Below are 71,692 nucleotides of genomic sequence, written 5' to 3' on the forward strand. Positions count from 1 at the left end.
AATCAAACGTGAAAACACCGATTAGTACAATAATTAGCTATATTGTTAATTTTAGATTCTGTAAAAGGATAATTTACCCAAAAGCTCTTGATCACCATCTCGGCCCTCGTGTGGCACAAGACACCATCTATAATCTCCTCCGGCGGGGCCTGCGCAGCCTGGTAGTGCTCCCAGGAAAATCCTAGTGTAGGAACCTGACCCTCACCAGGCAACGTGACAAACCCCGGGAAATTTGTCCGGCAAAGCACACCAAGGACGGAGTTCGGCCTACGGACTCCAAGAGGGTGCCCATCCCCTGCGTATGATAAGGTCAACGCATTAGATATTTGAACAAACTTGAAGGCAAAAGCTAAAAAAAGAGTAAATGTACTTACCTATCTCCTTCAGGTTTAATCACCGGCTTGTGCTCGCGGGTAGCCGGCGCGACCGGGAGACGTGTACTACCACGCTTGTACACGGTGGCCCCGTCCACCTGCACATTGCCCTCACTATCCTTAAGCTCATCCCCGCCCCCTGAGCCACCCGGACCCTCGGTCCAATCCGACAACTCGGTACGATCCGGCCAGGTGTCCCATCCGGGCCTCTCCACGTCGGGTGAAGCCTCCGGAACCGTAGTCTCCTCCGGCTGCTCCTGGGCCGAATGCACCTCGACCCGAGGTTGCTCCTGGACCGGAGTCTCATAGGACGAATGCCCGTCAACAACAGGCTCCTGGAACGGAGTCCCCGTAGCCTCCTCCGCAAACGGGTCGACCATAGTAGTCCTATGCTCGGGTAAATGAGCTGGTGGTGGTGGCGAGGACGGCTCAACAGTCCTCCTGGATCTTCCGCGGCCACCACCTCTCCCTGTACCCTTCCCCTTCTTTCCTACCCGGCCAGCACCTCTCCCAATGGGCAATGCCGTCGACGAAGAAGAACCCATGGGTGGTGTCGACAGACTATCTGCCAAGGCTCTACGGAGAGATAGGGGTGGAAGGGAAGTACCACCCCTCGTGCAGGGCGCCTGGGAAGAACCCGTCGAGCGATCTGGACCAGCGCCCACCATCTTTCCACACCTGGTGACCTGCCATGATAAAGATTAAAATAAATTAGTACAACATAAAAAAATTGAATAACTGACATGAATAATAATATGTACACGAATAATAAAGATTAAAATATATATAATTTAAGTTGTGAATCTTACAAACTAATAATCATCATCAATAAATGCATCATCATCATCACTATCACGCATGTCTTCATGAATGACGTGCTCGTCGGGTTCAACGGCATGAAGTTGTGAAATGCCTTCCTTTAATCGTTGAAGCATTGACAGGTCATCCGCATCAGTAACCTCTACGAGTTCCAGGTCTTCTCGTTCCGGCTCGGGGCTGGAGTCGGATTCATTGTCGCTGTCTACTTCCATGTTCTTGGGTGAAGCACGACGGTTCTTGAAACGTTTCTTGGAAAGACGTGTTTCTTGGAAGAATTCTCCATCATATGTGTCTGGGTTAATGTGAGGTTCATAATCCTGTTCATTTGGGAGAGGTGGTCTGACATGTGGCGGCATTTCATAAACAACATACCAACCTTCCAGATTCTTATCCGTTTGGCATGCCCACGGTAAATAGAAAACTTGGGTCGCCTGTTGAGCCGTAATATAGACATCGGGAACATCTAAATGGGTGGTTGGATTGATTTCGACTAGTCCTATATGTTCATGAGTCCTTCTAGTCTTTTTCGGCTGGAACCAATAACATTTGAAGACTACGACGTTCGGTGGGTTTTCATCATAGAATTGAAGTTCATAAATTGCTTCAACTCTTCCATAATACTCGATAACACCTTCGCCGATAGCAGAGACACCACAATTTGTAGATTTCCGGTCGGGCATAGATAGCTCTTTGCCAAAGGTACGAAAGAGATACCCGTTGATGTTGTATTTCTCAAATGAACGGACCTTATAGTCAAAACCATTAGCGACTTGTCTCAATTCGGCGTCCATAGACTCTGAATTAGCCTACAAGTTTAATACGAAACGGTTGTTGCATTAGCTGCAAGTTAGACCAAGAACGAAATGGTCCATTATTGATAATTACCGTTTGTTTGAACCAAGAGATGAAACCGGGATAGTCGCCTCCTGTCTTTGACAGAAGCTCATACTCTTCGACGGAATCATTTTCGATCACCGCTCCATCCGAGAATTTGGTGACGTAACGGCTGTTTGAAATATTCGGGAATAAGAGCTGTTCAAATGAATTAGAAGTTACGAGAAAATGTGCCGAGAACTCACTCGATGTACGGGCGCACTTCTGTTAGGTTGTTGAAGATATACAACGAAATGTTCCGCCATTCTTTGATATCCAACGTTATTGGTTTTGAAGCACCGGCTGGTGCGAGCTTCCCTTTGAATAGGCTGAGGTTGGACCCACCTTTTTTAGGGTCTGCATCATTCTGCCGAGGCTTCGGATTATGCAAATGATGATTTTTGGCTTCGTAGTGTGCTGTCACAAAGTTTGCCACCTCCTCAGTAATGAATGCCTCAGCCATCGATGCTTCAATTCTACGCTTATTTTTACATTTAGCTCGAAGGGTCTTCTGCATCCTCTCAGTTGCATAGCACCAACGATCTTGCACGGGCCCACCCAATCTTGCCTCGGTCAGTAGATGTAAAATCAAATGCTGCATTGGATTAAAGAAGCCCGGTGGAAAGATCTTCTCTAACTTGCACAACAACTCCGGTGCAAACTCCTCCATGTCTTCTACCATGCCAGGCGACAATTCTTTCACACAAAGAACACGGAAGAAATAGCTCAGCTCCGCCAGTACTAGCCATTCATCCTTAGGAATAAAGCCACGTAACATCACTGGCATTACCCGCTCTAGCCATATGTGCCAATCATGACTCTTGAGACCTAAGATTTTTAATTTTTCAAGACTCGCTCCCCTCTTTAGATTCGCTGCATACCCATCGGGGAACATCAAGTGCATTTTGACCCACAAGATAATTTCCCTCATAGCTAGCCTTCCAAGATTGAACCAGGCCTTTGGCTTCGACCACTTCTTCTTTCCTTTGCCTTCTCGCATGTTTTGTAACGGTCTATGACATAGTGTCTCTTGATCGACTCTAGCCTTAATATTATCCTTTGTCTTCCCATCTATGTCGAACAATGTACCAAAAATAGCCTCTCTGATATTCTTTTCAGTGTGCATCATGTCGATATTGTGTGGAAGAAGGAGGTCTTTGAAGTAAGGCAGATCCCACAAGCATGGCTTGTGAGTCCAGGCGTGTTTTGAATTATACCCCTTGAAATACCCTGGACCCTGTGGATCAGGCTCGAGGGCGTTTAACTGATCCAGGATCTGTTGGCCTGTGAACGCAGGTGGTGCCAAGTTTTTGACAACTTTACCTTTGGTAAAGTTCTTCTTGTCTTTTCTGAACTGATGGTCAGGATCTAGGAACTGTCTATGCAAGTCAAAGCAAGAATACTTCCGACCCTCCTGCAACCAATGAAACTGAAGAGCTGCCTTGCATTGGGGGCACGGGAACCTTCCATGCACACACCATCCAGAGAATAGCGCATACGCTGGCAAGTCATGCATAGAGTACATGTACCACACATGCATTTTGAAGTTTTCTTTTCTAGCGGCATCGTATGTCTTGACCCCATCATCCCAAGCTTCTTCCAATTCATCCTTAAGCGGTTGCAGGTACACATTCATATTCTTCCCCGGATAATTGGGCCCTGGAATTATCAACGTCAGAAATATGTTCTTTCTTTGCATAATCTGCCCGGGGGGTGAGTGGAATGACAAATACAGGCCAACAACTGCATTGGGTTTCCGTCATGCCGAAGGGATTAAAACCATCCGTGGCGGCGCAGACTCGAGGATTCCTTGGATCTGCCGCTTTATCCTGATGCAATCCATCGAAATGTTTCCACACTTCCCCATCCGATGTGTGTACCATCATCTTATTCCCATATGCATCTAGTTCGGTTCTTTTGCCCAATTTGTGCCATGTCATCTGTCTGGCTGTCTCTTCGACCATGAAAAGACGTTGAAGTCTTGGTACGATTGGCATATACCGAAGAACACCAACTGCGATTTTGGTCTGCCTCTTCTCACCCATACCGTTGTCTACCACAAGATACCTGCAAGACTCGCAATTGGGACAATAGTCCAAGTGTGCACACTCCTTCCTAAATAAGACACATCCTTTCTCACATGCATCTATCTTCTCATAGGGCATCTTAAGTACACGAAGTATTTTGTCCGACTGGTACAGGTTTGCAGGCATGACATGGCTTTGGGTAGGAAGCGTCCAAATAGTGTCATCATCGCGTCGTAGCATTCTCTTCCCAAGTTGAACTGAGCCTTCAGAGCCATTACTTGTGCAATTGCATCCAGCTGACAGAGCTCAGTGTGCTCATGGAGAGGACGTTTTGAAGACTCCAACATTTCATAAAAGGCCTTTGTAGATTCCCCCATCTCATCTTCCGAATCCCGAGCATCATCAAAGTCTTGCACCATGTCTTCGATCCTAGTACCATGCTCGTCCGTGCGATGACGGACCACCTCAGCTCTTGTGTGTTGTATAGACTCACCATGAAATGTCCACACCGTATAATTAGGCTTAAAACCCCTCCTCTACAGGTGTTTAATCATTACAGCCGTTGTCGTCTTTTTATAGTTGTCGCATCCAGGACAGGGGCAATAGTTTCTTTCCTGGCCATTTGCAAATGCGGCTTTCACAAATTCCTTTGTTTTTACAAACCATTCTTTCGTCATCTCTTTCTGACTAGGGTGACCAGTATACATCCACGCACGATCACTCATCTTGCGTAGCTACTAAAGACAGAAGAAATATATTTATATATAATTTAGCATTTATATTCATCGGTTAATCAGGTTCGCTATTTTTATTACGTCCACGCAACCTACACGCTAATAGGTAAAGATAGGTCCTAATCCCACCCGAGTATGTGTAGATTGGGTTCGTTTTCCCATGCTCTGCTCCGGATCCAACGCAAAATTTCGGCAACACCTCCCCGCTGTTCTCCTGATACACGTCTCCGCAATAAACAGAGAGGATGTGCATCCGGAGAACAATAGGGAGGCACTGAAGAAATTCCGCATCGGATCCAGAGCACAGCATACGCGAAAACGAACCGAATCTACACATACTCGGGCTGTCCATGGATAATGTTGCACAATTCGAAAGGATGGCAATTATAAATATGCAAAGACATGCATATTTATATATGTCGCCCTTTCGAACGGGAGACGCATACTGGTCATGCATACTGATAAATAAATTGAATTACCTAAATCTAGAAAGTTTCATCCGGAAACCGAGCCACAGTAAATGAAGGGGCGGGGAGGAGATGAAATTTGTACTGACCCACGAATGCAAGGGCGGAGCTCGTACAACGCACAGGCAGGTCTTCGCACAGCAGACCTCACAGCGACGAGACAACTATCACATGTAAATCCACCTGATCAACACAAATATTCTAATTATGTCATTTTAGAGGAAAACAAGCTAAGTATATAATATTCGTGAGCTAACCAAGGTTCTTATGCCATTTTGAGGTTATTATGGCATTTTGGAGCTAAATGGGCTAATTATGTCATTGTTGGGGAAATTAAAGCAAGGATAATATGAAAGAGGAGGAGGAGGAGAAGAAGAAGAAATCAAGAAGAAGGAGGAGAAGGAGGAGAAGGAGGAGGAGGAGAAGAAGGAGAAGGAGGAGAAGGTATTTTTCTTCTCTTCTTCTCTTCTTCTTCTTCTTCTTCTTTTTTCATTTTTCCTATTTCTTCTCCTCTTCTCCTCTTGTTGGAGCTAAATGATCTAATTATGTCTTTTTGGAGCTATTTGGGCTAATTATGCCATTTTAGAGGAAAACAAGCTAAGAATATAATATTCATGAGCTAACCAAGGTTCTTATGCCATTTTGAGCTTATTATGGCATTTTGGAGCTAAATGGGCTAATTATGTCTTCTTCTCTTCTTCTCTTTTTCTTCTTCTTCTTCTCTTCTTCTTCTATTCTTATCTTCTTATTTTCTTCTTCTCCTTATTATTGTCTTCTCTTCTTCTTCTTCTTCTTCTTCTTCTTCTTCTTCTTCTTCTTCTTCTTCTTCTTCTTCTTCTTCTTCGTCTTCTTCTTCTTCTGCTCCTCCTCCTCCTCCTCCTCTTCTCCTCTGCTCCTCCTCCTCCTCTTCTTCTTCTTCCTTCTCTTTCTATTAAGCTAACTAACTAACTAACCTAACTAACCAAGCTAACTAAACCTATCGCTAAACCTATATAGCACTAAACAGCAAAAAAATAACAAAAATAGAATCTATATCACTAAGTAACTAAAATATAGCTCCTTCTTTTCCTTTCTCCTCTTCTTTCTTCTCCTCCTCCTCCTCCTCCTCCTCCTCTTCTTCTTCTCCTCCTCCTCCTCTCCTCTACTACTCTTCTCTTTTTCTTCTTCTTCTTCTTTCTCTTCTTCTTCTTCCTTTTATTCCTATTCTTCTTCTTCTTCTTCTTTTCTTATTCTCCTCCTCCTCTTCTTCTTCATTTTCTTCTCATCTTGCACTAACCGAATTAACCTAAACTAGTAGTAACCTAATAAACTAACTATCTAAATTAACTATCTAATTTAAAAGAAAAAACTGAAAAATAGGGTACCGGAGGCACTCACCGAAGTTGGGGACGGCCGGTGAGGGGAGGGGCGTCGTCGGGAACCGGTGAGGGGAGGGGCCTGCGCAGGGAGTCGATGAGGGGAGGGGGCGGAGCCGGGGCAGGTGAGGGGAGGGGGCGGCGCAGGGGGTGGAGCAGGGAGCTGGTGAGGGGAGTGGGCGGCGCCGGGGCAGGTGAGGGGAGGGGGCGGCGCAGGGGGTGGCGCAGGGGGCGGCGTAGGGGGCGGCGCAGGGGTGGCCGACCGCCGGTTGTGCACGAGGGAGGCGCGCACGACGGTGGAGAGAGAGACAGAGTGGGGAGTGGGGTAGTGGAGCGAGGGGCTAGGGGGAGACGACCGTTATAGAGACGTCAGCTTTGCCGTCTGCCCCCGGACGGCAAAGGGCCTCTCGGCGGATGGCAAAGGCCAGGCGGATGGCAAAGAGCCTGTCCGTTGGACCTGGCCAGGCCCAAGGCCTAGTGGGACCCATCTGCCCTCTTTGCCGTCTGCCCGAGGTCTCTTTGTCGTCCGCAGGCAGACGGCAAAGCCCTGGCCGATGGCAAACATTTTGTTTACCATCAGTGAGCCCTTTACCGTCCGCTTTAGGTCAGCTGACGGCAAAGATCTTCTTTGTCATCAGCCAGCAGACGGCAAAGAACTGGCTGATGGCAAATTACTGGATTCCAGTAGTGGATATCCCCCAGTGCATGGCACTACAGGATTTTTGCAATGTGTGCAAATTACCTTATGTTGGGGATATTCATGATCCTCGTCCACGGGACTTGGAGGATTTCATAGGTACTATTGCTGTTGGAGAGGAGAGAGGAGTGTCTCGCGCTAGAATTGCTAGCATACATTTTCCTGTGCTTTGGTACTTCTCATTATTTGTGGGAAAATGTTAGATTGGCCGTGGGGAGGCTGGATCACTTAGCTCTCCAGACCTTGCGGTTTTGCGTGAAGGCCTTTATAGCACTAAGACTTACAGTCTAGGTGCTATAGTAGCTCAGCGGTTGAACACAAACCGTTCCAAAGGTGTCGTCTATGGAGGTATCTATGCTACTCGTCTTGCTAGACACTTTGAGATACCTATTAGACTTCACGAGGAAGAAGAGATGCTTCTTCCTGAGAAATATCTGGATTATGACAGCATGGTTCGCCGTGATTTTCTGGATAGAGATGCTAGTAGATGGATGATTTATAACCTGGTATTTAGTCACGGTACTCGAGAGACTATTACTTTGCCTGCTCCTTCTTTGTTCGATCTTCATGCAGGCAGGTACATTATTATGCCCTCGGACATCTACGCATATTGGGGCTTGGCCCAACCACAGGTGCCCGTGCCCGAGCCGCCAATCGAGTACCAGACGCCAATTTATCAGTGGGAGCCAGAGGAGCTCACACAGCAGTGGCATCCACAGTCCGCTCCGGAGTATCCCGGAGCTAGTTATTTCCCGCCGTGGGAGTAGACCAAGCTAAGCCAAAAGCCTAAGCTTGGGGGATTATGTGTTCTCATTGACCTTACATTCATGCTTATGCTTTCACTTTGTTAGTCGGTGTTCACCCTTTGCCACTGTATGATCCATGCTAGTTTATTTTCGTTCTCTTGTTTTCTTGTTTTGTGTCCTTTTGAGAAAACCCAAAAAGATTTTACTTTCTTCTTTTGCTTGTTGGGAGCTTTCCCGTGTAAATAGTTTTCTTTTTCTTTGGGTCAAGGTAGAAGATATTGGTTACAATGTTTAGTGGCTCTTGCATGCATACCTGTTTAGCTTTCAAAGAGCCATATTACTTTGTCTTCTCCTTTGTGTTTGCCTGCAGATTCAGCTTAGTCCAATGCACAAGCGCTCTTATTATTGTTCACATCGTTCGATCGTGCAAGTGAAAGGCAATAATGATGTTATATGATGAAGTGACTGAGACTGGAAGAGCTGGTATGAACTCTATCTATTTTGTTTTTGTAATTATGACTAGCTTGTCGTCCTAGATTCAGCTTTGTTGTGAGAGAACCATGTTTGCAATCACAACTTAGAGATGATAGTTTCTGATGCCATGCTTATTTAGCTAGGAGCTTATAATGGTTTGTCTTGAATGCCAACATAGATTTTGAGATGACTATGATGTAGTATGATAGGATGGTATTCTCCTTTGAATGATTCAAGTGGCTTGACTTGGCGCATGTTCATGCATGTAGTTGAAACAAAATCAACATAGCCTCTATGATGTTCGTGTTCATGGTGATTTATATCATGTTCATGCTTGCACTCCATGTTAGTCAAACTCATTGCATCTTGATGACCGTTGTCGCTCTCTAGTTGGTCGCTTCCCAGTCTTTTGCTAGGCTTCACTTGTACTAAGCGGAATACTGCTTGTGCATCCACTTCCATAAACCCAAATTTTTTTCCATGAGAGTCCACCATACCTACATATTTGTGGTATTTACCTGTCGTTCCAAGTAAATTTGCATGTGCCATTCTCTAAACCTTCAAGAAATAATCTGTTTTGCATGCCCGAACCGCTCATGTGGTGACAGGGGGCTATTAATATCTTCCATGTTAGGCGTGTTATCCTCAACATGTGTTTATTCACTGTCATTCACGAGAAAGGGGCCGGTAATTGGAATGCCCAGTTCCACGCTTAAATCGAAAACATAACTGTAAAACAAGACTCCCCCCGGATTGATGTTAGTATGGACGGTACCCGAGGATTCGGCTAGCCGTGGAGTGTGATTGATTGGTGGTGGGGAGTTAAAACTTTACTTTTCTGTTTGGGAACCGCCTATAGCATGAGTAGCGTGGAAGATATTGAGAACTCTTGGTCATTGCGTTGACAATAAAAGCATGCCACCCAAAATTATTATCTCTGTTTTCAAAGCTTGAGCTCCGGCACCTCTGCAAATCAATGCTTCCCTCTGCGAAGGGCCTGTCTATTTATTTTCCTATTGAGTCATCCTCTTCTTATATAAGCACCAATTAGAGAGCATCTCTGTCATTTTTATGCTTTGCTTTTGATTGATATTGAGTATGACTATGACTGGATCTTCGTTGCTATGAATTACAATGTTTAGTCAGCCCTTGATCTTTGAAAGTGCTCTGCATTTATGTTTTGAGGTCTCAGAAAGAGCTAGCGAGATACCACCTATTCATATTGCTTCATGTTTGTTTTGATTGAATTGTTGGTATCTGAAACTCATTATTATTTGCTCGCTAGCTGATTATGCCATTGATATTAGTTTACCGTGAGACCTTTGTGTCACTTGCTTATGTGGTTAACTTGTGATCTTGCTGAAATTCTGGTTATTAGTTAGACATAGTTGCAACAACAAGATCAAACAGAGTTTGTCAAAGTTTTTCTTTCTCTTTCAGTTTTTCAACTGAATTGCTTGAGGACAAGGAAGGTTTTAAGCTTGGGGGAGTTGATACGTCTCCGTCATATCTACTTTTCCAAACTCTTTTGCCCTTGTTTTGGACTCTAATTTGCATGATTTGAATGGAACTAACCCGGACTGACGTTGTTTTCAGCAGAATTGCCATGGTGTTGTTTTTGTGCAGAAATGAAAGTTCTCGGAACGTCCTGAAAATTTACGGAGAATTTTTCTGGAAAATATGAAAAATACCTGCGCAAAGATCCACCGGAGGGGATGGGCCAGTGGGCCACAAGCCCTGTTGTCGCGGCCACCCCCTGGCCACGGCAACCAAGCTTGTGGGGCTCACGTGGCTCTGCCGCCCCCAAACTCAGCTCTATAAATTCACTTTTGCCCAGAAAAAATCAGAAGAGAAGATTTTGTCGCGTTTGCGATACGGAGGCGCCGCCACATCCTGTTCTTCATCTGGAGGACAGATCTGGAGTCCGTTTTGGGATCCGGAGAGGGGAAATCGTCGCCATCGTCATCATCAACCTTCTTCCCTCTCCAATTCCATGAAGCTCTTCATCGTTCGTGAGTAATCTATTCGTAGGCTCGCTGGGCGGTGATGAGTAGGATGAGATCTATCATGTAATCGAGTTAGTTTTGACGGGGATTGATCCCTAGTATCCACTATGTTCTGAGATTGATGTTGCTACTACTTTGCCATGCTTAATGCTTGTCACTAGGGCCCGAGTGCCATGATTTCAGATCTGAAATTATTATGTTGTCACCAATATATGTGTGTTTTAGATCAGATCTTGCAAATTGTAGTTACCTACTATGTGTTATGACCCGGCAACCCCGGAGTGACAATAACCGGAACCACTCCCGGTGATGACCATAGTTTGAGGAGTTCATGTGTTCACCAAGTGCTAATGCGTTGTTCCGGTTCTTTATTAAAAGGAGAACCTTAATATCCTGTAGTATCCTTTTGGACCCCGCTGCCACGGGAGGGATGGACAATAGATGTCATGCAAGTTCTTTTCCCTAAGCACATATGACTACACACGGAATGCATGCCTACATCACATCGATGAACGGGAGCTAGCCACATATCTCTCCGTGTTATAACTATTGCATGATGAATATCATCCAAACATATCACCGACCCATTGCCTACGAGTTTGTCCCACTGTTGTTGTTACTTGTTTTGCTCTGTTGTTGTTACTTGTTTTGCTCTGCTGCTGTTGCTTGTTTTGCTCTGTTGTTGTTACTATTGTTGCTACTTGCTACTGTTGTTACTCGTTGCACTGCTACTACCTGCTACAATTCTGGTTCGCTCAGCGTTGACGGGAAAAGACAATTTCCGTCAACGGGCAACTTCTGGCGCCATTGATACAATAGTTAGGAATAGTCTGCCGTCAACAGATCGTTTCTGACACCGTTGTTATCATCCTACTTTGCTGCTGATACTTTGCTTGCAGATACTAATCTTTCAGGTGTGGTTGAATCTGATACATTCAACTGCTAATACTCGAGAGTATCCTCTCACCTCCTGCCTGGCGAATCAACAAATTTGGGTCGAATACTCTACCCTCGAAAACTGCCGCGAACCCACGTGCTGGTGGGCCATTGCAAGACAATTGCTAATTGTTGAGCAACTGGGAGCAGTTCTGGCTCTGTTGTCGCGAAGGCATCAAGTCAGGGACTCGTCAACAATATTCTTCTAGTGTCGTTGCCGAGGACTGCTAAGCATTCGACAGGCAGATTATTCTTGAGAATAGGATATTTTTCTAAAACAATTTTATCTATCTCCTCTCTTTCATCCATATGCATATCATTTTCATGCTCAAGCAGATATTGCTCTAAAGGATCCGTAGGAGGTACGGCAATAGAGGCAAGAGAAATGATTTCATACCTACCAGACGACTCTTTTTCATGGGGTTGTCTTCCAAACTTGGAGAAGTTAAATTCATGAGACACACCCTCGAAACTAACAGTGACAGTCTGTTTAATGCAATCAATGTGAGCATTGACAATGTTGAGAAAGGGTCTACCAAATGTGATGGGACAAAAGCTATCTTGTGCAGTAACAAGGACGAGGAAATTAGTAGGATACTTCATCTTACCACACAGGACTTCTACGTCTCTCATAATTCCTAGAGGGCAGACAGTGTCTCTATTAGCTAGCGTAATAGTCACATCAATGGGTTCTAACTCAGCAGGTGCAATCTCATCTTTGATTTCATCATATAGGGACCGGGGTATTGCACTAACACTAGCACCCATATCACATAAACCATGATAACGGTGATCTCCTATCTTGACAGAAACAACAAGCAGGCCAACTACAGGTATGTATTTGTCTTTCGCGTGAGGTTTTGCAATTCTAGCGGAGTCCTCAAAGAATTTGATAACATGCTCGTATATGTCTTCGGCTAAGAGATCTTTGATAATAGCAACACTAGGTTCAACTCTAATCTCCTCAGGGGGTGCAAGTGGTCTAATGTAACCCCTACGTATCACAGTTGGTGCTTTAGATTAATCCTTTTTCCTAGCAGGGTAAGGTGGTTTCTCAGCGTAGGCACAAGGAACAATAGGATCACTAAAGGCAATGACTTTCTATTCAACTAGATTGGGTTTAACTATGTTGACTTCTACAGGAGGATGATACTTAAACCACTTCTCTTTGGGGAGATCAACATGAGCAGCAAAAGATTCACATAGAGAAGCTACTATCTCAGAGTCAAGTCCATACTTAGCGATAAAATCTCTAGAAGTGTTTGTTTCAACAAAAGATTTAACGCAATCAAACTGGAAATTCATACCTGACTCCTTACCTTCTTCAAGCTCCCAATCTTCAGAGTTACGTTTGATTCTTTCCAATAAATTCCACTTGTGGTCAATATCCTTCTTCAGAAAAGAACCGGTACAAGAAGTGTCAAGCATGGTACGATCTTCATGAGAAAGCCGAGCATAAAAGTTTTGAGTGATAATTTCCCTCGAGAGCTCATGATTGGGGCATGAATATAGCATTGATTTAAGCCTCCCCCAAGCTTGAGCTATGCTTTCCCTTTCACAAGGCCAAAAGTTATAAATATAATTCCGATCACGATGTACTAAATGCATAGGATAAAACTTTTGATGAAATTCCAATTTCAACCGATTGTAGTCCCATGATCCAGTATCATCACATAGCCTATACCATGTCAACGCCTTATCCTTCAAAGATAAAGGAAAGACTTTCTTCTTTACCTCATCCTCGGGCAAACCTGCAAGCTTAAATAAACCACAAACTTCATCTACATAGATTAGATGCAAGTCTGGATGTGAATATCCATCTCCTGTAAAAGGATTAGCCAGCAGTTTATCAAGCATACCCGAAGGAATTTCATAAAAGATATTTTCAGTAGGTACCTCAGGTTGAGGAACAACTCATCGTGCTTCCGTTCGTGGTGAAGATACCCCAAACAAACTCCTCAAAGGAACAGTTTCCATAGTGACAATAAATTTCAGCACAGTATATAAATGTTTCCTTACCAAATTCCACTTACCAAAGGCGCTTCCCTCCCCGGCAACGACGCCAGAAAAGAGTCTTGATGACCCACAAGTATAGGGGATCAATCATAGTCCTTTCGATAAGTAAGAGTGTCGAACCCAACGAGGAGGAGAAGGCTCAGATAAACGGTTTTCAGCAAGGTAATAACTGCAAGCACTAAAAGTAGCGGTAACAAGTGATGGTGTAGTGAGGTGAAACGTAGCAAGCGAAAAGTAACCAGTGACAAGTAGTAGCAACGGTGTAGCAAAGTGGCCCAATCCCTTTTGTATCAAGGGACAAGCCTGAGCAAAGTCTTATAAGAGGAAAAACGCTCCCGAGGACACACGAGAATTTCTGTCATGCTAGTTTCATCATGTTCATATGATTCGCGTTCGTTACTTTGATAGTTTGATATGTGGGTGGACCGGCACTTGGGTACTACCCTTACTTGGACAAGCATCCCACTTATGATTAACCCCTCTCGCAAGCATCCGCAACTACGAAAGAAGAATTAAGACAACGTCTAACCATAGCATTAAACTAGTGGATCCAAATCAGCCCCTTACGAAGCAACGCATAGACTGGGGTTTAAGCTTCCGTCACTCTAGCAACTCATCATCTACTTACTACTCCCCAATGCCTTCCTCTGGGCCCAAATATGGTGAAGTGTTATGTAGTCGACGTTCACATAACACCACTAGAGGAAAAACAACATACAACATATCAAAATACCGAACGAATACCAAATTCACATGACTATTATTAGCATGACTTATCCCATGTCCTCAGGAACAAAAGTAACTACTCACAAAGCATAATCATAATCATGATCAGAGGTGTAATGAATAGCATCAAAGATATGAACAAAAAGTCTTCCACCAAGCTTTCAAAAAAAAGTCTTCCACCAAGTAATCCAACTAGCATCAACTACAAAGAGTAATCAACACTATTAGCAACCTTACAAGTACCAATCGGAGTCGCGAGACAGAGATTGGTTACAAGAGATGAAATAGGGTTTGGAGAGGAGATGGTGCTGATGGAGATGACTCCCCTCCGACGAGAGGAGTGTTGGTGATGACGAAGGCGACGATTTCCCCCTCCGGGAGGGAAGTTTCCCCAGCAGGATCGTCCTGCCGGAGCCCTAGATTGGTTCTGCTCAAGTTCCGCCTCCTCGTGGCGGCGAATCCACGAAAAAGCTCCACCCTGATTTTTTCTCGGACGAAACCCTTCATATAGCAAAAGAGGGGGGCAGTGGGCCACCAGGGTGCCCACAAGCCCTGTTGCCGCGGCCAGGGGGGTAGGCCGCGGCAACCAGGCTTGTGGGCCCCTGGCTGCTCCCCTCTGACACTTCTTTCGCCCGGTATTTTTTATATATTCCCAAAAACTCCACGTTGATTTTCAGGGCATTTGGAGTTGCGCAAAATAGAGGACTCAGACTTGCTCCTTTTTAGTCCAGAATTCCAGCTGTCAGTGTTCTCCCTCTTCAAATAAACCTTGCAAAATAAGAGAGAAAAGGCATAAGTATGGGTCCACAAAGTATAATAACAGTCCATAAAGCGATAAATATCAACATGAAAGCATGATGCAAAATGGACGTACCAATGCCTATATATATGATCATTGTCGTAGATAACGTCATGACTTTGCGCGGTTCTACCAATTGCTCGACATTAATTCGTTCACCCACCGTCTACTTGCTTTCATGAGAGAAGCCACTAGTGAACACTACGACCCCCGGGTCTATTCACAACTATCATCTCAGCTTTTACTTTTACTTTGCTTTGTTACTTTTTGCTTTCAGTTCTCACTTTGCAAACAATCTATAAGGGATTGACAACCCCCTCATAGCGTTGGGTGCAAGCTCTTTGTGTTTGTGCATGTACTTGTGACTTGACACGATTCTCCTACTGGATTGATACCTTGGTTCTCAAACTGAGGGAAATACTTACCGCCGCTGTGCTACATCACCCTTTCCTCTTCAAGGGAACACCAACCCAAGGCTCCAAGGCCGCGGGGGAATCCATTGCATATTTGCCAAGGAAATCCCTATAGGCGTAGCTAGCAGTAGAAGGATATCTGGCGCCGTTGCCGGGGAGGATCAAGTCAAGAATAGTCTCCCGTCAACGTGCCGATTTCTCGCACCGTTGCTGGGAGATCAAGTCAAAATCTATCCAAGTAGGTGTCACAAACTCATCTCTTGCATTTACCTTTTTTGCCAGTTGCCTCTCGTTTTCCTCTCCCCCACTTCACATTTGCCGTTTTCATTTGCCTTTCTCCTTTGCTGTTTTAATTTGCCTTTTGCCAGTTTTCTTGCTTGCTTGTGTTCTTGTTTGTTTGTTGAAGTCATCATGGCTAAAAACACCAAACTTTGCGACTTCTCGAATACTAATAATAATGATTTTATTAGTACTCTGAATGCTCCCGCCACTAGTGCGGAATCATATGAAAACAACGCTGCCTTGTTGAATCTTGTTATGAAAGAGCAATTTTCTGGCCTTCCTAGTGAAGATGCCGCATCCCATCTTAACACTTTCATTGAACTTTGCGATATGCAAAAGAAGAAAGATGTGGATAATGATGTTGTTAAATTGAAGCTTTTTCCGTTCTCTTTGCGAGATCGTGCAAAAACTTGGTTTTCTTCTCTGCCTAAAAATAGTATCGATTCTTGGAATAAGTGCAAAGATGCTTACATATCCAAGTATTTTCCGTCGGCTAAGATTATCTCTCTCCGTAACGATACCATGAATTTCAAGCAACTTGATCATGAACACGTTGCACAATCTTGGGAGAGGATGAAGTTAATGATTAGAAATTGTCCCGCTCATGGCTTGAGTTTGTGGATGATTATACAAATCTTTTACGCTGGTTTGAGTTTTGCTTCTCGCAATATCTTGGACTCCGCCTCAGGTGGAACGTTCATGGAAATCACGTTAGGAGAAGCTACAAAACTCCTAGACAATATCATGACCAACTACTCTCAGTGGGACACTGAAAGGTCACCTGCTAGCAAAAAGGTACACATTATAGAAGAAATTAACTCGCTTAGTGCTAAGATGGACGAGTTAATGAATTTGGTTGCTAGTAGAAATGCTCCTTTAGATCCTAATGACATGCCACTATCTTCCTTGATTGAGAGTAGCAACGCTAGTTTGGACGTTAATTTTGTTGGTAGGAACAATTTTGGCAACAACAATGCTTTTAGAGGAAACTATGTTCCTAGACCTTTTCCTAGTAACTCCTCTAACAATTATGGCAATTCCTACAACAACACTTATGGAAATCACAACAAATTACCCTTTGATTTAGAGAGTAATATCAAAGAGTTCATCAACTCTCAAAAGATTTTCAATGCGTCCATAGAGGAAAAACTACTCAAAATAGACGATTTGGCTAAGAGCGTTGATAGGATGTCTTGTGATATTGATGCTTTGAAAGTTAGATGTGCTCCTCCCAAGGTTAACTTGGATGAAACTTTAAAATCTATGCGTGTCTCCATGAATGAGAGCAAAGAAAGAACCGCCCAAATTCGCGCTAGGCATGAATGGTTTAAAAGGGTGCGTTCTAGTGATGCAAATCACGAAGATCTTAAAGTGCTTGGTGTGACTCCTCTTAAATCTTTGTTTTCGCGCGTCAAACCTATTGATGAAGGGGCTGGATATGAATCCACTTTGGTTAAAAAATGCCCCAATGATTCGGAGTCCACCTATCTTGATGATAAAGGTGTGGAGAGTGGAGTAGAAGAAATCAAAATATTGGGTAATAATGAAACTCCCACTTTGGATTTCAAGGAATTCAATTATGATAGTTGCTCCTTGTTTGAATGCATTTCCTTGATGCAATCCATTGCAAACTCTCCACATGCTTATAGCCAAAGCAAAGCCTTTACCGCTCATATCATAGATGCTATGATGAAATCTCTTGAAGAGAAACTCGAATTAGAAGTCTCTATACCTAGAAAACTTCATGATGAGTGGGAACCTACTATCAAAATCAAAATCAAAAACTATGAATGCAATGCTTTGTGTGATTTGGGTGCTAGTGTTTCCGCGATTCCAAAGTCTTTATGTGATATTCTTGGTTTTCATGAGATTGAAGAGTGTTCTCTTAATTTGCATCTTGCGGATTCTACTGTCAAGAAACCCATGGGAAGGATCAATGATGTTCTTATTGTTGCAAGTAAGAACTATGTACCCGTGGATTTCATTGTACTTGACAGAGATTGCAATCCTTCATGTCCCATTATTCTTGGTAGACCTTTCCTAAGGACTATTGGTGCTATCGTCGATATGAAGGAAGGGAATATTAGATTTCAATTTCCTCTAAAGAAGGGCATGGAGCATTTTCCTAGAAAGAAAATAAGATTGCCTTATAAATCTATGATGAGGGCTACTTATGGTTTGAGCACCAAAGAGGACTATACGTGATTCCATCACCTTATACCTAGCTAAGGGCGTTAAACAATAGCGCTTGTTGGAAGGCAACCCAATGAATCTATCCTTTTTCTTTCTGTTTTGTGTTTTCCATACTTTCATAATTCAGTTATGATTGTGTTTTTGTGTTTCTTTTGCGTTTGTGCCAAGTGAAACCGTTATGATTAGTCTTGGGGGTGATCGTTTGATCATGCTGGAAAAGACAGAAAATTTCTGCTCACAAAAAGAATTTTCATTTTTTTATGTAAGAGATTTTGAGTTGATTATTTTTGCTGACGATTTCTACGCAAATTCTTCAGACTGTCGTAATTTTTCAGAATTTTTGAAGTACATAAGTATACGAAGTATACAGATTTCTACAGACTGGTCTGCTGTTAACAGATTATGTTTTTGTTGAGTTGGTTGCTTATTTTGATGAAACTATGGATAGTATCGGGGGGTATTAGCCATGGAAGATTGAAAATACAGTAAACCAACATCAACATAAGTAGAATTTAAGTTTGCTACAGTACCTAAGGAAGTGGTGATTTGCTTTCTTATACTAATGATATCACGAGTTTCTGTTTAAGTTTCGTGTTGTGAAGTTTTCAAGTTTTGGGTGAAGTTCTTATGGACAAAGAGATAAAGAGTGGCAAGAGCTCAAGCTTGGGGATGCCCAAGGCACCCCAAGTTGATTCAACGACGCCGAAAAAGCCTAAGCTTGGGGATGCCCCGGGAAGGCATCCCCTCTTTCGTCTTCAATCCATCGGTAACGTTACTTGGGGCTATATTTTTATTCACCACATGTTATGTGTTTTGCTTGGAGCGTCTTGTATCGTAGGAGTCTTTTATTTTTGTTGTGTCACAATCTTCCTTGCTGCACACCTAGAGAGAGAGACATGCACTCACCGTGATTTTGTCGAGCTTCACTTATATCCTTTGGTTAGGCAATTCAGCTCACATGTGTTTCACTTATATCTTTTGAGCTAGTTGATTTTGCTCTTTGTGTTTCACTTCTATCTTTTAGAGCACGGAAGTGCGTGGCATGGTAGTTGATCTATGCTATGAATGTAGTCTCAAAAGGGGTAGTTATCCAAAGGGATATGAAAACTTCCACCTTCATTTGCATTGAGTACTTAGAGAAGTATGATTCATCTCAATTAGTTTTGAGATGTGGTTGTGGTAATATTTAAGTTATACTAGTAAGGTGTTGTGGATCTAGAAATACTTGTGTTGAAGTTAGTGATTCCCGTAGCATGCACGTATGATGAACCGCCATGTGATGAAGTCTGAGCATGATTAGTTTATTGATTGTCATCCTTTGTCTAGCGGTCGGGATCGCGCGATGGTTTATACCTACCAACCCTTCCCCTAGGAGTATGCGTTGAATGCTTTGTTTCGATTACTACTAAAACTTTTGCAACAAGTATGTGAGTTCTTCATGACTAATGTTGAGTCCATGGTTTAGATGCACTTTCACCTTCCACCATCACTATCTTCTTTAGCGTCGTGCAACTTTCGCCGGTGCATAAAACCCACCATTAGCCTCCCTCAAAACAGCCACCATACCCACCTACTATGGCTTTTTCAAAGCCATTCCGAGATATATTGACATGCAACTACCATCATGACATGTGCCACCACTTCTACATTGCCATTGCATGATCATAAGATAGCTAGCATGATGTTTCCATTGATGTCTATGCCATGCTAGATCATTGTCACTGTACACTACCGAAGGCATTCCATATAGAGTCATCATTGCTCTAAGTTTTGAGTTGTAAGTGTGATGATCATCATTGATGAAGCATTGTCCCATGTGAGGAAATAAAAGAGGCCATCGAAGTCCATTTACAAAAGAGGCCAAAGATGCCCACAAAAAAAGAGCCCACCAAAAAAATGAGAGAAAAAGAGAGAAGGGACAATGCTATTATCTTTCCACGCTTGTGCTTATTAAGCACCATGATCATCATGATTGAGAGTCTCTCATTTTGTCACAACCATATAGCTAGTGGGAATTTTTCATTATATAACTTGCCTTGTATATTCCAATGATGGGCTTCCTCAAAATTGCCTTAGGCCTTCGTGAGCAAGCAAGTTGGATGCACACCCACTAGTTTTCTTTAAGAGCTTTCACATACTCTTAGCTCTAGTGCATCATTTGTATGGCAATCTCTACTCATTCATATTGATATCTATTGATGAGCATCTCCATAGCTCATTGATATGCCTAGTTAATATGACCATCTTCTCCTTGTTTGCCTTGCAACCTCCACCACACTCCATTCCACTTATAGTGCTAAAACCATGGCTCACGGTCATGTATTGCGTGAGAGTTGAAAAAGTTTGAGAAAGTAAAAGTGTGAAAACAATTACTTGGCCAATACCGAGGTTGTGCATGATTTAAATTCGTTGTGCAAGGATGATGGAGCATAGCCAGACTATATGATTTTGTAGGGATAACTTTCTTTTGGCCTTGTTATTTTGAAAGTTCATGATTACCTTGCTAGTTTGCTTGAAGTATTATTGTCTCCGCGTCAATAGCAAACTATTGTTTCGAATCTAACGGATCTGAACATTCATGTCACATAAGAGGAGTTACAAAGGACATCTATGCTAGGTAGCATGAAAGCATCGAAAATTCATTCTTTATCACTTCCCTACTCGAGGACGAGCAGGAGTTAAGCTTGGGGATGCTTGATACGTCTCAAACGTATCTATAATTTTTGATGGTTTCATGTTGTTATCTTGTCATCTTTGGATGTTTTACATACCTTTTTTATCTTTTTTGGGACTAACTTATTAATTCAGTGCCAAGCGCCAGTTCCTGTTTTTTCTGTGTTTTTGACTCTTTTCAGGTCTGATTTTGGAACGGAGTCCAAACGGAATAAAATCCCCGAAATAATTTTTTTCCAGAACATAAGAAGATCGGGGGACTTGAGGGCCAAGGCAGGAGGCCCACAGGGAGCCCACAAGCCCTGTGGCCGCGGCCACGGGGGGGGGGCGTGGCTCGGGGTGGGCATATAACCCGAAAACCGATGTACCGAACCGAAAAAACCGACACCAAAGCCGAATAAACCGAAACCGATTACTTCGGTCATACACTCGGTTTGCCTTTGTGGAAAACCGAAATTAGATCGGTGTATTCGGTTTTAACACTCGGTCAACCGAACTGACCGAGGACCGATTAGAAAGAGGCCCAGGCCGCCAGGCGCCGAGCCCATATGCAGACTGCAGCCGCCAGCCGCGACGCCCTACCCTAATCTCCAATCCCCTCGTGTAGCCGCACACTTCCAGAGTTCCAGTCTCCACTTCAATTCATCATCGCATCGCTTCCCGCATGGAGATTAATGGCCGATGGCTCACCTTCCGTCTCTTCCTTCAGTTCCCGATGCCGAGCCTCCCATCCAGCCATCCTTATATACCGCATGTCAGCTGGAACTGGGAGTCACTCACCACGCCGCCGCCGTCGAGCTCCGAACCCTAGCCGACTCGCTGGAGACGGATCTGCATGCCAGCACCAGCACGCCATCTGAAGCAGCGTTGCGCGTCAGGCGTGGCAGCGACGCACATCACCCTGTGCTGACAGGCTATTTTTCAAGGTTGCAGCTTGCAAGCCATCAACATAAGTCCTCTGTTTTGACTAAATAGAAGTTGCTGAAAAACTTGGTTTGACTGTAGATGTCATCTGAGGTTCAAGAGATCATGGGGACAAACACTGTTGTGCCCACTTCAACTTTAACGGCAACTGGTGTAGCACCTATGGATGTCGAGAAGGCTGTTGAGATGGTGCAGGCAGCGGAAGCAGGGAAGGGGGGTGACAAACAGGGGACTGGGAAGGCAAAGGCTATGAAGGGAGATGACAATGACAAGAAAGACACCCGGAAGCAGATGGCTTCAAGATCAGAGATGTGGAACCACTTTGAAAAGATCATGATCAATGGTGTTTTGCAGAAGGGAAAATGCAACTACTGCAAGAGTGATATCAATGCAAATACTACTATTAATGGTACATCTGCTTTGCGCAAACATTTTCATATTTGCAAGCGTAATCCTCATAGAAATATTGGTGATGATAAGCAAGCCGTGTTGCAAGCTAATCATGGTGATGGTGTTAACACATGGAAATATGATCCGGATGCTATTAGGGTTGCTTTTACTGAAATGATAATAGAGGACGAGCTCCCGTTTGCATTTTGTGAAAAATCTGGGTTTAAGAAGTTTATGTCTCTAGCATGCCCACGTTTCCTAGTTCCATCTAGGAGAACATGCACTAGGGACATTGTAGGCAAATATTTTGAAGATAAGGCTAAATTGAAACTTTTCTTTAAGAAACATTGTGAAAGAGTGTGTCTCGCCACTGATTGTTGGACTTCTCAACAACAAGATAGCTACATGACTGTTACTGCCCACTTCATTTGTAAAGACTGGAAACTTCACAAGAAAGTGATTGTTCTTTTCAAGATTAAGAGTCATAAAGGAGATGATATCGGGAAACACTTACATAAAACCTTGATTGATTGGGGGATAGAAAAGGTGATGAGCATTACAGTTGATAATGCTAGTAATAATGATGGTGGAATTGGTTACATGAAAAAGGAACTCAATAAAGCTAAGACTTGCATATCTGAAGGCAAATATCTCCACATGAGGTGTGTTGCCCACATTGTCAACTTAATAGTTATTGATGGTCTGAAAGAAGTTGATACTTCAGTGAAGCGTGTGCCTGCAGCTGTTAGATTTGTGAGGAATAGCTCAAATAGGTTGACCAAGTTCAAAGAATGTGCTGACCTAGAGAAGGTTAATACTAAAGCTTTCTTAATCCTTGATGTGAGCACTAGGTGGAACTCTACATATTATATGTTGAAGGCTACTGCTAGCTATGAGAAAGTTTTTGCGAGGTATGCTGATGAGGATCCGTACTATGCAATTGATCTGCTTACTGATAAAGGTAAGGATAAGGCCACTCGAGTTCCAGAAGAGCAAGATTGGGAGAATGTCAACAAGTTGGCAGAATTTCTTGCACATTTTGCTGATCTAACAACTCGTGTTTCTGCCTCACTACATGTCACTGCTCACAGTTTTTTCCATGAGATTGGTGAGGTGAATATATTAGTGAAAAAATGGATGGACAGTGGGGATGGTTTGAAAATTACAATGGCAGAGAGGATGAAGGATAAGTATGACAAATACTGGGGTAATTGGCATGAGCCTGATCCGAGTAAAAAGGGGAAGGAAAAGGAGAACATGAACTTGCTGATTTTCATTGCAGCAACACTCGATCCAAGGTAAAACAATTGAATTATTGTAATATATTTTTCATTAGGTAAGCTTTCTTCTTCTGTAGTAGCACATACTAAATTTATCTATTGTATAATCACAGATACAAGCTTTCAGAATACACACATCTTGCCATTTTGGAAATGTATGGGGATCACAAAGGGCGTAAGGTGTGGGCTGCAGTCAATAATTGTCTCAGAGATTTGTTTGAAGAGTATAGGGTGATGTATGCTCCAGAAATTGCATCGACTCAAGGTAGTGCTTCTCAGGAAGCTAAATGTGCAAGTGGAGGGCACGCAAGCATGATGAAGTCTTTGATTGCCAAAAAGATGAGGCTGAACAATGGCGGTAGCAGTAGTAGCAAATCTGAGCTGGACAAGTTCCTTGCTGAGGAAATTGAAGATGATTCCCCAAATTTTGACATATTACTTTGGTGGAAGGTCAATGCATCAAGGTTTCCTATACTGGCATGCTTGGCTCATGATGCTTTGGCAGTCCCCATTTCAACAGTTGCATCAGAGTCTGCATTCTCAACTAGTGGGCGAATTCTTGATGATTTCAGAACTTCTCTTACTCCTTTTATGGTAGAAGCTCTTGTGTGCACTCAAGATTGGCTTCGACATGGGACTCCTCCGAGCATAGCAGAGAACATTGAAGAGCTAGCCAAGCTTGAACAAGGTAAATCAAATACATTAGTCTTGCATCTTGTAGTATGTGTTCATTTGCTGTTACATAATGCTTCTTTACACTATTATTGTTTTCAGACTTAATTGCGGAACATAAGGAGAAAGCAAAGCTCCAAAGCAATGCCAAGTCCACCACCACCGCAATGCCTACTTCTTAAGAATTGGTGAGATTTCAAAAACTATATTCTCATTTACAAGTGTATTTTATCGGATGAACCACTCAATTGTATTATTGGTTGTAGCTCTGGATAACTTGTTGATGAAGGCTGGAGCAGAAGATTTGGATAAATTGTTGATGAAGGCTGGAGCAGAAGTGAAGCCTTCAAGTTCAAAAGTTGATGAATGACAGTGATGGTGCTCTTATAAGTTGCCCAATGCCCACTAGTATTTATTTCCTATTTCCAAATTAAGTCGTTGAACTTTCCTGTGACACTGTTATGTGTCGTTTCCTGTTATTGTTGTCTTTGGTTCATCTGCTAAAGTTTAGCAGCTAAACTAATGTTTGTTGAGTCCTTGGAGACGTGATATCTCTCCCTATGCATATATTTTATATTTTAGCAGCAGGCATGCAGTGTTGCAGTGCTACAGCCACCGAGCAATGTCACTGTCACCGAGTAATGTCCCTCACATCTTGAGTCAGTGGTCACAGAGATTCCTGAGGCTGGTGGCTTTTTCTATTAAATAAGTATGCTTCGGTGCTGTTCGGCCAGAACCGATGACCGAACCGATTTCTCGGTGCACCGGAATGTCGGTTTGGCTATTTTTTATGCACTAATCGGTCAGCGATTTCTTGAAACCGAACTATTATATAGACCGAAGAACCGTACCGATCGGTTCGGGGGAACCGAACGCCGAGTCTGGCCCGTGGCCACCAGGCTTGTGACCTCCCTGGAGCTCCCCTACCCTAGCTCTTTGTCCTATATATTCCCTAAAATCCCAGAAAAAATCAGGGCGTCCACGAAACCACTTTTCCGCCGCCGCAAGCTTCTGTTTCCGCGACATCTCATCTGGAGACCCTTCCCGGTGCCCTGCCGGAGGGGACTTTGGAGTTGGAGGGCTTCTACATCAACATCATTGCCTCTCCAATGACTCGTGAGTAGTCCACTTCAGACCTACGGGTCCGTAGTTAGTAGCTAGATGGTTTCTTCTCTCTCTTGGATCTTCAATACAAAGTTCTCCATGATCTTCATGGAGATCTATCCGATGTAATCCTCTTTGGCGGTGTGTTTGTCGAGATCCGATGAATTGTGGATTTGTGATCAGATTATCTATGAATTATATTTGAGTCTTTGCTGATTTATTATATGCATGATTTGATATCCTTGTAAGTACCTCCGAGTCTTGGGTTTTGTTTGGCCAACTAGATCTATGATTCTTGCAATGGGAGAAGTGTTTGGTTTTGGGTTCATACCGTGCGGTGGCCTTTCCCAGTGACAGAAGGGGGCAGCAAGGCACGCATCGTGTTGTTGCCATCAAGGGTAACAAGATGGGTTTTCATCATAGATTTGAGATTGTCCATCTACATCATGTCATCTTGCTTAAGGCGTTACTCTGTTCTTATGAACTCAATACACTAGATGCATGCTGGATAGCGGTCGACGTGTGGAGTAATAGTAGTAGACGCAAAAAGTATCGGTCTACTTGTTTTGGACGTGATGCCTATATGTATGATCATTGCCATAGATAACGGCATGACTTTGCGCGGTTCTATCAATTGCTCGACAGTAATTTGTTCACCCACCGTCTACTTGCTTTCATGAGAGAAGACACTAGTGAACACTACGGCCCCCGGGTCTATTCACAACTATCATCTCAGCTTTTACTTTTACTTTGCTTTGTTACTTTTTGCTTTCAGTTCTCACTTTGCAAACAATCTATAAGGGATTGACAACCCCTTCATAGCATTGGGTGCAAGCTCTTTGTGTTTGTGCATGTACTTGTGACTTGACGCGATTCTCCTACTGGATTGATACCTTGGTTCTCAAACTGAGGAAAATACTTACCGCCGCTGTGCTACATCACCCTTTCCTCTTCAAGGGAACACCAACGCAAGGCTCCAAGGCCACGCGGGAATCCTTTGCATATTTGCCAAGGAAATCCCTATAGGCGTAGCCAGCAGCATAGGTCGCGTGGTTCCACAGCCAAGCTCGGTTCCTCAACCCAGATGGCAGTATCCCTGAGCTGGTGATCTGGCACATACCGACCACGGCGTACGTCAAGGTGGCATACGCCGACTAGCGCGCAGTCGGAGGCACCCACGCGCGGCGCCCTCTGCCCCGCCCTGCGGCCCCCGTTGCACGACGCTAGATCCTTCGGCCTCTTCTGCTAGCAACGCGCGGCAACGCACGCGCGTCGTGTAGCGTGAGGACAACCTGCAACAAGCCGTGCTCGCCCGGATGGTCGGGGATCGGGCAGGAACGGAGGATTGGATCTTACCTTCTCACGGTCGGCTCCCCTCTCTCCCTCCGCATCCTGCATCGGCAACTCTGTTCGATTGGTACCGTCGGTGAAGTTCGTTCTTGGAGGTAAGCAAAAATCCTAGATGATAGATTGAATCTATCTTATATAGACACGCTTTGAAAGCTAGCTAGATGATTAGTATACGGTTAGGATTAGGTTGTTTGGATAAGGTGTTTTTGCCTATTCTGTTTCCGTTGAAGGGAAAGAGGACTCGGATAAAAAAAATGTACTATTAAATAGAAATTTGTTGCCAAAGCTGTGTTATGGAGACTATTTCGGTGCTTGGAATGACATTTGTGATCGGAGGCATAGTTGGGTATAGACAGGTTATACAACAGACTGTATTTCTAGCTGTCTCCAACTGTATTTCAAACAAGTTTCCAGCGACTTGAAAGCCATAGTTTCCAAGGAAAGCTTACGAGCAGATATGGACAGTACTGAAAAGCATGGAGAAGAACCAAAACCTTCAAGCAACAGTAGTAGTACTGAACACTCTTATCCATCGGAAGGGTCTTCTCCTTCTTCCTCGTTCTTAATGGCGGGTCATCATACAATATATGCAGTCAAAGAGCAGCACTGGTTGGGAAAGATGTCCAAGACACGCTACATCATGATCCAGTCAGGTCAATGCGTCCAGACAATGAAATGGATAAAACTGCAGCTCATCATATAGGTCATGTTGACACACTCAAACATCCAAACTGCAGCCCATCATAATGGCCGTTCTCGCTAGCAACATAGTGGTAGTGACCGCAATCTGGGAGTTACAAGCAGACTATTTATTAGGTGCGTTGTTGCTAGAATTTTTTACCCGCGAGTATATACCCTAGTAAATTGCATACCTCACTAGTGTACGGAGATCTAAGGTCATTTGGTGTAACAAAACAATGGTCAATTATGTTTCACTGGCTCTGATCTCGGTTAAAGTTATCTGCAATTTTTATCCTTATTTTATTTATTCGTATAAGGTATCTGACAAATGTGTTTGTGGTATAGTTCCCAACTAACCTTTGCTGATATTTGTATTTAGGAGGGGATGGAGAGCTTTACAAATGGTAATGTTAGGTTATTGAAGCATGAACGCAGCATTGTTGCAGAGGATGATCTTGACCGTCGGTCGCAGGAAGCCACTCGAGAGGCTGTTTCCGAGGTCATATTCCTCTGCAAACACACTGCAGTCTCCAATTGCCTGCACTCATTGTCCATCCAATCGGTTGGTTCTGCATTCATCTGTGTGTATCTTGTTTAACCCACAGGTGCAATCAAAGCTCGATATGTTATGTGTAAAATCCTATTAAATACGTAAATATGATACCACCCACAAATTGTTAATATATTTGAAAGGTAGTGCACCTGTTAATGCATACAGACAGTTAATTATATTCTTTAATTTTCCCGATTTCATGTTATATTGTGAGCCTGCGTTTGTTTGGTTCCATGGTTTGTGAGCAATGTCCATGCTTTTCACCCACCATTCATATAGGCATATTGATTACTAATTAGTGGTTCCTTCTTACCACAATCATTGTTTTATAATTGATGGTTTGCTCATTTTTGTGAATGTACGTCTGAAGGTGTGCCACATCTGAGGGAGGATGAGACCCCCCCCTCAAGGAGGGAGGCCTGGATGGGCAACGGTGCCAAACCCTCTAATTGGCCCATGCTTACGGTTGATGCAAAAGGTTGCTGCATACCAAGGTCTTGTTCCAGAGTTCGAGGTACGTTGTTTCTTTGACGCCTTTTCTATTTCTGAATCAACTGATTTTAATACTCATTGCTTTTGAAGATTACACTCGAAGCTACTCACCATGGACCACTTACCAGTACACCCACGATGTTTGTTGAGATAGGTATACATTTATATCCATCCTTAGTTCCTTATGTTTTTTGTGCATTAGACCTTTGGATAAAATCTAGCCAACAATTTTTATCGTTTAGCGCAGCCAAAAGACCAATCGTTTGGTATTTCAGAATTACACATAAATTCAGGGACACATGCCTATTTAACATTTGATATGTAGGGTTGGTCTTCCCTCTACCGTTTCTTTCACAAAACAAACAAACATGAACTATAATGAGGATACCAGAGTATTTCCACTAAAGCATTTTGTCTATAAATCCCAACAATCTTTAATATTATTATTTACAAGTACTCATTCCTTTGGTTCTAGCAGTCAGTTATATTCAGGTAACTGTAGGTTTATAATTTTTTGGTCAACCCTTTTCAACAAACATTTAAAGCTGACACTACCATTTCTCATAAAGACCCCCATGGACATGACGGACTGAACCCAGTGAGAAAAACAAGTTAAGTAAACTTAATGTAGGCCTTCAATTATCAAGGCTGCATTTCTTTTACTTCTTTCAAGAGACTCATAGAGGCATGGCCTTTCAATAACAAAAAATAGAATATGTTTAACAGTTATTTACAAGCTCGTATCGGTCTAGTGGCATCCAAATTGGAGAACTCTTTATGTACATAGACACTCAGACTCACGCTTTTTAAGCAAAGTACAACGCACTCAGACTCATGCTATCATTCTGGAATCTCATATTGGACTATACAAGCCTATTCCAATGTACTCTCGCCATTGAAAATAAATAAAAGCACTCTTTCCTAAAAAAATATACGGGCTTAAAATTTGCGACGACCACAACCACACAAACAACAATGGGGCAAACTTTTTCCCTTACTTTAAGACCACAGAAACAAAAATTTCTATTACTTTGCTTCTAGGTTCTAGAAATCCAGCCACAACCTATAAAAAGGAATCACATTATTGATGTCGTGGTCGTTAATAAGCTCAACGCAAGGGCTTTTTTATTTCTAAATGGAGGACATCTATAAGTACTACAAGGCAGCATTGGTAACTACAATCTGACTTGTTGTCGCATTTGATTACAAACGACACATGCATCTGGACATCCTGAGCATTTTTAATAGAGATCCACACGATTCATACTGATAATATCACACTCACAACCTTCTATGTGTTTTTGTTCCTTGATATTTCCGTCTTCAGCCACAAGAGGAGTTAAAAGAGCCCGAACGGAATCAGCTGAGCGTTCTGTTCGTGTAGTCTACAACAACTTGACAAGGTTAAACACAGCCTGTTTCTATTTTTTTCCTCTGAATAATATCTATGGCATTGCATTGCATTTGTTAATCAATCTATCCTTCCGAAACAGCTTAATAAACTCTAGCTTGAGGGCTAACTTTTACTTTCTCCAATATTCCAGGGAAAGCAAAAGGAAGCTCATGGAACTAATGCAACAATGGTCCGAGTGGCAAGCTAGAAAGCAACACACCTTGATGGTACTATTCCTTACAACCCTGGCTTTTGCTATTATGCTAGTTTTGTAGAAATCAACGTTATAATCTTTATTCCCATGTCAGCAGCTCTCTGACTATGCTTTAAATGAAAGTTGTTTACATTGATAGGATATGAGCACCAGAGATTAAGAAGAAAATGGGCATGGCAGAATTAGTTTTCGTTGTTGTAATTTATACCTTCCTTGTTCCCTCCATAGAGTACCCTTGGCTGTAGTTCGTCTCCGTGTTTTGGGGGTGCTATGATTATTGCTTCGCTGCTAAAATATAAGCATTGCCTTGGCCAATAGAAGAAAATAGTGACTTGTGGAGGGTAAATTGGAGTAGGTTACTACAGACTCTAGAACAGGACTGCTATATTTGTGTAACAGAAAAAGTGTTGAGCACCAGATTCCCCTTTGTTGATAATTATTGTTTATTTTGGTTGTGAAAATGGCAGGAAACTGTGGAAGAAGTCTTGTACTGTGGTGAAGAGACTTATTATCCAGCATTACATGTTGGTTCACAGAGATCCTGTGCTGTGGTATGTATAAGTTCGCCATTGTTATCCTTCCTAAGCTCAGTCTAAAGATTAAACCTCCAACTATGCTGTTACAAAACTTTTGTTGGCCTGTTTCCGATTAAATCCAGCCACTAAAATGGACACATGCTACCATTCCCTAGGGTACATACTGATGGCAGAACCAAATCATATATTTGTGAAACCTTTACCAAATTTAGCTTTTGACAATGATCGAGCAGCATTCCCCTTCTTTTACATTACACCATCCGAACATGAGAAAATCATCAGGAAATACTATCCTGAAGAAAGGGGTCCTATCACGAATATCGACCCTATTGGGAATTCCCCTGTTAGATATAGAGTTCATGGATTATTTGTTGTCTTGATTAGTGATAAATTGAAGTGCTCATGTTTCTATTCCCAAACGTATTACAGAAGCTTTGGAATCATGGCATGTTGAGACGCTAAAAGTTGCAAAAGGTGCATCTATTCAGAATTCATCAAATTTGGGCCTCTCCAGTGAGGAAGCACGTATCTGAGCTTTACTGTTAAACAATATATATACTCACTTCTATGTGTTCAAATTCCTTCATAATAATTTGGTACATACTGGGTCCTTCTAAAGGTTTTCCTTTTCTTTTGTTTCACAATTCTCAACTGTAATGGTTTGGTTTCACCCTTATCTACAGGATTGTTAAAGCGAGCCCTGGAGTTCAACTGGCATGCACTATTGGAGGATATTGGTCTGTGGATTTCAGCAGAAGTCCCACACACCGATCATGATAACAAACCTGCGAATGAACCAGAAGGTTGCTTCTCTACCATTGCCTATGTTAATTATGTTTCATGAAGCTCCGTTTATCTGTGGTGCCAAAGTCCGACCCATTGTGTTGGAATTATAGTTACAGAATATCTTTCGAATTTCTTGGAGATTGAGTCTCAAATAATTTGTTGCAGAAGAAGAAATAATAGCTGGTCCACCTTTGCGTCCACAATGCAACACTGAGCTACATGCCGATTATGGTGGTGCTGCTGTGAAATGGGGCTTAATGCACCACAAAGAATCTGTTGCTGATTGTTGTCAAGCATGTCTAGACCAGGCTAGGAATGCCAAGCCAGGTAAATTGAAGTGCAATATATGGGTATATTGCCCATCAGAGTTTGGTTGCTATTCACCAGATAAATATGAGCATAAACATCATGAGTGTTGGTTGAAACAGGTACGCCTGCCTTTTTGCGAGTCCGTGTCTACCTTTTTGCGAGTCTGTCTAACCATTGAATCCATTGCCCTATATGTTTGCATTTTTAACCATATCTTGTTCGGAGTGGTTTTAGAATTATCTGATTCTTCCTGCTTCATGGACCTGCATCTGATATTTTAATGAATGTTGTATATGTGAAATTGTACAGTTTGCTGTTTAGTCAGGAGTACTTCATAGAATTAGGGGAGAAAATGGGGTTTATGTATGGTGGTCAGTCATTTTAATAGCGGAAACAAAACATAGGTCATGTGTGTACATGTGTCCTTACTGTGCCGGAATGGGGAGAGAAACCAATGTTTATGAATGATTGTTAGTGATTTGAATAACAAAAACAAAACATGGATCATGCTTATACACGGGTTACTATTCTACATGTTATGCAACAATACTGCCCTAATAGTTTAAACAACAACATTATGAATTCATCAAATCTTGAAGGGTATTTATGAATTCTATCCATATACCGACCTTGGTCTTATTTTGTTCTCATCTGATCTTGCATTAGCTGGTAGAATAAATTGCCATTTGTGAGTGACCTTGCATTCGGCATGACTGTCAAAGTTCTACCTTAAATTTTACTTCGTCGTTGATTCTTTAGAGTATACCATGACTGTCAAAGTTTTACCTTAAATTTTACTTCGTCGTTGATTCTTTAGAGTATACCAAAAACATGTGAGTCTGATTCAGATATCAACGATACTATTTTTTTGTCCAACATGTCCATATATACTTGAACCTGAGTATACCAAATTGACTTCGTTGGATGTACATTGCCTTTTATGAAGCCTTTACACTGTCTAAAGTATAAATTGACTTTAGAGTCTGATGCAGATATCAACGACGCTATTGTTTTGTCCAACCCGAGTATACTGGAACCTGAGTATTGTTCTGTCTATACTGGAACCTGAGTATACCAAATTGACTTCGTTGGATATACCTACAGGCGGTGCCCAGCCATTATATTGAACCTCATATCTAGATGTACATTGTAGGGGTGTATTTCGAGCTCTAGTCGGTATTTCGTTGTCATCCTTCAGGCGATATATAATGGAGCTCGGTATATCTAGCAGGGTTTAGCTGTATTTAGGTTTGAGGAACACTTTGTTTTAAGGCAGTTTTTTGTTTTTTACTATCTTAATCAGGGTAAGGCGATCTGAAGCTAGATCTTTGCTTTTTGCTTATCTGCTGCATGCTAGCTCTTTGCAGTTCACATATTTTGATCAAATGATTACATTTGTTTCCTATTGTTGCTACGGAATTGTGATGTTACATTGGTGTGCAGCAATAGAAGATTACCTAAAGGATGCCCTTGCGAAAGAGCACACCAGCACGGAGATGCCCTTGCGAAAGATTGACTTCGCTGCCGGGAGGTGAGCTTGATACTTCCGGACGCAAACATCAGATTGCGGAAGATCGAGTTCGCTGCCGGGAAGATCCGAAGATGAGCTTCATACTGAACGCATCCTGAGCGTGGGCTATGGCCAATTGGTAGAGGAAGCGGAGAGGAAGGGCGCGATGAGCGGTCGCGTGAGGATGGCGGCGGTGCTTGGTCGTGCAGGAGGTGGAGATCGTGCAGTTTTTCTTTATGTGGAGGAGGAGGTCGAACGAAGTTTTTTTTTTCTTACTGTTTTTCTTTACGTGGGCGTGGGAAGAGGAGGTTGAACGAAGGAAAGGTGGGATCGTATGATGTTTTTTTTTCTTTCTTGCGAGGTGGGATCGAGAGGTGGAATCGACCGCTGGGAGGTCGAACCATCGCGGGTACGATGCTTTTTTTCTTTCTTGCGAGGTGGGATCGAGAGGTGGGATCGATCGCTCGGAGGTCGAACCATCGCGGAGGTTGAACCATCACGGCGGCACATCCTGCTTTAATAATAGAGATACGAAGATGGTAACATAGATGTTGTTTGGTTCGCGTCCTGGACAGGGTGCCTGGCTGGCAAAATTGAGTGCCTCACATGAACCTGAGGTGTTGCAATTTTCTGTAGGCAAGATTCCTAGGTTTTTTGTTCGGTTTGTGGCCTGGCGTGTTGGGTATTAAATATGTTTCGTCACTCCACTGTATTCTTTGTCATACCTTTTTTATTTGAAGAAACAAGTTTAGCACGTGAGGCCGGCCACAACTCAAGCCTTCGATTTCGGTCGCGCTAACCACATTCTCACCTTTGGGCCATACTAATGATGTTATGATGTTCTTTAGGCCAGGCAGGATTGAAATCGTAAGGACACAAACCAAACAGATCACAGAAAAATCCGAAAGGAGTGTTGTTTGCTTCTGTACACGAATTCATAGACTAGTGTCATGTGCATGACACTAATCTAAATTACTCCACTCTATGACTAGTCTAAGGCTGGTCATAGTGGGGGTACCATAGCTAGCAACATAGGGGGTGTTTCTTTCCAGTGACTTTTTGGTGTAGGGACTAAAAAAAGTTCCTTTTAGTCCCATGTGAAAGAAACATGAGGGACTTTTAAGGACTAAAAGGTGGTATTTGGGACTAAAGTAAGAAGTTCCTATGAGAGGGACTTTTGGGGACTTTTTTGACACTTTTTCCAACAATGCCCCTACTTTTAGCATGTCATTTAATAACTTCTAATATATTACTAGGTGTAACATGGTCTTTTTGTATGTCATTTAATGACCTTTAGTCCATGTTTAGTCCTTGGAAAGAAACGGATAGGGACTAAGGGGGTGTTTCTTTCCAGGGACTTTTTGGTGTAGGGACTAAAAAAAGTCCCTAAAAGTCCCATGAGAAAGAAACAGGAGGGACTTTTAGGGACTAAAAGTGGTCATTTGGGACTAGTTGAAGAAGTCCCTCCAGGAGGGACTTTTAGGGACTTTTTCCCACCGTACCCCGCGCCGCATCCGCTCGCTCCTCCCATCCGCTCGCTCCTCCCCTTCTCTTCCCCGCCGCCGCCGCCGCTTCTCCCCTTCCCAGCCGCCGCCGCCGCCGCCCGTTCTCTTCCCCGCCGCCGCCGCCGCTTCTCCCCTTCCCAGCCGCCGCCGCCGCCGCCCGTTCTCTTCCCCGCCGCCGCCGCCGCTTCTCCCCTTCCCAGCCGCCGCCGCCGCCGCCCGTTCTCTTCCCCGCCGCCGCCGCCGCTTCTCCCCTTCCCAGCCGCCGCCGCCCGTGCCCTTCCCAGCCGCCGCCGCCGCCTGTGCAGCCGCCGCCGCCATGGCCACCGATGAAGAAGACGAGGCGCAGTGGTCTCCCAGTTCCCGTCGCAGTTCCCGTCAGGGGTAATATGGTCTTTTTGCAAGTCATTTAATGACTCCTAGTCCATGTTTAGTCCCTGGAAAGAAACGGGTAGGGACTAGAGACTTTTTAGTTGGGACTAAAAAAAGTCCTAGGACTTTTTGAAGAAACAGGGCCTAAAGACTTTTTAGTTGGGACTAAAAAAAGTCCTATGACTTTTTGAAGAAACAGGGTCATAGTCTTGGGAATAGCAAACATGATGATGTGCCAAGTAATTAAAGAAGAGAGAGAGGGTTATAGTAACACAGGTAGATACCATATCATGTTAAATGCTATGCTACTATGTGTCATGCATGTCAATAAATGAGAACACCTATGATACTAGTTTATGATACTATGCACTATGAATGTAGTATCATACAATATTAACATATGAATGATACTACTATATGTGACTTCCCACTATGAGCAACCTAATACTACAACCGTAGTACATATTCATTGTTTGTAGATAACTAATGTCTCATAATTGCAGTTAATGCTTTCACGCTAACTCATGAAAGTACAATTGTATTGCAAGACTAAGGCTACTCCTAATGCTTCACCTTGTACAGGTGCTAAGTCTGCCACATATGTAAATTTCTTGATGTGACAAGCTAATTAATAAAAAAAAGATGAGTATGGTGACCAAGGAAAAAACAATGCTAAACGCGTGAATCTAGGTAAAACAATTAAATGAAAGAAATGCACCAATGCATGCACAACTTTAGTTGTAAAAGCATTAAATAAGAATGCTTAGCTACAATATGGTAAGACTGGTTGTAATGGGTAGTATCATATACTAGTATCATGCATATGATACTAGTCTATGATACCACATCCGTAATGCATAGTAGTATCATATATTAATATTATAGAGTAGTTCATTTATTACCATGCAAGACATATAGTAGCACATCGTTTAGTATGATACATTATCATGATATGATATTCAACCCTCTCTTTCTTTATTTAATTCTATGCCACCTCATTGAGATTGCCTAGTCATGCATGATACTACCCATGATACTTTCATAACGGACAACCTAAGCAACTATTTATTGAGGTATTTAGTTTCTAAATTATTTAATGTGCCTAGCACCTCATCTTAACACCAATGCATTGAAAGTGGCCTAATCACAAAATACAAGTATAATACATGTTTGTTGTTTATAGTGCAATGTTGTCTCATAACTATAGTTAATGCTCACGCGCCAACTTGTGAGAGTAGAATAATACATGTATGCTGACGCCATGACACATCGACTAATCTACTTTTAAGGCTACTTCCCATGCTTCACTTTTGTACATGTGCTAAGGCTGCTACATAGACAAAAAATCTGATGTGGTTTGCTAATTAACAGGAGAGAGATGGGTATGGTGACTTTAGAAAGAAACAATGCTAAGCGCGTGAACCTAGATAAAACAATTAAATGAAAGAAGTGTACAAATGCATGCATAATTTTAATTATAAAAAATTAAATAAGGAGGCTTAGCTATAATAAACTAAGCAACTATGCATTATGGATTTTAGTTGCTAAACTATTTAATGTGTTTAGCATCTCATCTTAGCACTAATGCATTGGAAGTGGCCTAACTATCCGACTGTTATATTTTTGAATTGAGCCCCACTATTGATACTACCCTCCACATGTAAATTATAGAAGCGCGTGCCCAAAGCTATTTTTAAATATATATTTCCACAACACCACTAATTATATACAATATTAAACTTTTTACACCATACCACTTACACAAGTGAGTCATGGACATGGATAGAGAGCCAGAGGACCGTTCAAACTTCGACTACCCTGTTTTCTGAAATGAAATAAAATTAATGCAAAAACTAGTCCATGCCACAACTATTATCATTCACAGGAAATGCTTTCCGTCGTCTTCCTTGGCTATGTATAATGTTTAACTAGATTCCAGCCATGTCAGCTGTAAAAGCAACTCCAACGTGCGGACTCAAACGGAAAGCGTTTTTGTTCGCTTTTTGTCCGTTTAGATCGATCGCCCGTCTGTTCATGTCTGTTTTTTTAATAGATCAGCTGATGCATCCAACGAAAAGGAAATGAACGAAAACACTGTGATAGTAAAATAATAAAAGAGAGGTGGGCCAACAAATTTAATAAGTACTGAAAGATGAGTGGGTGGGTGAGTGACAATTGGGTCAGGCCAGACACAAGCGAACGACGCAAGCACAAAAAATGTCCGCTTTGTGTCCGCGTGTAACCCAAGTGTGACCCAATTTGAAGCATAAATGGATCCTTACGGACACAAAGCAAACACAAAAATGGAAATGAGTCTCTGCATTGGGCCATCATTTTTATCCGTATGAACCCAAATGAACATGAACAAACCTAATGGATCCTTTCGTTGGGTTGCTTTAATTGTTATTTTGTAGCACACAATGGGCTTATAATTGCAGTTAATGCTTTCACATCAGCTCGTTGCAGTAAAATCATAGTACATGTATCATGTAAGTCTGTTTAGAGCATCTCTAACACAACCCTTAAACCGCAGAATTGGAAATGCAGAAAACATATTTTAAGGGTCGTTTTAGGTGTGGCCGAACAGGCCCTTTAAATTTAAACTTTAAAAACGTATATTCGCTTATATTTTTTCCACATCTTGTTCTTTCTCTTGTCGTGTTCATGGTCAGCTAGCTCGTTCCTACAAAACCGATGGGCAACACACGAAGTGGCCAAATACGGAGCCGACGGTGTTAGGACAGCTTGCACGAAGTGCTTGTCGCTATAGCTAAGCTAGGTAGCTCCGCCGCTGTAGCTGCTCGAATCAATTCAGGAGCTAGCTAGCTCCGTCGCCGTAGCTAGCTTCTACGTAGCTGTTTGAGTTTCCGGCGAGACTCCAACGAGTTTCGTGGCGGAAGGTCACGGGAGCCCATGTGCACGCGACAAAATTTTCTTGTTGCGTATCGTTGATCGGTTTTTAGTTCGCTCTCAGACATGCCTCCAAATTTGTAAATAAAGACATCGTGGGGATAGATTTTCAGGGGCGTATAAAATATTTACGGGTTTGACCATTTTTACGGATTTTACTCAGAATGTTTTTGTACACCATGAAATTGAAAACATCATAATTTTATAGATTTAACCATTTTTAAGAAGTCTACTAGAGATACTCTTATTTACGCACAAAGGAAAGATGGGCATGCTAGACGGAGAGGAGAGCGGGATGACCACCCAAATTTCAAAATTTCAAAGCACCCACGCAAGCAGCTGCACTTTCCACAGGAGTCCATAGGGGCGAGGCAAAACAGGAATGGAAACCAGCGTGGCCTATGGGCCTGCCTAGGCTGGCAGGAGGCACGAAGAAGGAAAGAAACGGGTCTCACGGGGTCGCCCCTATGGGCTAAATTTCGCACGCTAAATTTTGTGTTTTTTTAAAAGTAAATCGAGATTTGATTCATGTCTGTAAATTTTTTGGAATTTTTTTTTCTATCATCAAGTTTTATGTCGATAGGGTATAACAACTTATCATCAAGATCTTTGATGATAAGGTTGTACATCTATAGCAAATATTTTTAAGTCTGCACGCACGCATCCTATCGATAGACACCTTGACGATAGAGATGCATTTGTTATCGTCAGCGCGTGTAGTGATAAATAGCCCATTTTTCTACCACCAGTGACTTTAAAGGTAGGTTGTTATACCCTATCATCACGAGACTTGACGGTAGAAAAATGTTACATCTTATTTTTTTTTACATACACGGATCAGATCTTGATTTAAAAGTTCAAAACACGAAATTTACCCCTCCACACTGGCGCACCGATTTGACTGCCTGCCATATTTTCCGAAATAAAACAAAACCTGCCGGCCCCCACCCCCATCTGACGGCCGCGCGTCGAGGGTGGCGAATCGTCGGCCGTCCGATGCACGCCGCGGTGCGCCCGCCCAAATTTCAAACGCGCCCCGCCCGTGCGGCCCACACGGTTTGATGGGTGGCACCGGCGGGTAATTTGGCCGTACCATTGGGGGCACCGCGGTAATCTCGCCTCGGAAAAGGCGAAGCGGCAGCTGGCCCTTGCTATTTTGCTTGCTCTCTGTCCCCTGTTCCCTCCTCTCCTCCCCCACCATCGCCTTCCGCTTCCTCCCCCTCTTCCGTTTCCGCCGGCCCATCCCCTCCTCCGCCGCCGCCTCGCTCCTCCGCGCCGGCACCGGTGAGTCCGTCTCGGCCTGCTCCGTCTGTACGCCTCGCGCTCGTGCTGCCCCGCCTGTCGGTGTGGTTTGGTCTCTTCGTTATGCAGGGCGGGGGTTTTTGGCGTCGATTTTGGGGGGTTTTGCTTGTGGTTTTCCGGGCGATTTCCTGCCGATTGTTCGTCTCCGGACGTCGTCGCTTCGTCCGTGGCTGTTATCGGGGTGGTAGGTTGGAGGCTGATGGCGCCGTTAATTTTTGGGGGATTTTGGCCACCATTTTTGGGGGTTTTGTGTGTGCTTTTCCAGTCGATTTCCTGCCGATTATCCATCTCCGGCTGTTATTTCTTCTTCCTTGTCTGCGATTAGGGTGGGAACTGGAAGTCTGGTGCTTCCGGCCAACAGGGCGAGGGTTTTGGTGGGGGTTTTGGGTGCGATTTCCTGCTCCCTTCGCTGCAGATTGCGCTGTATGTTTTGTTTTGGTCAGCGGTGTCACGTGGAAGAAATTGACGAAGGAAGGGAGACGAGAGCAGAGTATCTGACCATACTCTGTTTTTTTGCTGCAGTGTCTGTGGAGCTCCCGCTGATGGATGCGATGGATTCGGTTGTCGTCATGGAGGTGGCGCCGGTGCCGGACCCGCTCTTCGTCGGTGCCACTCCTCTGATCCTGGCGCCACCGGAGTCGGAGCTCGTGCTGCGCCGCAGCGCCCGCTGCCTCAGCAGGCCACGCGTCCCAGTCTACGCGGAGCCTGTGGAGCCCAAGCAGTCCACCGGCCGCCGGAGCCGCCCCAAGAAGAAGAGGGATGCGGAGAACCAGGACCCGTCTCCGCAGGTCGCGGCCAAGGTGCCCAGGAAGGCCGCCAAGGTCGAGCCAAAGGAGAGGAAGCCGATGCCGGTGGTTGCGCCGGAACCGGTTCCTTCGGCTGATCTCACCGGAGCTGCTGCTGTGGAGGACGATGCCCTAGGCACGGGGAAGAGTGCCAAGCTGCGGGTCAAGGAAACCTTGCGTGCCTTCAACAGCCACTACCTCCACCTTGTCCAGGTAGCCTCGTTTGTCTCAACTCTGTATGTTCAGGTTCTTTTTAGTTTACTGTATGTTTTGTCTGACTCTGACTCTCTGCTTATCTTGGTGCAGGAAGAGCAGAAAAGAGCACAGGCTGTGATACAGGAGATTCAAGCCAAAGGAGCTGCCAAAAATAAGGTGTGGATTATCGTGCAGTTCAAATTATATTTCTACATGTCTCTTAGTGCTATAACTCCTGTTCATTGTGTTGAATGGTTAGATCTGTAAGTTCTTTTGTTGTCTTTGTAAATGTAGGATGGCAAGAAAGGCGGCGAAGGTGAGACCAAAGAAAAGCGCCCGTCAAAGCGGCCTGATTTGAAAGCAATTACAAAGGTGTTCTGTCCTCTGCTTTTAGTTTCAATAGTGCAAACCTACTTGAGTTCCTTATTTAGGCTGAACTTATCATAACTCGTGAAATCTTAGATGCAAGAAAACAACTCTGTGCTTTATACGGAGAAGGTGTTGGGGCCAATACCAGGTCAGTCTGTCCTTCTAGTTCTATCCCAGGAAGAAAATTTGTGATTTACGTTATTAGGAACATGATTTCAGTTTCGATGTCCACCATATTTGATACTTACATTATCACCCTCTGGATGTATGATGCCCTGATATCCTCCTTCTCAGGGATCGACGTCGGGGATCAGTTTTATTCTCGTGCAGAGATGGTTGTCTTGGGCATTCACAGCCATTGGCTGAATGGAATTGACTATATGGGAATGAAATACCAAGAAAGGGTAACATCAATAAACATTTCCATAGCAACTGTCACACTGATCATGTTTTTACTCTTTTATCCATTTAATTGTGGACTGAACCTTGGTTAGTCCCAAAGAACTCATGTATGTACGTAGTTTTTCTGTCCTACCACATTCTCTCTCCGTCCCAAATTACTTGTTGCAGAATTGCCCACAAGTAATTTGGGACGCAGGGAGTATGATTATTGCTGATGTCAAGGAATGAAAAGGATCAGAGAGAAAATAGCTTTCTCTTGACGTGGAGTCTGACTCTTTAGTTAAATGCTGAAACTGCAAATTCAAACTTAGCGCCTTTGTATGCCGCTGTTTCTTTGTATTTACTCTTCATGTATGCAAAACATAAGTGACAAACCGTTGTACAAGTTGTATTTACTCTTCATGATCTGATGAATACAACAGTCACCAGCTGACTACTTTTCATATGCCATCTTAAGTGCTCAGCGATGGCAAAACGATTCGCTTTGGCCCTAAGCGTTAGATTAAGTTAAAAAAACATCCAGAATTTGGCTGTTTTTATACTTTGCTTGGCTGCTTGCGCAATAATTTCTATATGCCATTTTTCTTATTGTTAGTGTCTGTTTGGGAACTAGTTCCTTCAGATTCTGACCAAATCTGGGCCACAAGATCTTTATTAGGCAATGCCTATTTGAACTGAACTGCATTTTAGTTTTGCTTGCTGTGTGAACCTCATGTGTATTTGCTATGGTGTGAACTGAACTGCATTTTAGTTTTGCTTGCTGTGTGAGCCTCATGTGTGTTTGAAATGGTGGTAACTGCATTTTACATGCTATTTCAATTACTTATGTGCTATGTTTCCTATTTTCCTGTGCATATTATTAAAAAATTTAAATTCTGGCCAACTCTAAAAAACACTTAAGTGTGCTTATGCTTTCTGCCTTTTCGAACATTGCATAGCCGTAAGCTACATAACATTTCCAATTTAGATCTCCCAACTGTTGAATTGATTTGCTTGGTGCGATTGTAATCCCTTCCTAAATTCTACTTTAGCTGCCTCCTGTTCATTTCCAATTTGACAAGCAACCATAATTTGATTCAAAAAAGATCATCATATAAATGTTTTGTTGGTATTTTAGTTAGCTAACACTTTTGACATTTATGCAGAAGGAGTACGAGAACTTTACTTTCCCCATGGCAACTTGTATCGTCATGTCAGGGATATATGAAGATGATCTGGACAAGGCTAATGAAATTATTTATACCGGTCAAGGAGGAAATGATTTACTCGGTAACCATCGCCAAATTGGTTCTCAACAACTGAGCCGTGGAAATTTGGCATTGAAGGTTAGTTTTAATGGTTCTTATTTGTTATATGTCATTAAAGTAGATCTTTTGTTGTTTGTACTTTGTAATGGTCATAGCTATTGCAGATTAGTTTCTCAATTTGTTTATCAGTGATAACTTTGTCCATCTTCGAACTTGAATCTTCTAATATGTTAGAGTTTTGGTTGCTGTACAATCTTGGAAGCTATTTATCTTTATCTCACTTGAATCATGCCTAGCAATTTACAATTTTCTGATTTTCTCATGCATCCGTACCAATAGCAATTTTTTTATATATTGTATGTTCATTTCTTGTCACGTCACAGAATAGCAAGGATAATGGCAATCTGATACGAGTTATTAGAGGTCATGTGGATAAGACTACCTACACTGGCAAAATCTACACATATGATGGCTTGTACAAGGTCTTATCCTTCACTTATCCTGCTTAATACTCCCCTGTTCCTACACCGATCACATTTAGACAATGTCACATCAACAATAAGTATCTTTGACTGTTACTTTTTTTATGTATATGTTAGTGGAAAATTATGAACTGTTTCCATCGATACTATTTTTGGCCTTTATCAATTGAGCCATTTATATATCTTAAATTATAAAAGTTTGACTGCGTACTTTCTAGAAATTCTGGTATTTATGGACGGAGGTAGTTTCATTTAAATGAATTAATTTTGCTTGATTACTTCCTTTACCACACTAGTTGTTACTTTTATTGATGAATGCTGGCTAACTATCTCCGCCCTTTGGCATTCAACTACAAGCAGGATAAGAAATGGGAAAATTAGTCAAACCCTTAACTGGAAATATAGTTCTGTACTTTTGTTATCTTCCTTTGACTAATTTTATTCTCCTTTGTTTTCAATCTGTAGGTTGTAGATGACTGGGTACAGAAGGGAGTACAAGGACATGTTGTATACAAGTATAAATTGAAGAGGCTTGAGGGTCAGCCGTCGTTGACAACCACTGAGGTACATATGCTTGAAACATGAACTAAATTCCTACTGTAGGTTGTGGTGGCGCTAAAGAGTTTCTTCTGCAACCGTGTACTATCTGAATGCAGATACAAATTACATGATGAATTAAGGTCATAAAATTTGCTCAAGTTTATGCCTACAGTAAGTTAGTTACAAGGCTGATGCTGGTCTAAGAAAATGCAATTAATGGTTGTTTTGGTGCTGTAGATGGGGCCGAATAGAAAAAAAAAACAGCCACGAGGCTGATTTTTCTCAGTATGCTCACTGCAGGTTGAAGTGATTTAAAGATTTTTGGTCTCTGTTTTTTGTTTTTTATATCTTGATGCTGGATATTTAACACATTTGTCTGTATTTTGTACTTTGCCTTACTTTTTCCACATAAATTGTTTGTTTCTGCAGGTGCGATTCACTCGTGCGGAAGCTCCCAGAAAGATTTCTGAATTACCTGGGTATGTGATAGCTTTCCCATTCTTCCTTTCTTGATTTCATATGTTTATGATGGAGTTTTGGTTTTTCAATCGAGGAATCTCTAACTGCTGAACTATTAATGTTTGTTCTCCACCCTGCTACTTATCCTAATAGGAACCATGTGCTGCCTTTTATAGGTTGGTTTGTGATGACATCTCTGGAGGACAGGAGAACATTCCAATTCCTGCTACTAATGTGGTCGACGACCCACCTGTTCCTCCATCTGGTATTACTAATTCATGATTTAGGTTTCTTTTTGTTGTGCTTAAGTTTCAACAGAAATCATATAGCACCCAGCAAGTAAAACAACAGCAAACAATGACTTTGAGTCCCAAACTAGTTTCTTGGTGATACTGACTACTCCCATGTCATGTTTGGTCTACCCCAACCTCTCATTATCAACATGCTTTATCCTTCTGCTATGCATTCATGCTTTTGGAGGCCTGCGTTGTATATGCCCAAACCATATCAGACGATGTTGGACAAGCTTCACTTCAATTGGTGTTACCCCAACTCCATCACATATATCATCATTCTGGACCCGATCCTTCGTTATATGGCCACATATCCACCTTAGCATGTGCATCTCTAGTATACCAGAAGCTTGGCGCCACTTCATCCACCTGTCTGTGATTCGTTAACTCACATCTTCATCGATATCACCATTCTTTTGCAGCATTGATATCAACAAAATGTCTGTTGGTGCAGCACTCACCGGTTAAGATTTTTTTAAATTATGGCCCATTAAATTGAGGACCAGATTTTTTTTCATGCATCTCCGCAACAACTGTAAATAATAGTCATCAGTTTTTACGATATACAGATTTTTTGAAGTTTTCTTCTATCAGCTTAACTACCATGTTCTTTCTATTTTGTTAGTCTCCATGTCCTCTTTTAGTCTTCAAAATTTGCAGTACTCTTTGGTGGCTAAGTTTTTATGTGCTTTTGGATCCCTTACGTTTGGCAATGCTGTAGGTTTTGTGTACTCCAAATCACTAAAAATCTCGAAGGGCATAAAGATTCCATCTGATTGTGCTGGCTGTGACTGTGAAGGGGATTGCGCTAATAACAAAAACTGTTCATGTGCTCAACTTAACGGCTCCGATTTGCCTTATGTATCATTCAAGAATATTGGCAGGTAAAGTTTAGTGTTATTCCTTACTTAAGCAAGACCATCTTTTCCTTTGTGAGCTAATGATCTTTCTTTAGGTTGGTGGAGCCCAAAGCAGTTGTATTTGAGTGTGGTGCTAACTGCAGCTGCAACCGAAACTGTGTTAATAGAACATCTCAACAAGGGCTGCAACATCGGCTAGAGGTTTGTATTTTCCACTGCCTCTAATCTTTTAAGGCTCCTGTGATTCAAAGGAATTTTATAGGATTGGGCCCTTAGGAATTTTTTCTGCGCTAGTCGTTTGATTCGTAGAATTGGAATTCTTAGGAATTTTTTCATAGGATCCATTTGTACTACATTTTGGAGGAAATTTTTCATCCACTCAAACCTCTTTGTACAACATTCTTTCAAATCTTGTAGGGTACTACGGGACATGCCATCCTATTCGTACATTTTTCCTATTCCCACATTTTTAGAACCCTGCGAATCAAAGAGGCCCTTAATGTTTCCAGTTTTCACCTTTCTACCTTGCCAGGAACTTTCACACATGCAACTCTGTTCAAATCTGATAATGCTGCAATATTATACTCCCTCCGTCCCAAAATAACTGTCTCAACTTTGTATCAGCTCTAGTACAAAATTGTACTAAGCTTGAGACACTTACTTTGGGACGGAGGAGTATAACATAAGTGTAGTTGAGAATGATGGCTTTGGTATATTCTGTGTAGTTGTATTTGTGGTAGTAAAATTCTGTAGATTCATCACATGTTATTAGTACGGAGGCTCAACTTTAGTAGTTTATTTTAACCAAACATCACTCATTCTCTATCCATTCTTAAGTTTTTGGCCCTCTAGGTTTATGTACGCAACTGCCATTGTTTATCCTGCCTATTCCTTATTTTCTCCAGTCTTCATTCAAGGAAGACACTACACATTTTAGTGATTCCAAATTTTGATATCTCTTGTTATGTTTCCTATTTCTTATATGCTGCAGTTGCTCAATAAACTGAACTCAAATGTAGGTGTTTAAGACAGCTTCCAAAGGATGGGGTGTTAGGACCTGGGACACGATCCTCCCGGGGGCTCCAATCTGTGAATACGTTGGCGTGTTGAGGAGGACCGAAGAAGTGGATGGTGTGCTACAGAATAACTACATATTTGACATTGATTGTCTTCAAACTATGAAGGGTTTAGATGGACGGGAGGTACCCAATTGTTTCACTTCAAACTTTCATTTTGCTTACATCACTTCATGGCCTCATTGCTCGGTTTGTTAATTTGTCTCTGCAAAATGGAGGGTTGTAAATGATTTGTTCCCATTCTTGTACAGAAAAGGGCAGGGTCTGACATGAACATGCCATCACTTCACGCTGAGAATGATTCTGAGGCACCACCGGCACCGGAGTACTGCATCGATGCTGGCTCTGTCGGAAGTTTTGCAAGGTTCATAAACCACAGCTGTAACCCTAACCTGTTTGTCCAGTGCGTCCTAACCAATCACCACGACGTCAAGCTAGCAAAGGTGATGCTTTTTGCCGCTGACACCATACTCCCACTTCAGGTGAGTTGATTTCTGTTGCATCTCTGTAATTTCTGCAGTTACAGCCCTATAGCTTCTCCTGAGTTCCAACTTGTTATATGTGCTTCGCAGGAACTCTGCTACGACTATGGCTATGTCCTGAACAGTGTTGTTTCTGCGGATGGTGAAATCGTGAAGCTGCCATGCTACTGTGGTGCCCCTGACTGCCGCAAGCGACTCTACTAGCGGAGCTCTTCTGTTCTGGATTTTGGAGGAAGCAGAAGTATATGTAGTATTGGGGACATGAATGTGGCCATACCTGCTGTGTATATGACAAGCAGGATATCCTATGATTATTAGCAAAAGAAGCACATTCTCATTTTGTCAGGGTAGATGACATGCTGGAGATGCTAATTATATTTAGCAAAGGAAGTTTGTCTAAGTGGTGACATGCTGGTCATGATGGCATGATATTTTGTGAACAACTGATCCATATAAGCGATGGAAGGTTTAACCGATCTTTAGACATTCACATGTTCCTTGCATCATGCTTCTGAATCCCCTCTTCATATTTCAGCATATTTGTTTTCCTGATGCCTGGTTATTTACACATAATTTGGTGAGTGCCGTGTTCTGCTGTCAAAATTACTCTATCCGTTCCAAAATAACTGTCTTAAGCTTAGTATAAATTTGTACTAGAGCTAGTAGAAAGTTGAGACACTTATTTTGGACGGAGGAAGTATGAAAGAAGGCGAGATCTAATTTATTACTCTATTTGAACTGCAGAAATGTCCTATATTTAGTGTACATAGGTAGGGCCATAATTTTCTCTACTGTCTGTGTGTCTGTCTTATTGCTCGAGAAATGCCAGTCATAATTTCTCTGTGTGGTCGTGGATGCTAATTGATGCTGGTGCCATGATCTATTCTGTATGCAGCTGTCGCACAGTATTATTCAGTAATGTTTGAGGTGGCATATTTGTTGCTTTGCAAGTTTAATTTTTGCTGATTTTGGGCTGCTGCCAGCAGTAGAATGGCACTGAATCTATTAACTTCTTGGATAAGTGCAATGAGATATAGATGGCACTAGCTGTGCAGGGTTAAGTACTTGCCAATTTCTGCCATGCCGATCTTAATGGCCAAGAAACACATCAGTACATAAATCTCAGCCCGGCGAGGCCTCTCGATCTCGATGCGTGCCCATCCTCTCCTGAATCCTGACCGAGACTAAGCAGAAATGATGTCTGCCAACGGCGACTCCCCGGCCGGCGCCGCCGTGACGACGCCGAGGTCGCGGCTGCCGCGGTGGACGCGGCACGAGACTTTGGTGCTGATCCAGGCGAAGCGCGTGACGGAGCAGCGGGCGGCGCAGCCGGTGCGGCTCAAGTGGGCGGTGGTGTCGGCCTACTGCCGGCGGCACGGCGTGGAGCGCGGGCCCATGCAGTGCCGCAAGCGCTGGGGCAACCTCTCCTGGGACCTCAAGAAGATCGTCGCCTGGGAGAAGAAGCACGCCGCCGCCCTCGCCGCGGGCGACGCGGACTCGACGGCGCCGGAGCGGGAGTCGTTCTGGGACATGCGCGGGGAGCAGCGGCGCGCCAGGCAGCTGCCGTCCTCGTTCGACCGGGAGGTCTACGACGCCATCGTCGGCGCCGGCGCCGCCAACCAGCTGAGGCCGGACTCCGCCGAAGAGATGGAGCTCGCCGACGACGCCGACGAGCACCCGCCGTCGCCGATGATGGTCATGCCCATCCAAGGTAAGCGCCGCCACCCTTCCATTCGGACGCACGTGCTTGCCACTCGCCACGTACTCATATGTGTATGTATGCACGTTTTTTGTCGGCGCGCAGCGAGAATGTACGTGCCGCCGGCCTCCTCCCAGTCCCAACACGAGTGCTCCGATCCGGCGACGGAGAGCGCCAAGAAGCCGGCGTCGGACAAGAACTCGACGTCGCAGCAGGACAGCGAGGCCACGTTCGGCGCCGGAGTCGGGGCGGAGGACACGGACACGGCGACGGCGACGGCGACGGCGACGCCAACGGCAGAGGCCGGGACAACGAGCATGGGGAGGCAGGTGACGGAGGCGCTGGAGAGGGGCAACCGTTTGCTGGCGGAGCAGCTGGAGGCGCAGAGGGCGAACTGGGACGCGGACAGGGAGCACCGGAGGGCGCTCCTCGCCGCTGTCAACAAGCTCGCCGACGCCGCCGCCAGGATCGCCGAGAGGCTCTGACGCCTCGACCGGATGAATTCTATAGTCGTTACCGATGGATAGCAGAGATAGTAGATGAAGCCGATTCAGAATTTGAGATACTGCTTAGTTAGATCAAAATTAAGAATGCTGCTTTCCCTATGACCATCAAATATGTCGTAGATAATTTTGGCGTGCCAAATTAGAGTATGCTACTCGACTATGGGCGAATGGTGGATTGACCGGATTCAGTTGATCTTCATCCCTGATATGATGATGGAATAATGTTTGATTAATTCCTTGCAGGCGTCCCACAAGTGACAAATAGGAACTCCGTCCAGGTGATCGATCCGTTGTTATTGTTAATTTTTTCCCAATATTCACCCCATATATGACATAGTATTAGATATCCGTTCACACACTCTATGTAGCATAACAACCCACATGATCATGTGTACGACATATTCAAACTGCCCACACGTATGGGCGCAGCTACTTCGTGCCACATCATTGACCTAGTGGGACCCAGGGTATCACGACTCATCTGTCGATTGGTCCGCGGGGCAACACTGTGCAGATTCAAGTAAGACGGCCCTGTCTCTGCCGCCCGAGGGGTGGGGGTGGAGGGGCGAGCCCTGGCGGGGACCATCAGGCACCAAACGGCCCTACATGAGGGCCCCCTCGTGGGGCCGCCTTGCGCCTCATGCCGCGGGGCCTTGTGCCCATAGCATGGGTGACATACACTATTGGGGGAAGGCAACAGAGATCGTGCCAGCCGGAATGGAAAGAGAGGTTTTCTTTTTGGGTGACGAGGAGGCGAGCCGCTCCCATGGAAAGGAGTTGGCCAAAGCTTACTGTTTTGATGATAGATGATCAGGACAGATCAATGCTGTAGGACGGAGGTCATCGTTGAGCCCACCATCGCGTCATGAAAATTACTTTATTGGGCGAAGAACACCTTTAGTCAGGATAGTACTGAAACCTTGTCCCCCTTTGAATTACCGCGTTGTGGCCACCCTTTCCTGCTTATGTTTTCGAGAAGAGAATTGAGGCATTACAAGAAGGGTAGGACGACATATTTGTAAGGGGATCGATCCATTCTCTCCCTCAACCTCCGTGTACGAGAGCCTCAAGCTCTCTCTTTTTCAAGAAACCAAAACACAAGCAGGAGTAGGGTTTTACATTTCGGCGGCCCGAACCTGGGTAGCTCGCGTATCCCCGACATTTCAGATGAGGAGGAGAGAGCTCGCCGTCCAACTTTGTTGTGTTTGCCGTTGTGTTGCAGGTCGCGAGCCAAGCCACAAATGTTCGAACCTTGCTCTCGGAGAAGTTCTTGGACGCAGATTCTCAACTCTGACGTTTGGCAGGCCAGGTAAGGGGACTTGCCGTCATTGATACCAACATCGACATGGACGAGGCCGCCCCAGGCGCTCCCCTTTGCTGGTGGGCTGCGGTTTCCCTGTCCCCCTCGTCGCGCAACTCATGGCTCGGGGGATGCCACACCGACGCCTCACTGCGCACACCCGCGGCGCCGAACCTCGGCACGCCCCCAGCTCATCTCCACCACCTGCGACGGCTAGGTACTCCCTTGCTCCACGCTAGCCTCTGTGGTGCGCGTCGGACGGCCAGGGCGCACCGCCTCTCCTCCCCCTCTATACCGCCGCGCGGGCGGCGCAAGCGGCGGCCGCAGCCACAACCAAGGGCGTCGCTGCCCATGAGAGCTCCCGGGCACCCCGTTGGGTGGCCTGCATCCTCGGCGGCGCAAAGGCCCCTCCGCCCCACTGCCACCTCAAGCACTCATCGCGGGAGGCGAATGCGGCCTAGCTGGCGTGCAGACCGACTGGTCATCCCCGATGGTTAGAGGCCCCCGTCACCTTCGACGCTAGTGGCCATCCCCGGTCCACCCGAGCAGTAGGTGCGCCCCCTACTTTGTGTTGGAAATATGCCCTAGAGGCAATAATAAATTAGTTATTATTATATTTCTTAGTTCATGATAATCGTTTATTATCCATGCTATAATTGTATTGATTGGAAACACAATACTTGTGTGGATACATAGACAAAACACTGTCCCTAGTAAGCCTCTAGTTGACTAGCTCGTTGATCAAAGATGGTCAAGGTTTCCTGGCCATAGGCAAGTGTTGTCACTTGATAATGGGATCACATCATTAGGAGAATCATGTGATGGACTAGACCCAAACTAATAGACGTAGCATGTTGATCGTGTCATTTTGTTGCTACTGTTTTCTGCGTGTCAAGTATTTGTTCCTATGACCATGAGATCATATAACTCACGGACACCGGAGGAATGCTTTGTGTGTATCAAACGTCGCAACGTAACTGGGTGACTATAAATATGCTCTACAGGTATCTCCGAAGGTGTTCGTTGAGTTAGTATGGATCAAGACTGGGATTTGTCACTCCGTGTGACAGAGAGGTATCTCAGGGCCCACTCGGTAATACAACATCACACACAAGCCTTGCAAGCAATGTGACTTAGTGTAAGTCATGGGATCTTGTATTACGGAACGAGTAAAGAGACTTGCCGGTAAACGAGATTGAAATAGGTATGCGGATACTTACGATCGAATCTCGGGCAAGTAACATACCGAAGGACAAAGGGAATGACATACGGGATTATATGAATCCTTGGCACTGAGGTTCAAACGACAAGATCTTCGTAGAATATGTAGGATCCAATATGGGCATCCAGGTCCCGCTATTGGATATTGACCGAGGAGTCTCTCGGGTCATGTCTACATAGTTCTCGAACCCGCAGGGTCTGCACACTTAAGGTTCGACGTTGTTTTATGCGTATTTGAGTTATATGGTTGGTTACCGAATGTTGTTCGGAGTCCCGGATGAGATCACGGACGTCACGAGGGTTTCCGGAATGGTCCGGAAATGAAGATTGATATATAGGATGACCTCATTTGATTACCGGAAGGTTTTCGGAGTTACCGGGAATGTACCGGGAATGACGAATGGGTTCCGGGAGTTCACCGGGGGGGGGGGGGGGCTACCCACCCCGGGGAAGCCCATGGGTGTTTGGGGTGCCGCACCAGCCCTTAGTGGTCTGGTGAGACAGCCCAAGAGAGGCCTATGCGCATAGGAAAGAAAATCAAAGAGGAAAGGAAAAAAAAAGAAGGAGGTGGGAAAGGGAAGAAGGACTCCACCTTCCAAACCAAATGGATTTCGGTTTGGGAGGGGGAGACCTTCCCCCTTGGCTCGGCCGACTCCCTTGGGAGTCCTTGGACCCCAAGGCAAGTCTCCCCCCTCCTCCTCCTATATATAGTGGGGTTTTAGGGCTGATTTGAGACAACTTTTGCCACGGCAGCCCGACCACATATCTCCACGGTTTCACCTCTAGATCGCGTTTCTACGGAGCTCGGGCGGAGCCCTGCTGAGACAAGATCATCACCAACCTCCGGAGCGCCGTCACGCTGCCGGAGAACTCTTCTACCTCTCCGTCTCTCTTGCTGGATCAAGAAGGCCGAGATCATCGTCGAGCTGTACGTGTGCGGAACGCGGAGGTGCCGTCCGTTCGGCACTAGATCGTGGGACTTTTCGCGGGATAGTTCGCGGGACGGATCGAGGGACGTGAGGACGTTCCACTACATCAACCGCGTTCACTAACGCTTCTGCTGTACGGTCTACAAGGGTACGTAGATCGTTCATCCCCTTTCGTAGATGGACATCACCATGATAGGTCTTCGTGCGCGTAGGAAATTTTTTGTTTCCCATGCGACATTTCCCAACACTGTGCACTCCCACCATCAGTGGTGTGGCGGTCTCCAGGAGACTAATTGATGACGGCGCGAGCCTCAACTTGCTTTCAGTACAGATCTTCGAGGCACTCAAGGTGCCTTATGAGCACCTGTCTCCTACGAGGCCCTTCGTGGGTGTCATTAGCAGCGCCACCCTGCCCTTGGGGCAGGTGTGCCTCCCCATCACCTTCGGTAACCATGAGAATTACCGGACAGAGTTCGTCAACTTTGACGTAGCCCCCATCGGCCTACCCTATGGCGCTGTCTTGGGCTACCCGGCGCTCTCCAAGTTCATGCCTACCGTTCATCATGCCTATTGTCTCGTCAAGATGCCAGGGTGCCGCGACACCCTCACCATCCACTTCGACGAGAAGGACGTGACGCACGCCCTCGCACAAGTCTACAAGGCTAGTGCCCCCATATCTTTGGGCTGGGAGGACACTCCCGACCGCGATGAGCCGGCGCCGACGAAGAAGAGGCTGTTATCCTCCCAGGAACGGGCCAAGACAAGAAGCTCTCTTTAGACGGAAGCACTGAGGGCCCCTCTCTCACAATTGGCAGCGGCCTCACCCCCGAACAGGAGAGTGTGCTCGTCGCCTTCCTCAGGGCGAACGCCGATATGTTTGCGTGGACGACGTGAGACATGCCGGGCGTACCGCATGAGGTTGATACGTCTCCAACATATATACTTTTTTCATTGTTCCATGCTATTATATTACCATTCTAGGATACTTTTTAGGTATATATTTACCAATTTATATTATTTCTGAGCACTAATCTATTGATCCAGTGCCGTGTGCTAGTTGTTGTTTTCTGCGTGATTATAGATTTTCAGGCTTAGAGTATCAAACGAAGTCCAATTGCCACAAAACTTTTTGGTGATTTTTTCTGCACCAAAAGAAGACGTGGAAGCTTCGGGAGGAGGTCAGAGGCCTCACGAGGGGAGCACCACACCAACATGGAGCGCCCCCGCGGGGTGGGGGGGCTGCCCCCTGTTGCCTCGTGCCCCCCTTGGCTGCCTCCTGGCGTACCTCTTTGTCCTATATATTTTCTTTAATCCTAAAAACCCTAGGGAGCACCCCGAAACACTTTTTCCGCCGCCACAAGTCTCTGTTCCGCCGTGAGGCCATCTGGAGCCCTTTTACGGTGCCCTATCGAAGGGGGGTTCGATCACGGAGGACCTCTACATCAATCTCGCTGCTCCCATGGTGATATGTGAGTAGTTCACCAGAGACCTATGAGTCCGCAAATAGTATCTAGATGACTCTCTCTCTCTTGATCTTCAATACAATGATCATCGCATCTTCGCTTTGATCTATCTGATGTAACTCTTTTGTGCGGTGCGTTTGTTGGGATCCGATGAATTGTGGGTTTATATTCAGATTATTCATGATGAATATTTGAGTCTTCTATGAATTCTAAATATGATTCTTATGTGCATGATCATCATAGCTTCATAAATCTCTCCGATCTATTGATTTGCTTTGGCCAAGTAGATTGATCATTCTTCAGTGAGAGGGATGCATTGTAGTGGGTTCAATGTGACGAATTTCTATATCCAAGTGACATTGTAGGGGCAAGATACGTCTTTGTATTGTTGCCACTAAGGGTAAAATGATGGGGTTAATTCAGATTAATTGAGTTCTCCTTGTCTACATCATGTCATCGTTCTCCAAGCATTATTCCGTTTTACTTAATACTCTAGATGCATGCTTTATAGCGGTCGATGGGTGAAGTAATAGTAATAGGTGTGGGCAGAAGTCGGCATATTTGATTATGTACGTGATGCCTATATACACATGATCATTGTCATGAATATCACATAACTATCCAATTTTTATCAATTTTTCAATAATAATTTGTCTACGCATCGTATGCTTGCTTTCATGAGAGATGCCACTAGAGAACACTATGCCCTCCGGGTTTATTCACTTATAAATTTACGTACGCTATAATTCCTCGCTGCTTTTATTTACTTGCTATTTACTTTTCACTTTGTCATTTTCAACCGTACTACTTACTTGCTTTCAAATAACTAGACACGTGGATTGACAACCCTCTTGCCCACATTGGATGCAAGTATTTGTTTCTTTTGTGTGCAGTTGCTGAAGACGGGGGTTGGTTGTTACTCCTATTGGTTCGATAAATCTTGGTTCTCTACTGGGGAAAATACTTACCTATATTGTGTTGCATCATCCGTTCCTCTTCACGAAAAACCCAACGCAGATCACAATCGTCAAGAAGGATTTCTGACGCCGTTGCCGGGAGTATCATCAATCTACTATCTAGCCACTTAACACAAAGTATCATGCACTTGTTCTTCTTCTTTATTTGCTGTTATATTTTGCTTGCTCCCTAAAAATTAAAAATACAAAAATATTTATCTTTGCTTGTCACTTGTTTACTCCCTTGCTCACTTTACTTGCTAGGTTGCTTGTCTTGCTTGTTACTTTGCTTGCTCGGTCATCATGTCTCAAGATCCTACTAAGTTGTGTGACTTCTCCAATACTACTACTAATAATTTTATTAGTACTCATATACCATCCGCCACTAGTGCGGATGCTTGTGATATAAATGCGGCATTGATGAATCTTGTCATGAAAGAACAACTTCAGAAAGTCCTAATGAGGATTCCGCTGCTCATCTTAATACCTTTGTTGAACTTTATGATATGTAAAAAAAATGATATGTATAATGATATTGTGAAATTAAAGTTATTCCCCGTTGATTTCCTCCAGAGTTCACCGTTGTCCTCCTTGATCCTCGACGACGCTATGTATGCATGTGCCTAGTGTGTTCAAAATGACGTCTTTATCGGATCGGATGGAGTCCTACCACCCACTTGTCAATTCCTCTTAGACGTCCAAAGTGAATGGGGCGTCGACAAATGAAGTTCTGCACAAGTTGATGGTGTTTGGAAGTGTCTGACATGAGTCGAGAGAAGGTGTTGTGTTTTAGACTAGGTTAAGCTCTTTTGTTTTGTAGTTTGCTTTACGGTGTTGTGTGCTTTTAACCTTTCTAGGTGCAGTGTTTGTGCTATGCTAGTTAGTTTGTTATAATTCAAACTTTGCGAGAATGAACGTTTGGCTCCTAAGCACCATGAAGACCTTTTTTTGTAAATAATTCAAAATTCAAACTTTTTGGTTTCATAAAAACCTGGAAAAAATTATGCAATTAAACAAGGATGTTATGTATATGTGTGTGAAATTTCAGGATGAAAAATGTTAAAATACAATCTGCAAAAAAAAGATAAATTCATGACGTGAGAGGTAGACCGGGTGTAGGCTGGAGGCCGGACGTGTGAGCGTTGACTGTTTTACCCATAGATAAACGTATGAGATATTTTTCTTACACACTACGCAGAACATGTGGCAAGACAATCTTAACGCCACACGTGTGGACGCTAGAACTATTATGATAAGTGAGGTTGAAAAAAATTCACCAACTGCGCAGCTACAGGACCCAGGCTCCCAGGAACGTTGAAAATTCGTGTCACATTAATGGACGAACATGTCGAAGAAACAGGAAGCATATGAATGCGTTGCATCATCTAGGCGAACTTGGCGAGCTCGACGGCGAAAGCGGCGGCATGAGGCTCCTCGACGCAGCGGAGCACCACCCGGACGCCTCCACGCCTGGTCGCCGGCGGCCTGACGTAGTTGAGCTGCAGGATGAAGTTGTTGTGGTCGTTGAGCGGGGACACGTACCCTGGCGCGCCGAAGCCGTAGTCCACCTCGTCGAAGCCGAGACGACTCCAGTCCGACAACGTCACCGTGCTGTAGTCCAGCGGCGGCACGTCGTACTGATCGACACCGCGCATCCAACCTGCGAACCGAGCGGGAACCGCCTCCTTCGCCTCCCGTACCGCGCCGACCACCTCCGCCAGCGCCGCCTCCCGGACGGCCTTGCCTGTCCTGGTAACGCACGCCAGGAACACGCAGTTGCCGTAGTAGCCCTCCACCGCCGGCAGCACGCCGCGGAGAAGGTGCCGCGTGCTGGCGGCGAAGGCCATCCGTACCTCGGTGTCGTCTGGGAGCGCCGACGCCAGCGCCAGCGTGCGGCACTTGAACACGATGGCCGTCACCGCGTCGAAGGTGGAGCAAACCTCCCCCGTCGATGCCGCAGAAGCTTGCTTGCACTCGTCCTTGACGCGCGCGATGCTCTGCGCCGAGATGTCGGCCACCTGGGTCACGAGCCTGAACTCGGTGATCTGTCCCGGCAGCGGGCTTGGAGGGTTTGGGATGGCGTCGCGGTTCCACACCGGAGCCACTGACGGCGCCTTGAACCCCCGCGCTAGCTCCCCCACCGCCGTGAGAAACTGCGCCGCCCCGTGCCCGTCGAACACCGCGTGCCTGAAGCTGATCCCGACGGCGAAGCCACCGCAGGTGAACCTCGTCGCCTGGACCATGAAGATGAGGTCGTCAAGCTTCTCGCCGGGGGGAGGGCGCGGGAGGAGGAGCTTCTGTGGGATGAGAAGCGGGCAGCAGTCGAGGCCGTCCACGTCGGCGAGCGCGCAGCTCGCGGCGGCCTCCACGAACCAGATGCCCTCGCCGGTGCAATCTACCGCGAGGCCGCTTGGGGCGATTCGTCCGGCTACTGGGTAGTACGGTACGAGCGCCCTCGCGAATCCATCACGCATTGCGGCCACGGCTGCGGCGGCGCCCAGGTCTTTGCGGGCGGCGGAGAGCGAGGGCGGGGAGAACACCTGGATAAGACACACGAAGCCGGAGCCGGCGACCGTTTTGTCAATCGAGGAGAGCGAGAGTGTGCCGCGGGGAGTGAGCCCCGCCGGCGGGATGAGCGCCGGCGGCGACTTGGTAACGATGGGCGTGCTGGTCATATCGAACTGATCAATGACAAGGCAATTGGAGATTTTCCCTCGCGGTGTAGTACTACGCTGCATATTTGAACTTTCAGAAGACGAACCTGTTGGCTGACTACTTGTCGTTGACTCTGTAGCAACATTTTTTTTCCACGCGGTGTATCATACTTTCTCTGTCTTAAAATAAATGATTCAACTTTATACTAATTTTAGTATAACTAGCAAAAAGGTCCGTGCATTGCAACGGAAAAAAAAGATACCACCCGCTCTTAATTTTTTGTTAAAAAAGTTTTATAATCTGACTATTTGTAACTACAACTCATACAAAGATGATCTTAGCTTATAAAACGCAATTCAAGACTACACAGGACTTTTAAACACGTTTTGCATGTAAACTTAATACGTACAAAAAAACGGGTAAGTGACCTCAATTTTATCCCCAATCTTGATTTTGCTGATTAGGATTGCACCCTAGATAGCATTTTTAAAATGGTTAACGGGTAAAATAACATCATATTCATATTTTACATAGTTTTCTAATCAAATTTTATATAGATATTAAATTTAGAGTTACGGTTTAGAGATACGAGTATTTTCAAAAACATTTAATATGTACTGCCGGTTTAATGTTAAAAAACATGATTTTTTATAAAATAGCATAAGGGACTAATAATACATATTTCCTCTATTAATAGATATAGAAGTTAATATAAAATTGAATCACTTAATTTAAAATGTAGGAAATACTATTCTGCATCTTTGAATTTCCAGAAGATTAACTTGCTGACTGCGACCTGTCATGTCGATGTGGTTGTACAATCCCGTCGATGTCACATCTTTGAATTTTCAAAAGAGTAACATGATTTGCCTACTTGCCAATGACGGAAGAGTCACAACATTTACAGCCGGAAAATGTTTAAAATAAACTTGAATTTGTAAACAAAACCTAAATCAAATCCTAAATTTTTAATTCCGGAAATTAGCACAACAATCTTTTTTAATTCTGATCTATTTTAAACCTTAAGAACGTTCCTAAATAGAGATTGTGGATGTTGCATGCCGAATCCCGGTATTGCTTGTTGTCGTTGCTGCTGGGCCGACTCAATAGGCGCGAAGCGATTTGGTTTTAATATGCAAAGTAAAAATAGCGTAAAAATACTATTCAGAAACATTTAATATGTACTGCCGGTTTAATGTTAAAAAACATGATTTTTTATAAAATAGCATAAGGGACTAATAATACATATTTCCTTTATTAATAGATATAGAAGTTAATATAAAATTGAATCACTTAATTTAAAATGTAGGAAATACTATTCTGCATCTTTGAATTTCCAGAAGATTAACTTGCTGACTGCGACCTGTCATGTCGATGTGGTTGTACAATCCCGTCGATGTCACATCTTTGAATTTTCAAAAGAGTAACATGATTTGCCTACTTGCCAATGACGGAAGAGTCACAACATTTACAGCCGGAAAATGTTTAAAATAAACTTGAATTTGTAAACAAAACCTAAATCAAATCCTAAATTTTTAATTCCGGAAATTAGCACAACAATCTTTTTTAATTCTGATCTATTTTAAACCTTAAGAACGTTCCTAAATAGAGATTGTGGATGTTGCATGCCGAATCCCGGTATTGCTTGTTGTCGTTGCTGCTGGGCCGACTCAATAGACGCGAAGCGATTTGGTTTTAATATGCAAAGTAAAAATAGCGTAAAAATACTAAAACCTCTGAAGGATTGATTCGTACTTGCGACCTTCAGCTGTTGAACACCTGCCCCTGGTCACCAGAAGCATTACATATTACTTAATGTGAGGCCCGGGCAATTTAACTACACAACGCAGCTTTGGTATTCGAAAATATTTATTAATGTCAAACAAATATTGAAAACGTGCAGGCCCATTTTTTTTTTTCTAAACTCATAATTTTTATAAAGTGTGACCACTTTATGAAATTCTGAATTACTTTTTTTAACACAAACATTTTTTCTGAAAACACAATTAATTTTGGAAAAGAGAACACTATTTGAAACATATTTTTTTTTTCAAAAATGGGAATTATTATTGAAATCTGAACAAAAAATATAATTTTAAACAGTGTAAAAATATTTGGTATTTGGTATTTTTTTTTCCGTTTTTAACAATATATATTTGGTATTACGAAATTGTCCCTATTTTTTTCAAGAAATGTTTTGATAGTTTTAAAAAATGTTTTCATATATGAATGTTCCTTTTTTTTTATGTACCACGCGAGGTATAATCACTAGCAGCCTATAGGACGATTCGGAAGGTGCGGGTAATATGGGAGCGAGGTTCTGAGTTCGAAGACTATCAAGCCCATTGTTTGTTTTAACTATTATTTTGTCGCTCCTAATAGAAGACAAGTGGGTTCCTGCAGCTTTTAGAAATATTTATTTTCCTTACGGAAATATAAGATAATATCATTACGAAAATGTAAAACAAACAAAATAAAAAGGAAAAAAATAAAATAAAAACAACGCTGGCGATTGACTTAATGGGCCGGCCCGATTCATCCTAATGTCAACCAACGACACACAACAATCCTTGCCATCTGAGCAAATTCCAGCTAAAAGCCTTCAAGATTTAAAATGATCGGCATCAAACAGTTCGATGTGTTTACTTCCGGGATTACAAGTTCGGTGTTCGATTTAACTTCCGTCTATAGTTTCAAGGTTTGTTTCGGACTTTTTCCTTTACACCGAGGCGACCTAAATCCGTCTTAAACACCTGATCCGACGGCCGAGTCACTAACCGATCAAATAAAATAACCAAACAGACTTGTTAAACGGGCATCGACATTCGGGCTCACCAACACTTTTCATATTTAGATTAAATCTAGAGCGAATCTAGAGCGCGTGGGCGCATTCACCACGTTGGGCTGACGATGTGGTCCCACACGCAATCGCCCGAAAACACGGATGTCCTACGTGCGTCTCCTCCGTTGATGTGTGAATGTCACGTGGAGCAGCTCGATCCCAAATCCGTCTATTTAAGCCGGCCAGCGCCCCCCAACCCTAGCCACATCCACCTCCAAAGTCTCCTCGCCGCTAGCGTGAGCCCATCCACCATCTCTCTCCCACTCCGCCGTCCAACTTTTTCATGGCCCGACAGAAGAAGACGACCTATGCTATGCTCACGCCGGAGCGATGCTTCAAGATTGGGGAGCAGATCTTGGCGAGGCGCCCCGCCCGCATCGCAGCCAGCCTCTGGACTCGCCGGAGCCGAAGGAGCAGCCGAAGGAGGAGGAGGAGTCTAACAAGGAGGAGCTGCATCTGGTTTCGATGAAGGAGGAGGAGGAGAAGCAGACGGAGGAGCTGGCTCTAGCTCCGGGCTACAACATGAAGGAGGGAAAAGCGGAGTTAGCGGTCGCCCAATTGTCAGTCTATTTATGCTGACCATCGTCCCCCAACCCTAGCCACATCCACCTCCTCAGTCTCCTCGTCGCTAGCGTGAGCCCATCCACCATCTCTCTCTCGCTCCGTCGTCCGACTTCTTCATGGACGGACAGAAGAAGACAACCTATGCTATGCTCACGCCGGAGCGACACTTCAAGATTGAGGAGCAGATCTTAGCGACGAGCCCTACCCGCAGCGCAGCCAGCCTCTAGACTCGCCAGAGCCGAAGGAGCAACCAAAGGAGGAGGAGGGGTCTAACGAGGAGGAGTTGCATCCGGTTTCGATGGAGGAGGAGGACGAGGAGAAGCAACCGGAGGAGCTGGCTCTAGCTCCGGCCTACAACATGAAGGAGGGGAAAGCGGAGTTAGCGGTCGCCTAATTGTCCGAGATGGAAGAGCATGAGGTCAAATTGGAGTCCATCCATGATGAGGCCTATGTGAAGGCTAACCGATAGTTCATCCGATAGAAGCGGGCAGCGACCAACGTATTTTTTCACCGAACTCGACACGGAAGCAAAGCCTGTGCAGGTGGAGGAGCCAAAGGAGCGGGCTGGAGCCGCATACTTTTCACTAAACTCGATATGGAGGCAGAGGCAGAGCTGCGGGAGGAGCCACATGAGGCGGAGCTGCGGTTGCCTCCCATGTACTTGTAGCCGATCACGAAGACTAGGGTAGTTTAGGTTACTTGATCTACGTAGCTTTTCTATGCATCTAAGGTATCCGGATGCGAAGGAGCAAATTAGCGGTGTTATCGGTCACTTTCCATGGACGCTTGCGGGCGCGTCTGTAGGAGTTTGAGGGGTCAGATTTGTCAAGTCCGGATGTAGATGCTCTTAGAGCGTGTATAAGGGGGGCCCACTTTTCTCACTTAGGTTCGAGCGGACATACGGATGCCACACATAAGAGAGAAAAGAAAAATGCATACAATCAAACCTTTTAAATTATTCACATATGTCCTGACAATTCATTCCCAATTCCTCTTATTGGTGGCACGGGAAGGTTGGCGTTGTACATCGTTCATTCGTACAAGTTGTTGCTACCCATCACGAACGAGGGCGAAGAGCGGATACAAAGACAATGCTAGCACTACTAAAGGAAGATCCTAAGACGACACATCAATCATAGACCCTTCAACCAAACTGTGTGTGATGCATTGTGACGCCCTCGGTTTAATCGTACGCTAATCATACACGCAAATGCATACGATCAAACCCAAGGACTCACGGGCAGATATCACAACACAACTCTAGACACAAATAAAATAACATCAGCTTCATATTACAAGCCAGGGGCCCCGAGGGCTAGAATACAGAAGCTCGATAAGCACACGAGTCAGCGGAAGCAACAAATATCTGAGTACAGACATAAAACATGGGGTGCCTTAGAGAAGGCTAGCACAAAAGGAACATGATCGAACGAGGCGAGGCCTCCTGCCTGGGAACCTCCTAACTACTCCTGGGCTTCAGCGGCCTCCACGAAGAAGACACCATCGGGACGGCAGGCGTCGGCGGGAAAACTCCATCTCCTGGGCTCCATTATCTGGTCGCAGCAACGGATCAAGGGGACAAAGGGGGGAGCAAAGCAGCGGTGAGTCCTCATCCAAAGTACTCGCAAGACTTACATCAGAACTATGCTAAATATGCACCAGTATCAAAGAAGGGGGAGGTTATATGTGGACTGGCTGCAGCAATGCGAGAATAGAGAGAGAAGGCCTAGTCCTATCGAAGACTAGCATCTTCAGGGTCTTGCAGCAATAGACGAGAGTAGAAGAGGGGTAACACATTAATAGTCATATTGTTACAGCAATATTAAAGTGAGGTCACGCCTAAAGATCCTCCCTCGACTCCGTGCGAGGAAGCAATCCCGAGGCAAACTAAATCCAGTTAAGTAACAATTGTAGTTGTAAAAGATCGGGGCACAACTCCAAGTCGTCCTGTAACCGTGGACACGGCTATCCGAATAGTTAATTTTCATCCCTGCACGGGTGCACCACATGTCCCGTCACGCTCGATAACACTCTGGCCGGACATACTTTTCTGGGTCCTGCCCGGCCTCGGAATATCGACACGTCGCAGCCCCACCTAAGACTAATCAGAGAGGCCAGCCCGCCGGTCTAACTCCTAAGCACAAAGGGTTCGTGGGCCCAGTTCCCCTTCGCGCTCCTGCACGTGGCGTGGGCGGCCGACGTCAGTCCTAGCATCCCTTAATCACAAGAGCGATGCATCTCGGGACCACTCGGGTGTTGGAATTATGCCCTAGAGGCAATAATAAATATAGTTATTATTATAATTCCTGTATCAAGATAATCGTTTATTATCCAAGCTATAATTGTATTGAATGAAGACTTATATACATGTGTGGATACATAGACAAAACACTATCCCTAGCAAGCCTCTAGTTGGCTAGCCAGTTGATCAAAGATAGTCAGGGTCTTCTGATTATATACAAGGTGTTGTTGCTTGATAACTGGATCACGTCATTAGAAGAATCATGTGATGGACTAGACCCAAACTAATAGACGTAGCATGTTGATCGTGTCATTTTGTTGCTACTGTTTTCTGCGCGTCAAGTATTTGTTCCTATGACCATGAGATCATATAACTCACTAACACCGGAGGAATGCTTTGTGTGTATCAAACATCGCAACGTAACTCGGTGACTATAAAGATGCTCTACAGGTATCTCCGAAGGTGTTCGTTGAGTTAGTATGGATCGAGACTGGGATTTGTCATTCCGTGTGACGGAGAGGTATCTCGGGGCCCACTCGGTAATACAACATCACACACAAGCCTTGCAAGCAATGTGACTTAGTGTAAGTTGCGGGATCTTGTATTACGGAACGAGTAAAGAGACTTGCCGGTAAACGAGATTGAAATAGGTATGCAGATACTGACGATCGAATCTCGGGCAAGTAACATACCGAAGGACAAAGGGAATGACATACGGGATTATATGAATCCTTGGCACTGAGGTTCAAACGATAAGATCTTCGTAGAATATGTGGGATCCAATATGGGCATCCAGGTCCCGCTATTGGATATTGACCGAGGAGTCACTCGGGTCATGTCTACATAGTTCTCGAACCCGCAGGGTCTGCACACTTAAGGTTCGACGTTGTTTTATGCGTATTTGAGTTATATGGTTGGTTACCGAATGTTGTTCGGAGTCCCGGATGAGATCACGGACGTCACGAGGGTTTCCGGAATGGTCCGGAAACGAAGATTGATATATAGGATGATCTCATTTGATTACCGGAAGGTTTTCGGAGTTACCGGGAATGTACCGGGAATGACGAATGGGTTCCAGGTGTTCACCGGGGGGGGGGGGGACCCACCCCGGGGAAGCCCATAGGCCTTGGGGGTGGCGCACCAGCCCTTGGTGGGCTGGTGGGACAGCCCAAGAGGGCCCTATGCGCCAAGGATAGAAACTCAAAGAGAAAGGAAAAAAAAGGAGGTGGGAAAGGAGAGAAGGACTCCACTTTCCAATCCTAGTTGGACTAGGATTGGAGGAGGACTCCTCCTCCCCTTGGTGCGCAGCCCTTGGGGCTCCTTGAGCCTCAAGGCAAGCCTCCCCTCCCTCCTCCTATGTATATGGAGCAATTAGGGCTGATTTGAGACAACTTTTCAAAGGTAGCCCGACCACATACCTCCACGGTTTTACCTCTAGATCGCGTTTCTGCGGAGCTCGGGCGGAGCCCTGGCGAGATCAGATCACCACCAACCTTCGGAGCGCCGTCACGCTGCCGGAGAACTCATCTACCTCTCCATCTCTCTTGCTGGATCAAGAAGGCCGAGATCATCGTCGAGCTGTACGTGTGCTGAACGCGGAGGTGCCGTCCGTTTGGCACTAGATCGTGGGACGGATCGCGGGACGGTTCATGGGACGGTTCGCGGGGCGGATCGAGGGACGTGAGGACGTTCCACTACATCAACCGCGTTCACTAACGCTTCCGCTGTGCGATCTACAAGGGTACGTAGATCGGAAATCCCCTCTCGTAGATGAACATCACCATGATAGGTCTTCGTGCGCGTAGGAATTTTTTTGTTTCCCATGCGACGTTCCCCAACAGTGGTATCAGAGCTAGGTTCATGCGTAGATGTCTTCTCGAGTAGAACACAAAAGTTTTTGTGGGCGGTGATGTGCGTTTTGCTGCCCTCCTTAGTCTTTGCTTGATTCCGCGGTATTGTTGGATTGAAGCGGCTTGGACCGACATTACTCGTACGCTTACGAGAGACTGGTTTCATCGCTACGAGTAACCCCCTTTGCTCAAAGATGACTGGCAAGTGTCGGTTTCTCCAACTTTAGTTGAATTGGATTTGACCGAGGAGGTCCTTGTATAAGGTTAAATAGCAATTCATATATCTCCGTTGTGTTGTTTGCGTAAGTAAGATGCGATCCTACTAGATACCCATGGTCACCACGTAAAACATGCAACAACAAAATTAGAGGACGTCTAACTTGTTTTTGCAGGGTATGCTTGTGATGTGATATGGCCAACGATGTGATGTGATATATTGGATGTATGAGATGATCATGTTGTAATAGATAATATCGACTTGCACGTCGATGGTACGGCAACCGGCAGGAGCCATAGGGTTGTCTTTAAACTAACGTTTGTGCTTGCAGATGCGTTTACTATTTTGCTAGGATGTAGCTTTAGTAGTAATAGCATGAGTAGCACGACAACCCCGATGGCAACACGTTGATGGAGATCATGGTGTGACGCCGGTGACAAGAAGATCGTGCCGGTGCTTTGGTGATGGAGATCAAGGAGCACGTGATGATGGCCATATCATGTCACTTATGAATTGCATGTGATGTTAATCCTTTTATGCACCTTATTTTGATTAGAACGATGGTAGAATTATGAGGTGATCTCTCACTAAAATTTCAAGACGAAATTGTGTTCTCCCCGACTGTGCACCATTGCTACAGTTCGTCGTTTCGAGACACCACGTAATGATCGGGTGTGATAGACTCAACGTTCACATACAACGGGTGCAAAACAGTTGCACACGCGGAACACTCGGGTTAAGCTTGACGAGCCTAGCATGTGCAGACATGGCCTCGGAACACATGAGACCGAAAGGTCGATCATGAATCATATAGTTGATATGATTAGCATAGGGATGCTTACCACTGAAACTATACTCAACTCACGTGATGATCGGACTTGAGCTAGTGTAAGTGGGTCATGAACCACTCAAATGACTAGAGAGATGTACTTTTTGAGTGGGAGTTTAGCAAGTAATTTGATTAAGTTAAACTCTAATTATCTTGAACATAGTCTAAGTCCACTTTGAATATATTTGTGTTGTAGATCATGGCTCACGCGACAGTCACCCTGAATTTTAATACATTCCTAGAGAAAGCTAAGTTGAAAGATGATGGAAGCAACTTTGTAGACTGGGCTCGTAATCTTAAGTTGATCCTACAAGCTGGGAAGAAGGATTATGTCCTTAATGCTGCGCTAGGAGATGAACCACCCGCTACGGCTGACGAGGATGCTAAGAACGCTTGGTTAACGCGTAAGGAGGACTACTCAGTAGTTCAATGTGCAGTCTTGTATGGCTTAGAACCGGGACTTCAACGTCGCTTTGAGCGTCATGGAGCATATGAGATGTTCCAGGAGTTGAAGTTTATCTTTCAGAAGAATGCCCGGATCGAGAGGTATGAGACCTCCGATAAATTCTATGCTTGCAAGATGGAGGAGAATCCGTCTGTCAGTGAACATGTGCTCAAAATGTCTGGGTACTCAAACCGTCTAGCTGAGCTGGGGATTGAACTCCCGCAAGAGGCTATCACTGACAGAATTCTTCAATCACTGCCGCCAAGCTATAAGGGCTTTGTGTTGAACTACCACATGCAAGGGATGAACAAGTCACCCGGCGAGTTGTTTGCGATGCTGAAAGTCGCAGAGTCTGAACTCCGTAAAGAGCATCAAGTGTTGATGGTGAATAAGACCACTAGTTTCAAGAGAAACGGCAAAGGCAAGAAGGGTAATTCAAAGAAGAGCGGCAAGCCTGTTGCCAATCCGACGAAGAAACCCAAAGCTGGACCTAAGCCTGAAACAGAGTGCTACTATTGCAAGGGTATGGGTCACTGGAAGCGCAACTGCCCCAAGTATCTGGCTGATAAGAAGGCGGCCAAAGAAAAATCAGGTATATTTGATATACATGTTATTGATGTATACTTAACCGGCTCTCGTAGTAGTGCCTAGCTATTCGATACCGGTTCTGTTGCTCATATTTGTAGCTCGAAACAGGAACTGCGGAATAGGCGAAGGCTGGCGAAAGATGAAGTGACGATGCGTGTAGGAAATGGTTCCAAGGTTGATGCAATCGCCGTCGGCGCAGTTTCACTTCAGTTACCATCGGGATTAGTAATGAACTTGAATAATTGTTATTTAGTGCCTGCGTTGGGCATGAACATTATATCTGGATCTTGTTTATTGCGAGACGGTTACTCTTTTAAGTCAGAGAATAATGGTTGTTCTATTTCTATGAGTAACATCTTTTATGGTCATGCACCCAATGTGAGAGGATTGTTCATATTGAATCTTAATAGCGATACACACATACATAACATCGAGACCAAAAGAGTTAGAGTTAACAATGATAGCACCATATTTTTGTGGCACTGCCGCTTAGGTCATATTGGTGTAAAGCGCATGAAGAAACTCCATGCTAATGGACTTTTGGAGTCACTTGACTTTGATTCACTTGACACGTGCGAACCATGGCTCATGGGCAAGATGACTAAGACTCCATTCTCCGGAACAATGGAGCGTGCAAGTGACTTGTTGGAAATCATACATACCGATGTGTGTGGTCCGATGAGCGTGGAGGCACGCGGCGGATATCGTTATTTTCTCACCTTCACTGACGATTTGAGTAGATATGGTTATGTCTACTTGATGAAGCACAAGTCTGAAACATTTGAAAAGTTCAAGCAATTTCAGAGTGAAGTTGAAAATCATCGTAACAAGAAGATCAAGTTCCTACGGTCTGATCGTGGGGGTGAATATCTGAGTTTCGAGTTTGGTGCTCACTTAAGACAATGTGGAATTGTTTCACAGTTGACACCGCCTGGAACACCACAGCGTAATGGTGTGTCGGAACGTCGTAATCGTACTTTATTAGAGATGGTGCGATCTATGATGTCTCTTACTGATTTGCCGTTATCATTTTGGGGTTATGCATTAGACACAGCTGCATTCACTTTAAATAGGGCACCATCAAAATCCGTTGAGACGACGCCATACGAACTGTGGTATGACAAAAGGCCAAAGTTGCCGTTTCTTAAAGTTTGGGGATGTGATGCTTATGTCAAAAAGCTTCAGCCTGAAAAGCTGGAACCCAAAGCGGAAAAGTGCATCTTCATAGGTTACCCAAAAGAGACAGTTGGGTACACCTTCTATCTCAAATCCGAGGGCAAAGTGTTTGTTGCTAAAAACAGAGCTTTTCTCGAGAAGGAGTTTCTCTCGAGAGAATTGAGTGGGAGGAAGATAGAACTTGATGAGGTTGTCGAACCTCTCATCCCTCTGGATGGTGGCGCAGGGCAAGGGGAAACCCGTGTCGTTGCGACGCCGGTTGAGGAGGAAGTTAATGATGATGATCATGAAACTCCGGTTCAAGTTCCTATCGAACCACGCAGGTCGACGAGACCACGTGCTGCTCCAGAGTGGTACGGTAATCCCGTTTTGTCAATCATGTTGTTTGAGACAATTAGGGCAATTAGGGCTGATCTAAGACAACTTTTCAAAGGCAGCCCGACCACATACCTCCACGGTTTTACCTCTAGATCGCGTTTCTGCGGAGCTCGGGCGGAGCCCTGCCGAGATTAGATCACCACCAACCTCCGGAGCGCCGTCACGCTGCCGGAGAACTCATCTACCTCTCCGTCTCTCTTACTGGATCAAGAAGGCCGAGATCATCATGGAGCTGTACGTGTGATGAATGCGGAGGTGCCGTCCGTTCGGCACTAGATCGTGGGACGGATCGCGGGACGGTTCGTGGGACGGTTCGCGGGGCGGATCGAGGGACGTGAGGACGTTCCACTACATCAACCGCGTTCACTAACGCTTCTGCTGTGCGATCTACAAGGGTACGTAGATCGGAAATCCCCTCTCGTAGATGAACATCACCATGATAGGTCTTCGTACGCGTAGGAAATTTTTTGTTTCCCATGCGACGTTCCCCAACATCGGGCGCACGCCGCTACATTGCTGGCATCTGAAAAGCTTCGGCTGATACCGCGACGCCGAGTACCCATAATTCTTCCCGCGTAGCCGGTTAGTGCGAAAAGGTCTCCGACCAACCCAGATCAAATACCCAAATCCATTAACATTTTAATTAGGCCAGCAACACAGTCTCACGGGAATCCACCCGTCTTACAACTAATCACCAATGATACCAGTAACATGGTCGAGTAACTGTGTGGTTGTAACATTGGGGGGAACCCGAGGTATCACCCTCGTTGGATTCCGAACGATGTACCCGTCAAGGTGGGCTTAGAGGAATCACCCTCGGGGGTCCCACACTTGAGGGGTTGCACGACAGAGGCATCGTCGGGAATGGTGAAAGAGGAATCACCCTCGAAAACCACGACCGACTAGCTATACTACAGAGATATCATCAGGAGTACTTAGCGAGGTGTCACCCTCGGTACCCGATAGTATCTTTGTAGCGTCGTACAACTAAGGGGGTGTATGTGTTGTGTCGGGTCTGGCTCGTCGATCAGGGATCGAGATTTGAAAACAAGCGGGGCAACTGAACTATGGGGTCAGAAGGGATGACTGCTCCACCTATACTAAGCATATTAAAGGTACATGACTGAAAGTAGCAGTTCATCAAAAATAGGCTATGCATCAGATATAGGAGCTAACTACAACAGTAGCAAAATACTAATGCAAGCAGTAGGAAGAAAGACATAGGCGACATAGGAATGATCAAGGGGGGTTTGCTTGCCTTGCTGCTCTGCGGCAAAGGATTGATCGGCAGGGTCGTAGATGTACCCGGCAGCAGCGTCAGTCTCGGGGTCTACCGGTAAGAAGAGGGGGAAGAAACAATAAATAATAGCAACGGTGCAACACAAAGCATGACATGGCAAGATGCAGGCTAGACATGAGCTAACGCAGCAACATCCGTCATAGACGGGTCGGAAGAATATCTGACGATATTTTCCAGGTCTCGGGCTACTACCGGTTATATTGGAAACGATGGGAATGTTCCATGTTTGCTATGCTAGGGACGCGTGACAGACGAATGGACCGTGTATCCGGGTTCGTCTCGTTCTGCTGATCAACTTTCATGTTGAAATTTTTTCGATCTGACTTACGGATTATTTAATATTATTTTTTAAAGTTTTATTCAATAATTAGGAATTAAAAACAGATTTAAATAATTTAATAAAAGCTATTATGACATCAGCATGATGTCATACTGACATCAACAGTTGACTGGTCAACTGACGAGCGGGTCCCGAACGTCATAGGCACAAGTTTTAATTAAGATTAAATATTAATTAATCAGATTAATTTAGTGGGGGACCCACGTGTCATACTCTAATTATTCTAATTATCCAATTAATTAATTTAACTAATATATCTATTTATTTATTTAATAAAAACATTATCATTATCTTTATTTTTTTAATTATCGCGTGGGGCCTCCCTGTCATAGACAGCGGGTGCGTTGGCCCCACCGGTAAGTGACTTTAGGCCAAATACTCGATTTTATTCACAGATACATAATCATGCAAATATCGTATTCCTCCAAATATCTATATACGCAAATACATACATCGCATCTCATACATACATAAATACATACTCATCTAATACATCTTTTATTTTATTTTCTTTTAACTCTCAACACTCCCATCTCTCTTTGTGTTAACAGAGTTACAAAGAACATTGTGCTCTAACTCAACATAGAAGAACACATCTCCAAATCTTCCTACCGGTCACTACCGTCGACGGATCGGAGTCCCGTTTGCCGGAACGGAACCGGGACGGTGAGGGGAACGCGATGGTGGGAGGAGCCCGAGGAGGGGCTCACCAACGTTGATAAGACGGCCCTGTGAAGCCAGAGTTCGCGGGAAGGCGGAGGTGACGGTGGTGATGGCGCGGTGATGACGGTGGTGCCGGTGAGGACGTGCCGGCGAGGTCGTGCCGGGAGGGGCCCCGGTGAGGAGGGCCCCCGGGATGGAGTAGCCGACGGGGGCTCCGGCCGACGCGGGGGTCGCGGTGGATCGGAGGAGAACCGGCGGGGAGGGGCCCGATGACGGGGCCGCCGTGGTCGGTGAGGACCCCGGCCGATGTGCCAACGGGGAGGGGCGGCCATCGGAGAGGTGGGGGCCGCCGGAGATGGGCCCCCGGGGATGGGGAGGTTGGCCGAAGTGGGGTGGCCACGGGGGCCCCTCGGTCCCTCGGAGGACGAGGGGAAAGGAGATCGGCAAGATGGGGCTCCCGTCGGGTGGGAAGGGAGCCGAGAGGGAGGATGAGGGAGAGATCTGGGGCGAGGTGGGGGTCGGCCTGGGCTCGGTCTCCAGAGGGAGATCGAGAGAGGAGGGAGGATTGGCTCGGCCTGGGACGGATATGTGGGTCTCGTGGGTTGGGAGGGAGACGAGAGAGGTGGGGTAGGGGATCGAGCCCAGGGGGACTCGGTCGTGGGGGAAGATGGGGCCGTGCGGGAGGGAGGTCGTGGAGTGAGCGGGGGGGGGGGGGGTGGGTGTCGGCAGGTTGGTGAGATCGAGCCAGGGGCTCAGTTGGTGAGCGGGGCTCGTGGGGTGGCGGCTAGGTGGGGTGGCGGCGCAAGTGGGAGGGGAGGGAGCGAGGCAGGGGCCCCCCTCGCCCTAGGGTTCCAGCGGCGTGGGGTGGGCCGGCTCGGCTGGGCCAGTTTGGCCCAGTCGGCCACGGGGGTGTGGGGGGGGGGGTTTCCTCTTTTTCTTTTTTTTGTTTTGTTTTTTTTCTTTTTCTATTATTTCTTCTTTCTAATTTATTTTTCTCTTCTTTTTAATTTCTTTTCTTTTCTTTCTTTTATCATTATTATTTTTAATACTTTCTTTCTATATATATCTTCCTTTAATAGTTAATATGAATTTATAAATATACTTTTCTTTTGTTTCCAATTTCTGAATCGGGATAGAACTTCAATGCGGGTCAACGACGGTAATTCTCGATGATGTGGCATCATTAGCGGGTGATCTCTGTAGCTTGATTACAATATTTACTGTAGCAAAAGTCGAGGATGTCACAATTCTCCCCTACTAACAAGAATTCTCGTCCCGAGAATTAAGAGGTAGAGGGAAAGAGCCCGGGGTATGCATCACGAAGATGATCCTCGCGTTCCCAAGTGGCTTCATCTTCAGAGTGATTTGACCACTGCACCTTAAGGAACTTGGTGACCTTGCGACGAGTCTTACGTTCAGCTTGGTCGAGAATGCGGATCAGATGCTCTT

General features: G+C 44.7%; 4 protein-coding genes across 4 annotated transcripts; 3 read left to right on the forward strand and 1 right to left on the reverse strand.

The window, feature by feature from the left end:
- The first annotated feature begins 30,365 nt into the window (after window positions 1–30,365).
- Window positions 30,366–31,615, forward strand: LOC123442085. The gene is made up of 5 exons (XM_045118190.1): window positions 30,366–30,504; window positions 30,629–30,724; window positions 30,883–31,002; window positions 31,151–31,413; window positions 31,604–31,615. The coding sequence occupies exons 1-5, from the start codon at window positions 30,366–30,368 to the stop codon at window positions 31,613–31,615; spliced, it is 630 nt and encodes a 209-aa protein (XP_044974125.1).
- A 7,105-nt stretch (window positions 31,616–38,720) lies between these two features.
- Window positions 38,721–46,562, forward strand: LOC123445308 (histone-lysine N-methyltransferase, H3 lysine-9 specific SUVH4). The gene is made up of 16 exons (XM_045122269.1): window positions 38,721–38,872; window positions 39,413–39,888; window positions 39,982–40,047; window positions 40,165–40,242; window positions 40,333–40,387; window positions 40,534–40,643; window positions 41,787–41,966; window positions 42,272–42,370; window positions 42,836–42,934; window positions 43,340–43,389; window positions 43,546–43,634; window positions 44,384–44,546; window positions 44,618–44,723; window positions 45,542–45,724; window positions 45,850–46,080; window positions 46,171–46,562. The coding sequence occupies exons 2-16, from the start codon at window positions 39,433–39,435 to the stop codon at window positions 46,282–46,284; spliced, it is 2,079 nt and encodes a 692-aa protein (XP_044978204.1). The 5' UTR covers window positions 38,721–38,872; window positions 39,413–39,432; the 3' UTR covers window positions 46,285–46,562.
- Window positions 46,563–47,083: 521 nt separating this feature from the next.
- On the forward strand, window positions 47,084–48,518 carry LOC123440736 (trihelix transcription factor ASR3-like). The gene is made up of 2 exons (XM_045117286.1): window positions 47,084–47,791; window positions 47,885–48,518. Exons 1-2 carry the CDS (start codon window positions 47,275–47,277, stop codon window positions 48,262–48,264), a joined length of 897 nt encoding a protein of 298 aa, XP_044973221.1. The 5' UTR covers window positions 47,084–47,274; the 3' UTR covers window positions 48,265–48,518.
- A 6,883-nt stretch (window positions 48,519–55,401) lies between these two features.
- LOC123440737 (acyl transferase 4-like) lies at window positions 55,402–57,010 on the reverse strand. Its single transcript, XM_045117287.1, has one exon. The coding sequence runs from the start codon at window positions 56,890–56,892 to the stop codon at window positions 55,540–55,542; it is 1,353 nt and encodes a 450-aa protein (XP_044973222.1). The 5' UTR covers window positions 56,893–57,010; the 3' UTR covers window positions 55,402–55,539.
- Window positions 57,011–71,692: the final 14,682 nt, after the last annotated feature.

Source organism: Hordeum vulgare, chromosome 3H (genome assembly GCF_904849725.1).
Source record: "Hordeum vulgare subsp. vulgare chromosome 3H, MorexV3_pseudomolecules_assembly, whole genome shotgun sequence".
In the NCBI taxonomy this organism is placed as follows: domain Eukaryota; kingdom Viridiplantae; phylum Streptophyta; class Magnoliopsida; order Poales; family Poaceae; genus Hordeum; species Hordeum vulgare.

Excerpts from the sequence above, each read along its gene's own strand:
- LOC123442085 (XM_045118190.1), top strand. The coding sequence starts at position 30,366 with ATGGCAGAACCAAATCATATATTTGTGAAACCTTTACCAAATTTAGCT. Across the intron at positions 30,725-30,882 it reads CCTCTCCAGTGAGGAAGCAC|GATTGTTAAAGCGAGCCCTG; the intron begins GTATCTGAGCTT and ends CCTTATCTACAG. Across the intron at positions 31,003-31,150 it reads ACCTGCGAATGAACCAGAAG|AAGAAGAAATAATAGCTGGT; the intron begins GTTGCTTCTCTA and ends AATTTGTTGCAG.
- LOC123445308 (XM_045122269.1), top strand. The coding sequence starts at position 39,433 with ATGGATGCGATGGATTCGGTTGTCGTCATGGAGGTGGCGCCGGTGCCG. Across the intron at positions 41,967-42,271 it reads GTGGAAATTTGGCATTGAAG|AATAGCAAGGATAATGGCAA; the intron begins GTTAGTTTTAAT and ends GTCACGTCACAG. Across the intron at positions 43,635-44,383 it reads CCCACCTGTTCCTCCATCTG|GTTTTGTGTACTCCAAATCA; the intron begins GTATTACTAATT and ends GCAATGCTGTAG.
- LOC123440736 (XM_045117286.1), top strand. The coding sequence starts at position 47,275 with ATGATGTCTGCCAACGGCGACTCCCCGGCCGGCGCCGCCGTGACGACG. Across the intron at positions 47,792-47,884 it reads GATGGTCATGCCCATCCAAG|CGAGAATGTACGTGCCGCCG; the intron begins GTAAGCGCCGCC and ends GTCGGCGCGCAG.
- LOC123440737 (XM_045117287.1), bottom strand. The coding sequence starts at position 56,892 with ATGCAGCGTAGTACTACACCGCGAGGGAAAATCTCCAATTGCCTTGTC.